Source organism: Bombina bombina, chromosome 6 (genome assembly GCF_027579735.1).
Source record: "Bombina bombina isolate aBomBom1 chromosome 6, aBomBom1.pri, whole genome shotgun sequence".
Lineage (NCBI taxonomy): Eukaryota > Metazoa > Chordata > Amphibia > Anura > Bombinatoridae > Bombina > Bombina bombina.
In genome coordinates, this window is record NC_069504.1 from 665703397 (window position 1) to 665775485 (window position 72089).

The 72089-nt window shown below is 39.6% G+C and overlaps 1 protein-coding gene across 1 annotated transcript; it reads right to left on the reverse strand.

Annotated features, from left to right (window-relative positions):
- Nucleotides 1-3138: 3138 nt before the first annotated feature.
- On the reverse strand, nucleotides 3139-48490 carry STARD5 (StAR related lipid transfer domain containing 5). Its single transcript, XM_053717744.1, has 6 exons — nucleotides 48347-48490; nucleotides 45812-45861; nucleotides 36588-36720; nucleotides 31379-31496; nucleotides 19657-19750; nucleotides 3139-6197 (listed from the first exon to the last, which is right to left on the reverse strand). The coding sequence occupies exons 1-6, from the start codon at nucleotides 48434-48436 to the stop codon at nucleotides 6050-6052; spliced, it is 633 nt and encodes a 210-aa protein (XP_053573719.1). The 5' UTR covers nucleotides 48437-48490; the 3' UTR covers nucleotides 3139-6049.
- Between the last annotated feature and the right edge of the window lie 23599 nt (nucleotides 48491-72089).

Sequence of the window (72089 nt, forward strand, 5' to 3'; positions counted from 1 at the left end):
CAGATATTATTTCCGATGTTGCTGGTGTTAGAGGATCTTTCCTTCCTCTAGACATGAAGGCTAGATCTAAGGGTCGCAAGAATCTAATTTTCATTAGTGGATCAGGGTCAAAGAATAAAGGAGGGAATTTTTTTACCTTTTTTTGGACCTTAAGTGTCTCAGAAAATTTCTAAGGGCTCCGTCCTTCAAATTGGAACTAGCCTTGATTCAGGAGGGTCAGTTTATGGCCTCCATAATCCTGAAGGACGTGTATTTTCATGTTCCTATTCTCAGAGAACATCTCCAATTCCTACGGTTTGTCTTTCTGGACAGACACTTCCGATGTTTTGCCCTTGCCTTTGGCCTTGCTTCGGTCCCTTGGATCTTCACAAAGGTAAAGTTAGGGGCTCTTCTGGTTATCAGATCTCCGGGGATAGCGGTGGCTCCATACCTGGATGATATCTGGCTCAGGCACCGTCTTTTCATTTACCAGGATCTCATACAGACTTTTCTGTTGTCTATTCTACTTTCTAATGGATGGAGAATATACTGGAAAGTATTCCCTGATGCCAGTCTCCAGGGTATGCTTTTTGGGTACGATCATAGGCTTTTTATCTATGAATGTTGAATGTTTTTCTGATGAATGTCGAAAGTCCTATATTCTTACTTCTTCAAGTTTCATTTCAGTCCTCTATTTGTCCTTCAGTGTATGGAGGTAATTGTTCTAATGGTTGTTTCCATAGAGCAATCTTTAATGCCTTGAAAGCTTGGCCTCAACTAGCCTTGGTCTGGTTTATCAGATTCCAATCGGACATCACCTCAGTGGCATACATCAACCACCAGGAGGTACTTGGAGTTCGTTAGCAATGAAGGAGGTGTCACACATTCTGCTGTGGGCAGAGACTTACAATTGTCTCCTATCTGCCATCCACATTCCAAGGGTGGACAACTGGGAAGCAGATTTACTGAGCAGGCAGACCTTTCATCCCGGGGAGTGGGTTCTCCATCTGGAGGTATTCTCAATGATGACCCTGAGTTGGGGGGTTCCGGAGTTGGATCAGATGGCGTCACGTCAAAATGCCAAGCTTCCAAAGTACGGTTCACAATCAAGAGATAGACAAGCCATTCTGATAGACGCTCTGGCGGTTCCTTGGAATTTCGGTCTAGCATACCTGTTTCCGCCGTTTACTCTCCTTCCACGAGTCATTGCTCGTATCAAACAGGAGAGAGCGTCTGTGATTCTAATAGCTTGTGTCTGGCCTTGCAGGATCTAATTCATAGATTTGGTGACAATGTCATCTCTTCCACCTTGGAAGTTACCTCTGAGGAAGGACCTTCTACTTCAGGGTCCCTTCCTCCATCCAAATCTGGATTCTCTGAAGCTGACTGCTTGGAGATTGAATGCCTAGTTTTGGCTAGGCGTGGCTTCTCTGAGAAGGTCATTGATACGATGCTTAAGGCTCGTAAGCCTGTTACTCGCAAGATTTACCATAAGGTATGGCGCAAATACCTTTATTGGTGTGAAGCAAAGGGTTTCTCTTGGAACAGGTTGAGGGTACCCAAAATTTTGTCTTTTCTTCAGGAGGGCCTGGAGAAGGGTTTGTCAGTCAGATCTGACTGATCTGCCGAATGTTCACTCTTTTGTTCAAGCTCTGGTCAGAATCAGGCCTGTGTTTAAACCTGTTGCTCCTCCTTGAAGCCTTAATCTTGTTCTTAAAGTTTTGCAGCAGGCTCCGTTTGAGCCAATGCATTCTGTTGATATTAAATTGTTATCTTGGAAGGTTTTACTTCTTATTGCTATTTCTTCTGTTCGCAGAGTTTCCGACTCTGCAGTGTGATTCCCCTTACCTTATTTTTCATGCAGATATCGTGGTCCTTCGTACTAAGCTGGGATTCCTGCCTAAGGTTGTCTCGGATCCCAATATTAATAAGGAAATTGTTGTTCCTTCTTTTTGTCCCTATCCTTTTTCTCAGAAGGAACGTTTGTTACATAACCTTGACCTTGTGCGTGCTTTTAAGTTTTACCTTCAAGCAACTAAAGATTTTTGACAATCTTCTGCCTTATTCGTTTTTTTCTCTGGTAAACATAAGGGTCAGAAGGCCACTTCTCTTTCTCCCTGGTTGAGAAGTGTTGTCCGGTTAGCGTATGAGTCAGCTGAAAACAGCCTTGTGAGAGAATTACAGCTCATTCCACTAGGGCTGTCTCTTCTTCCTGGGCTTTCAAAAATGAAGCTTCTGTGGAACAAATTTGCAGCGTGGCTACATGGTTCTCTTTGCATTCCTTTTCCAAATTCTATCAATTTGATTATTTTGCCGTGGCTGAGGCTTCCTTTGGGAAAAAAGGTTCTTCAAGCGGTGGTGTCTTCTGTTTAGGTCCGCCTGTATTGTTCTCCCTCCCTTTCATTCCGTGTCCTGGCTTGGGTATTGGTTCCCACTAGTAATTGGAATGAAGTCGTGGACTCTCCATGCCCGGAAAGAACAACATTTTTCAGGTAAGCATACATTTTGTTTTTATCAACACAGGAGCATCCATTTCTCCCCTGTCTTTAAAGCTCAAATGCATTGTCTTTTGGCTTTTTTTCACTAATTCTCCCTACGAATTATACCGCCTCTATCATTATTAATTTGTTTTCACAAATAAGTGCTCAACTTCTTTGTTGCTATTATAGCAAAATGTACTATGGTAAAGAATCCATTATCAGTTATGTGAGGAGAGACCTTAAAGTTTTGACGTTTCACTCTCAAAAATAAGAAACAAAAGCTTCAATAGAAATCAGTAGTTATGGTTAATTTATCTATTTATCCTTCCCAATGACCTATAAATCATCATATGTGTACGTGTTTTGTATTCATTTAAAATACAAGGATGTATGTAAAGTCTCTATAACACATCATGTAGATGGGAGTGGTTACGATAGGGAGATGTGCCTACCAGTATATATGGCTCCCACATCCCTTGGAAACATGAACTAACATTTAACATTATTTTTTTTAAATGTCTCACGTAATCATTGTTTCTCATGTACTGTATTAAAAATGTATTTTTTACCATTCCATATCATAACTATGTTATGTTTTGAATGTGGGCAATCTGTTGAATATAAGACCCTTGTAACCTGTTTTTTAAGCTAGAAACAATGAAAAGAAATGATTAACTGCTAAGGGTACAGACGTTTTTATTTTTTTAATATTACATCATAAGAATAAGAAAAGGTTTTACACTTATTAACCCAGAACTCGTACCAAATGACCGAGACAAGCATTAAAGGGATATGAAACCCCACAATTGTCTTTTGTGATTCAGACAGAACAAACCATTTTAAAAAAAGATTCCAATTTACTTCTATTGTCAAATTTGCTTTATTCACATGGTATTCTTTGTTGAAGAGATACCGAGGTAGGTGTCTGAAGCACTACATGGCAGGAAATAGTGCTGCCATCTAGTGCTCTTGCAAATGGATAACATTCTTGCAAAACTGTTATCATTTAGTGCTCCAGACACATTCATGCTCCTTAGCTTTTTTCAACAAAAGATACCAAGAGAACAAAGAACATTTAATAATAGAAGTAAAATAGAAAGATATTTAACATTTAAAATTGCATGTTCTATCTGAATCATGAAAGAAAAATGTTTAGTTTCATGTTCCTTTAATATAAAGTCTAATTGTAGTTACAATATGGTAAAGAGTAAAGCATAATCACAGTATGATTGACAAACAAATGCCAATAAAATGCCATATCTTTTTATCTTATATTTGTATTTTACAAAACAAATGAATGCATCTTATATTCATGTATATCTTATATGTTGAAAAATATTTGAATTTGTATACAGAACAATTTATGTCACCAAGAGTTACTGATCAGCACATCTAAGAATAAAATCCATATAAAAATAGCTGACCAAACTCATTATTTTTTGTAAATAAATTATTTTGTGATCAGTGTCAGAATTAATGTATAGCTAGGGGCAGATTTATCATGTGTCTGGCAGACATGATCCGCTGTAGCGATCATGTCTGTAAGACATCGATAAATGCAGACAGCATACGCTGTCAGCATTTATCATTGCACAAGCAGTTCTGGTGAACTACTTGTGCAATGCCGCCCCCTGCAGATTCATGGCCAATCGGTCGCTAGCAGGGGGTGTCAATCAACCCGATCGATTGTGATTGGGTGGATTGTTGTCTGCCGCCGCAGAGGCGGCAGACAAGTTAAGGAGCAGCAGTCTTAAGACTTCTTAATTCTTGTTTCCTGAAGGCTCGCGTGGAAACAGGGGTATACGGCCCCATTCGAGGCAGTGCAGCCCCTCAAAATGTCATACGCTATAGTACATAACAGTAACATATGGAAACATAAATTACAATAGTTAGGTAACAGATGAGCAGATATAACAGGTATATAACAGGACTGCAAGTACAATAGGCGGACAACAGGACTACAAGTTAAATAAGTAGGTAACAGGGCTGCAAGTATAATCAGTAAGTAACTGGGCAGCAATTGCAAAAGGTAGGTAACAAGCCTGCAAGTGCAATTGGTAGGTAACAGGCCTGCAAGTGCAATTGGTAGGTAACAGCAAGTACAATAGGTGCTAACAGAGGAGGTGATAGGCCAGCAGGTAACAAGAAAGCAGGCACTATAGACTAGTAACAGATCAGCAGATACATTAAAGAGAAAAAAGACTATCATGTTCTATAAGCAATCAACTGACACTAGGTAACAGACCAACAAGTTATGCATGCAAGTAACAGACCATTATAGGCAGGTAATACACCATTGCATAACAAAAAGAGTGATGGAGAGAGAGGGAGGTATTGCTGGCTGCAATAAAGGACATCAAGTTCCATCAGACTAACTTGAGTATTGAATTTAAATAAGAGTGAGTCTAATCAATATCTGAAAATATAAATTATACTAGAGCTGTGCAGCATGCAATATAGGGGTCACCTCTATTTTTAAGTAGGTCATTATGTACTTTTTTTGATCTAACAACCTGTTATTTTTCTTCTTTCAACCTTGATACTATACTTCTTTGTGAAACCTTAATTCTCGGGGGAAAGGGTTACAAGGGTGGTGGTTTTATACTATCGGAACCCATATTTAGGGGAATCACACTGGTTAAAATAGCCCTATAGATCCATAAATTCCCACTCCCTACTAGGCAAATCAGAATTAAAATACTTAATACTTTAAAAAAAAAATTCTAATCTATGATAATGAATTTGGAACTAGCAATAGACATAATGTAGTGTTTTCATTTGGGAGGTGCTTTCTTCCATTACTGGTGTCCAATTTTTTTTAAATTTTTATTTTTATAAAAACTCAATAAAGGTTAAGTTTTAAGATACAGGAAATCTATGATACTATTTTGAATCTGTGTAGCTTGCTATCTTTTTTGACTAACCAATATTCAATTTAAGAATATGTCAGCCCTCATCACTGCTATTAGGAAGTAGCTAAGCTAAAGTGTTACACAGTGAGAGGAAGGTTGCAGGCTGGCAACAAGACACAGGTGAGAGCCAGGTCAGACCACATGGACCAGAATATCAAGTTTCTGCCATGAGTTTGAGAGGCTGTCATTAGGTTATTGGTCTGACGGAGTTTATTTAATACGTTTTGCCTTGACCTCTATAAGTTACACAGCATCTATACCAAAAGAAGTCACAAGACTTGCTCCAATAAGTTCTCAGGTCAGGAGATAGGGCCTGACTGACATATCTGGTACAAAGATTCCTACTAGGACAGGAATTAAAATGAATCAGCAGAATGATTTCTGTTTAAGGGAAGAAGAAACAAAGGAAACATTCTGTTGCATATGGCCTGCTAGCCAATACCTCCCCCCGATCTACCAGCCCTGGTGCAAATGCGCCTGCTGTATCACCAGTAGCTTTGCTATTGATCTGCAAATGAAAAAATAAATAAAAATGTATTGTGTAGCAAACACCAAAAGCAGCACATCTGGAAATTCTGAGACATCTGCAGATTATTTCATTTTGATATCTGTTTTGCTCTCAATGGTTTCTTCTCAGTTTACTGCCAATGTGTCTACTTAAACATTCCGTGGCATGTGTCATAAATTGATTGTCTTGACAGTTTTTCGGAGATTACTATAGAAATTAACCATGCTATATGGAAAAAATGACTCCACCACAGACTTAGGAAGATAGCCACTAAGATCCGTCTGAAAGAAGCTTAAGAGTTGGGTTTTTTCTGGTTCTCTGGAAGAAAATAAAACACAAAAATGTTTTCATTGTATTAATGTATAACAAAATGCTCAGTGCCTAAGCATTGCATAGCTCTTAAAGATAAAATGAACATGTGACAAGGGTGTGATTAAAGTTATTGAATGTGATGTGCTTCGTGACCAAAACATTAATTTTACATAGCTGTAAACATTATTTTGATTTCTGAAAGAACATAAAACACAAAGGCTTAGATTACAAGTGGAGCACACAAAATGCAAGTGGTGTGGAGCATTAACACCATTGTAATATATTGTTCTTCAATACTACTTTTATTTTGCTATTGTAAGTGGATGGTTAGTATGATGCGCTACAGTAATCATGTCTAATAAAGTAAGGGCAGGCAGTAAATTCTATACTACCATTCTTTGCTTCTAAGACTTCTGAGAGAGTGTTCGGCTGGTGGTTAGGAGCTTGAATGAGCACCAACGGGTTTACTGAAGTAATATGATACTACGATCTGTTAAAAGCATTGCTGTTTTTCTAAGCATTTACTATTTTCAGTTTGGCATTTCCAGTGTATTTATTGTGTCCCTGTATAACATTAGAGAACATTTTAGCATTCTAAAAACAGAATTTATGCTTACCTGATAAATTACTTTCTCCAACGGTGTGTCCGGTCCACGGCGTCATCCATTACTTGTGGGAAATATTCTCCCCCACAGGGAAAGGCAAGGAGAGCACACAGCAAGAGCTGTCCACATAGCTCCCCCTCTGGCTCCGCCCCCCAGTCATTCGACCAACGGTTAGGAGAAAAAGGAGAAACTATAGGGTGCCGTGGTGACTGTAGTGTATAAAGAAAAAAAATTTTCAACCTGATTAGGAAACCAGGGCGGGCCGTGGACCGGACACACCGTTGGAGAAAGTAATTTATCAGGTAAGCATAAATTCTGTTTTCTCCAACATTGGTGTGTCCGGTCCACGGCGTCATCCATTACTTGTGGGAACCAATACCAAAGCTTTAGGACACGGATGAGGGGAGGGAGCAAATCAGGTTACCTAAATGGAAGGCACCACGGCTTGCATAACCTTTCTCCCAAAAATAGCCTCCGAAGAAGCATAAGTATCAAATTTGTAGAATTTGGCAAAAGTGTGCAGAGAGGACCAAGTCGCTGCCTTACATATCTGATCAACAGAAGCCTCATTCTTGTAGGCCCATGTGGAAGCCACAGCCCTAGTAGAGTGAGCTGTGATTCGGTCAGGAGGTTGCCGTCCGGCAGTCTCATAAGCCAATCGAATAATGCTTTTCAGCCAGAAAGAGAGAGAGGTAGCAGTAGCTTTTTGACCTCTCCTCTTACCAGAGTAAACGACAAACAAAGATGAGGTTTGTCTAAAATCTTTTGTTGCTTCTAAGTAGAACTTTAAAGCACGAACAACATCTAAATTGTGTAATAAACGTTCCTTCTTTGAAACTGGATTCGGACACAGAGAAGGAACAACTATTTCCTGGTTAATATTCTTGTTGGAAACAACTTTTGGAAGAAAACCAGGCTTAGTACGCAAAACAACCTTATCTGAATGGAAAACCAGATAGGGTGGATCACATTGCAAAGCAGATAATTCAGAAACTCTTCTAGCAGAAGAAATAGCAACCAAAAACAGAACTTTCCAAGATAATAACTTAATATCTATGGAATGTAAAGGTTCAAACTGAACCCCTTGAAGAACTGAAAGAACTAAATTTAGACTCCAAGGAGGAGTCATGGGTCTGTAAACAGGCTTGATTCTAACCAAAGCCTGAACAAAAGATTGTACATCTGGCACAGCTGCCAATCGTTTGTGTAACAAGACAGATAAAGCGGAAATCTGTCCTTTTAGAGAACTAGCTGACAACCCTTTATCCAAACCTTCTTGGAGAAAGGAGAGAATCTTTGGAATTTTAATCTTACTCCAGGAGAATCCCTTGGATTCACACCAGCAGATATATTTTTTCCATATTTTATGGTAAATCTTTCTAGTCACAGGTTTTCTGGTTTGGACCAGAGTATCTATCACAGAATTCGAGAACCCACGCTTTGATAAAATCAAGCGTTCAATTTCCAAGCAGTCAGCTGCAGAGAAACTAGATTTGGATGTTCGAATGGACCTTGTACTAGAAGGTCCTATCTCAAAGGTAGCTTCCATGGTGGAGCCGATGACATATTCCCCAGGTCTGCATACCAAGTCCTGCGTGGCCACGCAGGAGCTATCAGAATCACCGAGGCCTTCTCCTGTTTGATCCTGGCTATGAGCCTGGGAAGGAGAGGAAACGGTGGAAACACATACGCTAGGTTGAACGACCAAGGCGCCACTAATGCATCCACTAGAGTCGCCTTGGGATCCCTGGATCTGGACCCGTAGCAAGGAATCTTGAAGTTCTGACTGGACGCCATTAGATCCATGTCTGGAATGCCCCATAATTGGGTTAACTGAGCAAAGACCTCCGGGTGGAGTTCCCACTCCCCCGGATGGAAAGTCTGACGACTCAAATAGTCCGCCTCCCAGTTGTCTACTCCTGGGATGTGAATAGCGGATGGATGGCAGGAGTGATTCTCTGCCCATTGGATGATCTTGGTTACTTCCTTCATCGCTAGGGAACTCTTTGTTCCCCCCTGATGATTGATGTACGCAACAATCGTTATGTTGTCCGACTGAAATCTTATGAACCTGGCTTCCGCTAGCTGAGGCCAAGCCAGGAGCGCATTGAATATTGCTCTTAGTTCCAAAATGTTTATCGGGAGAAGCGACTCTTCCCGAGACCATAGGCCCTGAGCTTTCAGGGAGTCCCAGACCGCGCCCCACCCCAAGAGGCTGGCGTCGGTCGTGACGATGACCCACTCCGGTCTGCGGAAACTCATTCCCTGAGACAGGTGATCCTGGGTCAACCACCAGAGAAGTGAGTCCCTGGTTACCTGGTCTACTTGAATTTGGGGAGACAAGTCTGTATAGTCCCCATTCCACTGATTGAGCATGCACAGTTGTAATGGTCTTAGATGAATTTGAGCAAACGGAACCACGTCCATTGCTGCGACCATTAGTCCTATTACTTCCATGCACTGAGCTATGGAGGGTTGAGGAATAGAATGAAGAACTCGACAAGCGTTTAAAAGCTTTATCTTTCTGACTTCTGTCAGGAAGATCTTCATTTCCACAGAATCTATTATTGTTCCCAGAAAAGGAACCCTTGTGGACGGTGACAGTGAACTCTTTTCTATGTTCACCTTCCACCCGTGAGATCTGAGAAAAGCCAACACAATGTCTGTGTGGGCCCTTGCTTTTGAAAGAGACGACGCTTGGATTAGGATGTCGTCTAGATAAGGTGCTACAGCGATGCCCCTCGGCCTTAGGACCGCTAGAAGGGACCCTAGCACCTTTGTGAAAATTCTGGGAGCGGTGGCTAAACCGAATGGAAGAGCCACGAACTGGTAATGTTTGTCCAGAAAGGCGAACCTCAGGAACTGATGATGAGTTTTGTGGATTGGGATATGCAGATACGCATCCTTTAGATCCACGGAAGTCAAATATTGACCCTGCTGGATTGTCGGCAAGATTGTCCGAATGGTTTCCATTTTGAAGGATGGAACTCTGAGGAACTTGTTTAATATCTTTAAATCCAGAATTGGCCTGAAAGTTCCCTCTTTTTTTTGGGAACCACAAACAGGTTTGAGTAAAAACCTAGACCTTGTTCCCCGGAGGGGACTGGGTTTATCACTCCCATCTTTGATAGGTCTCTTACACAATGTAAGAATGCCTGTTTCTTTATCTGGTCTGAAGACAAGCGAGACAGGTGGAACCTTCCCCTTGGAGGAAGTCCCTTGAACTCTAGCAGGTATCCCTTGGAGACTATCTCTAGTGCCCAGGGATCCGGAACATCTCTTGCCCAAGCCTGAGCGAAGAGAGATAGTCTGCCCCCTACCAGATCCGGTCCCGGATCGGGGGCTACCCCTTCATGCTGTCTTGGTAGCAGCAGCAGGTTTCTTGGTCTGTTTACCCTTGTTCCAGCCTTGCATGGGCTTCCAAGCGGGTTTGGGCTGGGCCGCGTTACCTTCTTGTCTAGCGGCAGTGGAGTTATTAGCCGGTCCGTTCCTGAAATTGCGAAAGGAACGAAAATTAGACTTGTTCTTAGCCTTAAAAGGCCTATCCTGTGGGAGGGCATGGCCCTTACCCCCAGTGATGTCTGAAATAATTTCCTTCAATTCCGGCCCAAAAAGGGTCTTACCCTTGAAAGGAATATTAAGTAACTTAGTCTTGGACGACACATCTGCCGACCAGGATTTTAGCCAAAGCGCCCTCCGCGCTACTATAGCAAAACCTGAGTTTTTCGCCGCCAATTTCGTTATTTGAAAGGCGGCATCCAATATAAAGGAATTAGCTAATTTTAATGCGTGAATTCTGTCCATGACTTCTTCATAGGAAGTCTCTTTCTGGAGCGACCTTTCTAGTTCCTCGAACCAAAAGGACGCCGCTGAAGTGACAGTAATAACACACGTAGCTGGTTGAAGGATGAACCCTTGCTGAACAAAAATCTTTTTAAGCAATCCTTCCAATTTTTTATCCATAGGATCTTTGAAAGGGCAGCTGTCCTCTATGGGAATAGTGGTGCGCTTCGCTAGTGTTGAAACAGCTCCCTCAACCTTCGGGACCGTCTGCCATGCATCCCTTCTAGGGTCTACTATGGGAAACATTTTCTTAAATATAGGAGGTGGGGCAAAGGGTACACCTGGCTTCTCCCACTCCTTTTCCACTATGTTCGCTACCCTTTTGGGTATTGGAAAGGCGTCGTTGTGCACTGGGACCTCTAAAAATGTGTCCAATTTGCACAACTTCTCTGGTACTACCATAGAATCACAGTCATCCAGAGTAGCTAATACCTCCTTTAGCAAAGCGCGGAGATGTTCTAGCTTAAACTTAAATGCTACTATATCAGGTTCTGCCTGTTGAGAAATTTTTCCTGAGTCTGAAATTTCACCCTCAGACAGCCCTTCCCTCACAGCCAATTCTGATTGATGTGAGGGTAAAATAGATAAAGCATCGTCAGCGTCTGATTGTTCATCCCTTTTATCTGTATTTAAAACTGAACAATCACGCTTTCTCTGAAATGCTGGCAGTTTGGATAAAAGATTTGCTATAGAATTATCCACTACTGCTGTTAATTGTTGCATAGAAATAAGCACTGGCGCGCTAGGTGTCGCCTGCGCGGGCAAAGCTGGTGTAGACACAGAAGGAGAGGATGTAGAACTATCCCCACTACCTTCATTAGATAAATCATCTTGGGCAACATTATGAAATGTAACAGAGCTGTCCTCATTTTGTTTGGACACTATGGCACAATTATCACAAACACTCGAAGGGGGAACCACATTTGTCTCTACACACACAGAACATAGGTTATCTGATGGCACAGACATGTTAAACAGATTTAGGCAGGCAAACAATGCAATAAAAACGATTTTAAACAAAAACGTTACTGTCTCTTTAAATAATAAAATGACACACTTTATTTCTGAATGTTCAAAAAACTATGAAGGCAATATCCGATTTTTCTGAAATTTGGACCCCAGTGTCTTAATGCTTAGAAAGTATTGCACAGCATATATGGAGACTCTAGCTCTTAAAACAAGCAAACCGGAGCTAAATGTTGGATTTAACCGTTTTTATACACCACAATCCCAGCTACAGCATGCTGTAGCTTTTTACCTTCCTTAGGGGTCAACCATCCACAGAAATAAGCCTTCTGGAGTCACTTTCTGAGCCATAGGACCCTCTCACATAAAACTGCATGCACTGCCTTAAAATCTACTGCGTAGCTGAAGTGCTAAAATGAGGCCTCCTCCCTCAGTACACTAGAGTGAAGGGGCCTTCCTGACTAGATTTAGGTGTCTAAAGCAAGCCAGATCAATAAAAAACGTCCCCAAGTGTAAATGAGTTTATAAAACATTTTAATTGCCATCATATTGTAATAAAAACCAATCGATTTGGCCCCTAACAGTGTCTACCAGCATAAAAATCAAAAAGGGGAAGCCTGTTATCTTTTTTACTGAGGGGAAAGAAAAATGGCTTACCGTTTTCCCTGAGGGGAAAAATGACTGTCATCTAGCATTAGCCTGTGTTGTTAGAAGGAGACTAGTCATACCTGAAGCAGATGAGTCTGCAAACTGTTACCCCCAACTGAAGTTCTCTAGTTTCAACAGTCCTGCGTGGTAACAGTAATGGATTTTAGTTACTTGTGCTAAAATCATAGCCCTCTTAAACAGAAATCTTCATCACTTTTCTGTTATAGAGTAAATAGTACAAGCCAGCACTATTTTAAAATAACAAACTCTTGATAGAAGAATAAAAAACTACAACTAACACCACAAACTCCTCACCATCCCCGTGGAGATGCTACTTGTTCAGAGCGGCAAGGAGAATGACTGGGGGCGGAGCCAGAGGGGGAGCTATGTGGACAGCTCTTGCTGTATGCTCTCCTTGCCTTTCCCTGTGGGGGTGAATATTTCCCACAAGTAATGGATGACGCCGTGGACCGGACACACCAATGTTGGAGAAAATAAAATATTAATATAATAATATTGTTTAATTAAACATTCTGTAACTCTGACATCAGATAATAATATCTTAATATTATTAGTATATTTAAACTACTATATTTACATTTGCCCAAACCTTTAAAATACTAGTCATGTAGTACAATACTGGCTAGGTTGCAAAGCTGTCAAGGGGATTGAGAACTGATGCTGAAGGAAGAAGCTATAAATGTCAACCAAGGTGGTTGACATATGTCTATTTAACAAAGATAAGGTTTTACTGACATTATCAAACAGCAGGAAAGTAATTTGGTACAAATAAAGTTCATTTACGTTCTTAAATAAACTTTTGTGTTTGCTGGCACCACCATTAGATGGACTTTACTTCTGCCTCCCATCAAAAACAGAGTTGATTTAAGTAAAATTATCAAACACAATGCAATAAAAATGTTTATTACATTGGATCTTCTGTAACTAAGTTACAGTACATAAAGGATTAAATACCCTATTGATATGCAATGCATAATTATAAAACTAACATTTATTAAATCAACAAAAAAAACATCAGGCATAACTTACTGAATAGTAACAGTAGATAAGGTGGCGGCAATAAGGCCCTAAACTATAGGTATTATTACTAACCCATGACTAGATGTTCAGTGAGCCAGACAAGCGGACACAGAGCGGAGCCTGCCTTCTACTCCCTTGGAGAAAGGCAACAACATTAGGTGCTATTCGTCCTGTGTCCCATCCATAGGGAGATCTCAAGGCCTGGTCCTGGAGGTGTCACTCAACTTGTCAATGGCCATAACTATTTCACCTCTTTGCCTGCTGTCCGAGCCACAACCAAGTGCCTAGGCAAGGTGTCAGAATGGTAATAAATAATTCCATATAACAGAACATATATACAGCACCTTACCAACTCTTTATCTCACGTCTGGGATAGGGTAACTGCATACAACCCATAAATTGAATATCCAAATAAGTTCCCACAGCATCATGAAATTTTAAAAACTTTTTTGGAACATACAGGTCCAGGTTATCACAGGTGACATTTCGGGTTTACTCACCCTTAATAATGCCATACTATTGAACACCAACTTCAGTGCTTAAATACACACCTATTCACCAACAATGCAGGTGAATTCCCAAACCAGATAACACAAATAAAAAATCACAACTGCGTGCAGGTTCAGCTTTACATGGGGCGCATGTTGAGGCTATGATTGGATAGAACGTATGTCACTCAAAGCAGTACCTTCGAAAATTTAAGAGAGAGGCTGAATATAAAAGTGTAACGTTACAGGACAAAAATTTAAGTTATTCAGTATACTGATGTTTTTATTAATAAAAAAGCATATCGATATGCTAGTTAGGATAAGAGCTTTTGAAATATGTTGAGCAGTTGGGCTGAATTTACCATCACTTTAAGCACTTAAATTGGTGTTCAATATTATGGCATGATTAAGGGTGAGTAAACCCAAAACGTCGCCTGTGATATGTACCAATAAAGTTTTGAAAAATGTCATGGTACTGTGGGAACTTATTTAGAATGTTAATGAAGCCAGGAACTGCGAGTCGTACAGCTTGTTGTGATCTAGAAAGAAAAATCTTACAGAATCAGGTCGACTTTCCCTCCTTCAAGCCATCAACATAAAACCAAAATCCTTACCTAAGCTGTAACTGATTGCCAGTCACCAGGGAGGGAGGGCGGAGAAGCTTCTGATCCCAAAGGAAGAAGAGGCTGAAGAGAAGCTGTCTCTACTTTTAACCTCTGGTAAATCTCCACCCTTACACTTGCAACAATGTTGCATTCACCTCACACACACCTCACTTCTAAGGGCATTAACCCTTATGTGAGCTTCAGCTAAGGTAGAACCTACACTAGCTTATATAACTCACTTCTTCCAACAGAAACATAATAACAATAACCTTGACTCAGTGAGGTGCAATTATTGATAATTTAGCTACTCCCTTTGATAAAAAAAAATTCCCATATTCTTGGCACTCAAACAGTTAAATAATTAAAAGTGGTCTGGGAAAATTTGAGATTATCTGAGACCAGTTAACATAAAGGGCAGTAGGGAAGATTCCAGACAGACACTTTAGACTTGTGATTTTGATATCTGCGGTGGAAAAGACTACAGACACACATTTGATAAAAATATTTTTGATCAGTCTAAATAAGAGCTCATGAGAAACTAATTTTTCTAGCAATTTTTTTACTCTGTGACTAAAAAGACTAGTGCAGTGTAATTAACTTTTGTGTTTTAAAGTAAATCAGCGGTGCACACAATTTTTTGTATAGTTTTGTATAGAGAGCAAGTCAAGAATGATGAGATGTAAAATTAAATCAGATAGTAATCACATATTTAGTTAAAAATTACACAGGGAAATTTACAAAATCATATTATATGCACATGCTTAAAGGGATACTAGACCCATATTTTTTCTTTCATGATTCGGATAGAGCATGCAATTTTAAGCAGCATTCTAAAGAATTCCTATTATCAATTTTCCTGTATTCTTTTAGTATCTTTATTTAAAAAGCAGGAATGAAAGCTTAGGAGCCGGCCCATTTTAGGTCCAGCACCTGGGTAGGGCTTGCTGATTGGTGGCTTAATGTAACCACTAATCAGCAAGTGCTATCCAGGGTGCTGAACCAAAAATGGGCCGGCTCTGAAGCTTTACATTCCTGCTTTTTCAAATAAAGATAGCAAGAGAACTAAGAAAATGTGATAATAGGTAAATTAGAAAGTTGCTTAAAATTGCACGTTCTATCGGAATCATGAAAGAAAAAAAATGTTGCTTTAGTATCTCTTTATTTACTTAGGGCCTGATGATCTAAAGCCTATTCATAAAAAGTATCTGCATTGCAAATTCTCAATGGGCTGCCATTTTCAGGAATGTTCAATACTGCTGCCTCACAATGTGCAGTGAACGTTAGTTTGATAAAAACCCATTACAAAAAAGAGTTTATAACTCAAGAGGGTGCACTCTCACTATATCTGTATCAGACCAAATAGGGATTATATAAGGTGTAAAAGCAATAAAACATTTAAAGTAATTAAAATGGTTCCAAAATATATGAAAAAGTTTGTAAGAATCAGTGTTAAAGTTCATATACCGCTATGGATCAAAAAAAGTATAATATCACTTTTAAAGGCAGCTCCTCTTGAGACCAACTAGGCTATGGCTCGAAAATTCCAATCTAGAAATAAACACAAAAGAGGAGGTGCCTCATGGTGTAGTATTATGTGCCCAAAAGAATAGATTGTAAATAAAGGCACAGTTAGGTAAACCCTCTAGTGTATGTATCACAAGTTGACTATTAGAATAGAAGTGTTTAGTAATACATCATCAGCTCTGGTGTATTCTTTACTGTAAGGGTGATGGCGTTTTGTCTGGAGTTCCGCCAGCTGAAGGCTCTAGACGTTTAGTTCCTATCCGACTGTGAGTTGCCTGCATTTAGAATCTATCCATTTGGGCACATAAGAGGCACCCCTTGTTTTGTGATTACTTCTAGTGTAATTAATCCCTTTGTACAATGAGTTACATGTGTGAACCTTACATCTTTAGTTTCAAATACTGTTCATATGTATATGGTGTGTTATTTATATGCATTACACTGTAAAATTGTTTGTTAGAAACAAGATTGACAATGCTTTTTATTAAGATCTCAAAAAACACAAGTAGCCACAACTTTTTGTTTTTACAATAATGGACTTAACAAAGTTCGGGAAAAGTTGTGGCCATTTTCTTCTGCGAGATACTAATAGCCCACAATCTTGTTTCTAGACCAAAACCAATGGTCACTGCATAGCAAAGATTTAGGTGTTCCGTGGGGAGTGAACATTTTCACACATCTTGCCACTCCTTCATTGGTGAGATAAGTAGTTTTAATAAATATACGTAATTTATTGTTAAAATTAGCATATAGATTTTTTTACTTATAAAAACAAAATCTGTTTTCAGATTTACTAAAGGAACATTATATCTTATTTTTGAAAGTAGCCCCTCCATGATGCTGACATTTGTAATCATTAGTGAAGATTTCAGAATGTTCTAAGGTAGTGAAACTTATGCTTTCCTATAAAAGAACACTACTAACCATCTGTACGAGGGTATGCTCACATTTTTTTCATTTCATTTCATTTTTTTCATTTCACCGAGTGTTACCACTGTGAGATTGGAGAGATGTCTTGTTGCGATCCTTTGATCACTGGGCCCTTAGGGCCCCATTTACGGAGGAGCGAGCAGACAAGCGTCTCAACTCGAGAAGTTGTCTGTTCGCCTTTGCTACATACGGCAGCGGACAAACAGGATCCGCTGCCCATATGTATCATTAAATGCTTAAGTGAGTGTGTAATACCTGCCCTTTCACTCACATGACCAATCGCGTGAGAGAAGGGATTGTCAATCACCGAGTGAGCTCTCTGATTTCCCCTCGCCACCTTAGAAGTGGCGTATGGTGTAAGAAGCAGCGGTCTAAGCAGGCTCGTATGTGCGAACCTGCCCAGCAAGGGCTCCGGAGCAGCTTTCGCTGCTTAGAACATGGAGCTATTAATGAGCAGGGTTAAACTGTTTTTTTGACAAAAAAATATAATTATATCTGTTTTCTGCTCATTGGTGCTGATGGTCACAGAAAAAAAACATGTTGTAAGGGATGTGGCCCCCAGGCAATAGTTTGGCTGACTTTGGGCTAAAGCATAGGTGACCTCATTAGGGCAAGGTCTGGTTAAACTATTGGAGATGCTATTAATATAGTTTGCTGCATATGGTTCAGTAGAATCACAAAGATTTCTGATATGTCATGTGACCATAAGCAGAGCACCTGACCTGAAAATTACATAAGAAGTTGAAAAAAGGGTATCACTGTTAAGTCTGAAACTGTGGAAGGGAAGCTGTATGTTTTACAATTTTCTCTTTACATACTGTATATCTTATAGAAAAATAAGGAGTTTAACGATGAAACCAATTCCATGTGTGTACTATTCCAGTTTATTTAGATTGTATTTATTATATCATATACATAATCTGTTTAATCAATTTATTAGTCGGATTGTAATTCAGTTTAAAAAAACGATAAAAAAAAAAATCCCCCAAGATTGCATATGATGTTATTGTACTTCTAATGAACTGGAATTGAGTGAATTAATTAATTGTACTGGTGCAAACTCATAAGATAGCTAGATAACTATGTATTCAACCCCCAAAGTGGTTAAATACAGGTAAATTCTCACTCCCACTCAGGAGCTGCAAGAAGATCAGCAGTTGTATTGTCCCACCAATCATGTCCTGCTGCAAGGTGTGATGGGGACGTTATGGTTAGGCTAAATTGAGAAGGGGTATCGGATTACCTGTTATAGGTAATGGCTGTAGGGAGGGGTTATGGTTAGGCTTAATTGTGATGAGGGAGGCGGTAGGGGTTAGTATAGTTAATCATTTGTAGTGGATCAACACACCACAGTTAGGGTTAAAGTGTTGTGGGGGCATCAGATCTTCTAGTAATGTCTGTGAGAGAAAGGACAGGATCATTATAGGGGAATGGGTTGGGCCTTATTAGTGTGATTTTGTGTGTATTTTTTGCAGATTCATTTTAATGTTAAAGTGCAAAGGGGTAGTTAAGATGAGGGTCAGTTAGGGTCAAACTATGGTGGAATTATACATCAATGCAGAAGATTGTTTATTGTTGAGTGTGATGTTCATAAAGGTAGTTTTATGATAGCTGATGCAGCTGAACCTAGGACTTGAGGGAAAGGGGTCAGCTGCAGCAATCAATAGACTATTATATTCATACCAGCTCTCATGGTAAATAACAACTGTTGCTATTACTTGGGAGCTTCAGCATTATTTAAAAGGATATGAAAACCATTTTTTTTCTTTTATGATTCAAACAGAGCATGTAATTTTAGACAGCTTTCCAATGTACTTCTATTATCTAATTTGCTTCATTTTCTTGTTATCGTTCATTGAATAGAATACCTAGGTAGGCTCAGGAGTAGCAAAGCACTACTGGGAGCTAGCTGCTGATTGGTGGCTGCACATATATATGCCTCTTGTCATTGGCTTACCTAATGTGTTCACCTAGCTCCCAGTAGTGCAATGCTACTCCTTCAACAAAGGATACGAAAGGAACAAAACAAATTTGATAATATAAATAAATTGGAAAGCTGTTTAAAATTGTATGGTCTGTCTGAATCAATACAGAAAAATTTGGGGTTTCACGTCCCCTTAAGCGCAGATTAGACCAGCTCAATTTTAATTTTTTGCAACCCGCAATTGACAGCTAGAGTTCTGCAGCAATGTTGTACAACTGTCACTATTAATAGTGGGTCCCATATGAAGATCTAATACTATATTGTACATATCTAAACGTAAATGCATTTATAATATAGACAAAATGTTTCTGACTGACAACTCATTCTACAAATATGCTAACATACATGTTTCATTAAAAAGCTATTGGTTGCGGGAAAATAAATAATGCATATAATGTGCTTTTCAAATGTTTACTGTATCAAGTTAAAGGGACTGTACTAGTTCATGTGAGCCATATAGATAACATTGTGATCACGCCCATGGCTTGTGGCATACACTGCACTAATTGGCTAAAATGAAAGTCAAAAGATAATAAATTGTCATGTGATCAGGGGGCTGTCAGAAGATGCTTAGATACAAGGTAATCACAGAGGTAAAAAGTAAATTAATATAACAGTTTTAGTTATGCAAAACTGTGGAATGGGTAATAAAGGAATTATCTATCTTTAAAAAAAATGAAAAAAGAAATGGTGTAGACTGTCCCTTTAAAAGAAACATATCATTTAAAGTATAATTTCAATTAATGTGATAACTGATCATAATCTGATCACAGTCTGGGTTTCACAAGACACTGGCACTTAGAACATAGAGAGATGATGGATTATCCTTACCCAGGTACTGGAACACAGAAGCAGCCACATGAATGGTTAAACCCTCTGACAAAGGGCCGCTGAGGAGGACAGCCTGGGTGCTCCACATTTGTTGCTAAAATTGCATAAAACAAGAAATGAAACAAATTTACAATTAGCTATTTATACAAAAGCAATCTATAGTGTCACATTCTTCCAAGTCATATCGACTGTCTGTAATACACAATGGTACAGAGGAGGGCAAGTATTTAATTTTTCAAATCTGACATTTAAAGGGACTGCAAACACCTTGAGATATCAAATTCTTAGTTATGAGTAGTAAAACAACTTTGCAATAAACTTTCATTAATTATTGTGCCCACAAATGCTATGGAATTTAGCTATGAAACATGGCTGGTCTAATTCTACAAATAGAAAAAAGCACAGTGCAGACTTCGCAGGGCTAGTCCAGTTACATATATTTCCCTTATTGGCTTAAGATGATCACAGATGCAAAACAATGAAATTCATACTAACAATATGACAGTGACTAGCCTTGTCAGCTGCAGACTCACTCAAGCCCAGATTGGCACATCCAAATGAGGCAAGTCCTGGAGTTTTGCTATTGTAACCAAGTTTGTTATAAAATGATTTAGACTTAGCTGATATTGTATGTTGCTCTATATCAGTGTTTTTCAACCAGTGTGCCGTGGCAGACTAGTGTGCCGTGAGAGATTCTCAGGTGTGCCACGGCAGACTGACAACAGTGTGACATATTTTTTAAACTTTGCTTGTTTTTTACTCCCAGTGCAGGGGTAGTTTGTAGGAGGCATGGCATAACAGCACAATACATACAGTATGTGTGTGTTTGTGTGTATGTGTATATATATATGCTGTATTAGGCTACAATGTGTGATTTTTTTTTAAATTTTGGGATGGTGGTGTGCCACAGGATTTTTTAATGTAAAAAAGTGTGTCACGGCAAAAAAAAAGGTTAAAAATCACTGCTCTATATCAACAAACCAAAAAAAAATTGAAATTACAAGGTGTTTAGATAACACATCAGATCCAATGTAAAAGGGAACAACTCTAAAGGAAAAATAGTCATGAGCATCCAATCTATTGATACATTAAAATACACTGTTGTGTACAAGACTAGGGGGGTACAGAGAACAGGAATGCTCCAGGCTATGATTTAAATAAATGTTTGTTGAGTGCAGGAGGGACACAAAATAAAATTAAGCAGAGGAATGCCTAAAATTCGGCTTGTTTCTGTGTCCCAAATGGTTGGCATCTAAAACTGAAACCAAACTCACGCAGATAAAAAATAATTTCACAATAACTTATTTCTTTTTTGTGGCCAGTCACTACTGTATGCACTATATATAAAACTAGAAATTCTGTTTTGTTTCATAACAATAGCTATGTGGAAACCGTTACAAATGGTGGTGCCAGGAGTCATGATAAGATCGCACAGGACTGAATTTATAATTAGGCGTCCATATGATTTCTCAGATGCATAGGCATATTAAACATACTGTAAAATATTCTAAATAATCAATATATGCTTTACAGTATGTTTAATCATTTTTAATAATTATATATTTTTTTAATATTCTTTATTTAATATTTCATTAGCCTGCCTTATAATTACTGTTTTCATGTGCGCTAACCCAACCTCGTTAGTCATAAATTGTGACCCCCGATGCGAGTTGCTATGTGAATTATAAAATATTAAAATGAATTAAAAATTATTATTCATGTTTTTTTTTGTTTTTGTTTTTTTGTTTATTTAAATTTTTCTTTATTGAATGCAAAAACTTTACATACATTTGTGAAGTAGAAGAGCCAGCTATGTGGCTGGGCTGTGGTACAGAATAATATGCATATGTATATACAATTATTACAAATATTTGGTAACATTTACTCGTAGAAATTTGTTTCCTGTGTACATATATAGCGGTCAGGTGTACTCTGTCCCCGTATATTGTTGAGTTCACCCTGCGCAAATAGGGTACCTTTAGCTCTCCTTGATAGGTTCCCTAGTGAACCTTAGAAATTACAGTTATAAAAGTAGGTGAGGGGAGAGCCAAAAGGCTAAGGTAGGTGAAATAGCCTCAATATCTAATAGGCAGTAAAATATACAGTTTTAATAAAATGGTGTATGGTCTATTACAATAAAATACATGGATCCATGTCTAAAAAATGTATATAGAAACAGAATACTATGTCCCCTGTCTTCGTCAGCTTAAATGTATAGTCGTTCAAAGGAGTGATTGTTAATCTATGTCACTGTTTTTCTAATGCTTCAGTTGTGATTACGTGAAACCGGGCAGTGCTCCTTCCATCTCCCTCCCCCCTAGTATAGGTCGGTAAAGTAAAGCTGGTTCTCATCCCGATCTCCCTTGGTTTTGAATTATTTAATGTTAACTCTTAAGCTGCTGTTTAATTGGGTCAGGTTGACTATGTAAGAGAGGTGGGCAAACCAGCCGAACCTGCCGGCTAGTTCACCATCTCCCGTCAACAGCCTGTCGTGTGTCTGTAGTATGTTGACTGTTGCCAACATTAGTTTGTGAGTTGTCAGTGTGCCCATTTGCCAGTGATGGTATATTTCTAATTGTAGCAATGTAGTGACCTGTATTTTCCAATTATCTACATCAGGAACAGTTTCCAACTTCCAAAGCCTCTGAATTAATACTTTTGCATAATTCAGCATCATTATTAACAGTGCTCTGAGTGCTGGGTTGTCTATCTTTGGGAGCGTCAGGAACAGTAAGACCTGTGGGTAGTTAGGCAGTGTCTGTCCTATGATTTTTGAGATCTGGGCTAGAACATCAGTCCAGAATGTGTCCAGTTTGTTACAGTGCCACCATATGTGTGTTGGGGTCCGTATTTCGCCACATCCCCACCAGCATTTATTACTGGAAGTTTTATATATTTTTTTAAGTCTGCTTGGAGTGAGGTACCACCTGATAAGGTATTTGTAGTTGGTTTCTAAAATCCCAGTGGAAATTGAGGATTGTTTAGTGTACAAGAAAGCAGTTTTCCACTCTTTACATGTAAAGCTAGACCCCAGTTCTTTTTCCCATGATTTAGTATATGTAGGTAGTGTTTGAGTATTTTCTGTCAAAAGCAGTTTATACAGAATGGATATTGCGTGTTTCAATGTGTTGTCAAGTAGGCATAGGGCCTCAAATGGGGTGGTCTTTCTGAGGAGATGTTGTATGTCCGGATGGGTAGTTACGTAGTGGCAGATTTGAGTGTGAGAGTACCATGTCAGGGATAGTTCCGGGTGTGTTTCCGAAATTTCCTCAAATGTTTTAGCTTTCCCGTCCCTAAATAGTATGGAGATTGTTCAGTCTTTTATATGGGTAGCAGTGTCAGCCTGCGTCGCTGTGAGATTATTCATGTTTTAAGGTATTTGAGTGGAACGTGCTCCAAGATATATATATATATACACACATACAGTATGTGTGTGTGTGCAAGCCTTTTTCTTCATTCATTCATATTCATTTAATATTATGTGGTTTTCATAAACCAAACTTTTTATCTCCTACTAAGTTTGGTTTATGGATAACACATAATATCAAATGAATAATTTAAATAAAGATGTCTTGAAAAAGGCTTGCATGTAAGCCGAAACATCAACAGTTTTTTACTGTTTTTAAAGATACTACAATAAAGGATTTCTTTAAGCACCTGCGAGTGCCCTCAACCTGCATTACGATATATATATATATATATATATATATATATATATATATACATATACATACAATATAGCCCTTTCCATTCAAACACCTTGTGATATACCATATATTGTTGTGTAATAACACATTGGAATTATGGATCTTAAATTATTTACTTTTTTTCTTCTTGTTTATCAACATTATAGTTTGTTTTATTTATGTGTCAGAAATTATTCACTGCATTGTTTATCGTACGTACTTTGCTGTGGCCAATTAGGCAAATATTAACCAATCATTATGCAGCATGCAGTAGTGTCAGGGATATGTTTTTCATGGAATGAACTCGATTCTCTGTGTGAGTTGCAAACTACTATTTTCACAGCAGACAAAATAAATAATAAAAGTGATTTCTAAACTATAATAAAATACAGTTTAATGTCTCTTTAATAATAAAAAATAAAATGTATTCTTATCTGATAAATTATTTTCTTTCTTGGTAGTGAGAGACCATGAAATCCATTCTTACAAGTAGTAATAAAACACCTGGCCACCAGAAGGAGGCAAAGGCACTCCAACCAGAACATTCAAAGTCCCCTCCTACTTCCCCAGTAGTTCATATCCAAGGATATGGAAAGGTAAGTGATATAAAAGGGATAAGAGGTGAAAACTGGAACTGCCGCCAACCAAAAAAAAAACAGGGCTGGTTTGTGGACACTCTACGAAGAAAAAAAATAATTTATTAGGTAATAATAAATTTAGTTTTCTTTCTAATGGTAGTGAGAGTCCACAAAATCCATTATTACAAGTGGGAAATGATACACAAGCTGTGGACCCAAAATAAAGAAGGGTGGGACTAATAGGCAAGGCAGTTACTTAGTTACCAGACACCACCGCCTGAAGAACTTTTCTGCCAAATGATAACTCAGCAGAGGCAAAAAGATAAAATCTGTAAAAATTGGTGAAAGTATGAAGAGAAGACCAGGTGGCAGCCTTGCAAATCTGTTCTACCGAAGCCTCATTCCTAAAGGCCCAAGACGTAGCTATGAAACAAGTGGAATGAGCTGTGATACATGCCGGAGGCTGGTGACCCACCTCCATGCAGGCCATCCAAATGCCAGAAAAGAAAAAAAAAAAACATGCTTTGCGACTGCCAAAATTCCTTAGTAGCATGCAGGTAAAACTTTAATGCTCTAACCACATTTAGATTATGCAACAATCTCTCCTTAGATAAACAAGGATTAGAACATAAGGACGGCACTACAATCTCCTGATTTATGTAGTCGGACAAGACCACCTTAGGCAGGAAACCAAGTTTAGTTTGCAAAACCGCCTTATCCTGGTGAAAAATCAGGTAAGGAGAATTACAATGAAGGGTCGATAACTCAGACTCTACGAGGAAATCGCCATAAAGAATAATACTTTCCAGGAAAGTTACTTAATATCTAGATAATGCATAGGTTCAAATGGAGCATGTCACAAAACTTAGAGAACAAGATTAAGACTCCATGGAGGAGTAATAGGCTTGAAAACTGGCCTAATTCTAACCAAGGCCCGAACAAAGGACTGAGCATTAGGCAATCGTGCCAGCTTTTAATGTAAAAGAACAGAAAGGGCCGAAATCTGTCCTTTTATAGAACTAATATTATTATTATTATCGGTTATTTGTAGAGCGTCAACAGATTCACCAGCGCTAACTAGATGAAAGACCCTTGTCAAGACCTTCCTGAAGGAACTGAAGAATACGCAGAATTTTTATCTTGTGCCAAGAAACCCTCGATCCGCACACCAGGACAGGTAAACCTTCCAGACCTTATGATAAATATGCCTGGTAACAGGTTTACGGGCCTGGACAAGAGTGTCAATCACAGACTCAGAGAAAATGCCTCTGAGACAAAAATAACCATTCAACCTCCACCCAGTTATCTAGGTTTTGATAAAAGAATTGACCTTGAGCTAGAAGGTCCTCTCTCTGAGGAAGACGCCAAAGAGGAGCAGACAACATTCCTATAAGATCTGCAAACCAAGTCCTGCATGGCCACGTAGGATCAAAATTGCTGACACCCTCTCTTGCTTGATCCTCGCTTCGACTCGAGGAAGAAGAACTATAAACCAGACGGTAATCCCAAAGATCTGCCAAAGCCTCTACCACCTCCACAAGGGGATCCCATCGATCAAGATCCATACCTCGGCGGCTTGAAATTTAGGCGAGATGCCATGAGATCTATCTCCGGACGACCCCATAGAGAGACTGATTGAATATCTCCTGATTGAGAGATTATTTGCCTGAACGGAGAATTTGTCGACTTAGTCTGCTTCCCAGATTTCTACTCCCGGAATGTGAACTGCAGAAATGAGACATTGATGTCTCTCAGCCCAAGTCAAAATGCAAGATACCTCCTTCATTGCTAGAGAACTGCATGTCCCTCCTTGGTGGTTGTCTGAGTTAAATCGAGTAAAACGGACAGAACTCAGACTGAGTAACGCTAGAAGATGGCCCTGAGCTCCAGAATGTTTATCAGAAGAGACGTCTCCTAAGGATACCAAACTACTTGTGCCCTCCTGGAGCCCCAAACGGCTCACCAACCAGAGAGACTTGCATCCATAGTTATCATCTCCCAGGATGGGCAAAGGAAGCTTATTCCCCACTTTGATCTCCATTCCATTACTTTAGCATGCACAACTGTAGAGGTCACAAATGAAAGTGAGCAAATGGCTTAGCGCCTGATGCCGCCACCATGAGTCCCACTACCTCCATGCACTGAGCTACTGAAGTAAAGGGGGTAGATTGTAAACAGTGATACGCTGACTGGAGTTTGCTTCTGCGCTAATCTGTGAGAAAGATCCTCATAGACACCAAATCTATAAACACTCCCAGGAAGTCTGCAGAACAAGAGAACTCTTTTCCAGATTCACTTTCCAATCATGACTCTGAAGATACCAAAGTAACTTTGCAGTGTGAGAGGCTGCTAATTGAGAAGATGGAGCTTGAACCAAGATATCATACAAGTAAGGTGGCACAGAAATCCTTGAAGTCTGGCTACTGCCAAAAGAGCTCCAAACACCTTTATGAAATCCCTCAGAGCCGTAGCCAGACCAAAAAGAAGAGCTGCGAACTGGAAATGTTTGTCCATAAATGTGAATCTGAGATATTGATGATGATCTCAATGAATTGGAATGTGAAGGTGTGCGTCCTTCAAATTCACTGTATTAATGAATTGACCCCGGAGCACAAGCGGGAAAATAGATCTGATTGTTTCCATCTTGATGGAGGGAACCCTCAGAAATTTGTTTAGACTCTTTAGATCTACAATAGGACAAAAAGTTCCCTCCTTCTTTGGGACAACAAAAAGATTTGACTAATATCATTTGCCTGTTTCTTCTGGGGTAATTGGAACTATTATCCCCCTCTTTTGAAGGTCTGAAGCACATTGAAGAAAGGCCACCCTTTTTTTCTGGCCTTCCTGATACTCGGGATAACAGAAACAGGCATATTCTCCCCCCAACTGGAAAAGACACCGGTATGGGGGCGCCACTTCATGCAGACTTAGAGTCCGTAGCATACTTTTTGCTTTGTTTGTTCTTGTTCCATATTGGGCTCGGCTGCCAAGTACCCCTGGGGGGGTTCTAGTTTGTTTGAAGAAGAATTTATCTGTTGTTCATTCTGGCAAAAGGAACAAAATCGACCAACTGACCGTCCCTTCAACTTGGCTTTCTTATCCTGAGGAAGGAAAGCTCCCTTACCTCCAGTGAGCATTGAAATGATGAAATCCAAATAAAGACTTTCCTTTAAAGGCTGAGGACAACAATCTGGACTTTGAGACCATATCAGCTGACCAGGATTGCAGCCAAAGCGCCCATCTGGCTAATACCGCCAAACCTGTATTTTTGGCATTAATGCAGACAATCTGAACAATAGCGTCACAGATGAAAAATGAGCCATTTTGAGAGCCTGTATACGATCTTTAATATCTTCCAAGGGCAATTCAAAAGAAATCAAATCAGCTAAAGAATCACACGAAAAAGCCGCAGCACCCACCAAGGCGGCAATGCTTACAGCCAGTTGAAAAAGAAGACCCCCTTGAAGGAAACCTTATTACAGATAACCTTTAAGCTTTCTATCCATTTGGTCTTTAAAGGAAGTACTATCCTCTAGAGCAGTGCTTTCCAAACTGTGTGTCGTGACACATTAGTGTGTCGGCGGCAGTGTGTAGGTGTGTCCCTGCTTCAGCACAAACATTTTTTAATTTAAAATTATTTTTAATTTTTTTTTTGGTTTCTGACTTTCTGCCTGCCTGCTATGCATATCACATGGTTGACACGCGATTGATACCTAGTGGGTCATCTTACCTATTGGCGCAGCTTAGCGGAAACTGAAACTATTCCCATTGGCGGCACATTGGCTCCTGACTGCACGTGTAGACTCCTCAATCAGCTCATGACTGCATGTGCAGTCAGTGAGTGATACAGCAGTGTGTTTGCAGCGCGGGCAGTAGTCAGTCGGAGTCGCAGAGCTCTGAAAGCAGCAGCTTAAACGCTGAGCTGAAGTCAGAAGTCAAAGTATTGGGGGTTTTTTTAAGCTAGTTCCCAGTAGTGCATTGCTGCTCCTGCTCTTGATATATGGAGAAGGAAGTAGAAGCTTTAAAATGCTTGATGATAAAATGTGAGTGTCTTTATCTAATATTGCACTAAATATTCAGAAACCGTGTTCATCCCATCAACCTCATACATCCCATTAAAATAGTAAGTAGCTATTGGTGTTATTAATTCTTGCACATTCTTACATACTGTTACTTGTAAACACATTTTGTTATTATTTATTTTATGTATGTGTCTGTATCTGTTAAAACAAATTAGTTTAACCTCCTGTTTGCTAGTACAACTGAATTACTGTGTTGCAAAATGATGTAGGTCTAAAAAGTGTGTCACCAACATGAAAAGTTTGGAAAGCTCTGCTCTAGAGGAATGGTGGTTCTCTTAGCCAAGGTTTAAATGACCCTGTCAACCTTTGATACCGTGTTCCACAATTCAAGATGAGCATTTGGAAGACGAAACAGCTTCTTAAAAGAAGGAGAGGGAGAAAAGAAAACCCCAGGTTTCTCCCACTCCTTTGAAATGAAAGCAGCTAACAAGGACGGAACCAGGAAAATGTCAGTAGCTCTAGATTTGGGTTTAAATATGATGTCTAATTTCTCAGCTGGTTTGTCCACAGCCTGTTTGGACTCTGAAACCCTAGAGTACACAGAACCTCCTGAAGTAGGAACCTAAGGTGTTCCATCTTGAACCTAAAGGTGACATCCTTATCCTCCCTGTCAACATCCATAGTGGAGTCTGAAGAGGATAGTTCGCCCTCTGAAGTGGAGGATGATGAATTATCATCTGCTACCTGAGTATGTCTGTCACTGGAGAGTCCAGCAGTGTCCCCAGATCTAAAATCAGAAGAGCGGTGTTTAATTTTACTTTTGCGTTTTCTCGAGGATGGCAGTACACCGAGGACCACCGACACAGCGGACTGAGGCTGGGAAATGAAATCTTGTGGGAAGGGGGAAAAATTACCCTGAGACACTAGAATTTTTTTATTTGAACCACCCCCTTAAGAAAGTTGAATAGGGGACATACCACAGTAGGCTGACTGCTAGATCCTGTAAACTGTGTTTGCGGAACCTGGGTAGCCTGGGAACTAGGGCCTGGGGAGTCAGACTGGAGAACAGACAGTAAGCAAGAATTACATAGCTGCGCTGGTGGGCACACTAAATTAGCCTTACAAAAGGAGGCATTTATTATTATCAATATAAACCTCAGACAACTCCTCTCCAGGAGCCACTTCAGCAGTCCAAGGCTGATCCATGTTACCCCTCACTCACAATGTCAGGAAAAAATTAAGACCCAAAAAGAGTACAATGATATAGAATGGAGGAAATATAAGTAACCTCCGAAACTTGGAGAAAATGTCTTAAATAAACGTTCTACTTGAAGGCAGTGGATGACCCAAAGACCATTACACCTGATCGTTAAAGAAAACTCTCTTGCTAAATGCAGACCCCTGAAGAGGAAGTAGGAGGGATATTTAAATTTTCTGGTTGGGGTGTCTTTGCCTCCTCCTGGTAAGAATGGATTTGTGGACTCTCACTACCATTAGAAAGAAAGATAAATAAATATATTTCGTTTTAAGATGAATGATTGTTGAGCTCTATACGTTTAACGCATAATTTAAACAGGGAACACAAATACATAGCTTTACCCCCTTATTGGTTAAAGGGACATGAAACCCACATTTTTTCTTTCATGATTTAGAAAGAGCATACAATTATAAACAACTTTCTAATTTACTTCTATTATCTAATTTGCTTCATTCTCTTGATATTCTTTGCTGAAAAGCATATCTAGATATGCTTAGTAGCTGCTGATTGGTAGCTGCACATAGATGCCTCCTGTGATTGGTTCACTGTGTGCATTGCTATTTCTTCATTAAAGTATATCTAAAGAATGAAGCAAATTAGGTAATAAAAGTAAATTGGAATGTTGTTTAAAATTGTATTCTCTACCTTAATCATGAAAGAAAATGTTCGGGTATAGTGTCCCTTTAATTGCCATGGTTACATAAGCATACCGTCATTAAACTTTGCAGTGGGCAGTGGCATGGGAATCTCTGGAGAGTTCTGAAATATATACTGGTAATTACCCTCAAACTTTTAGGGCTAGATTACAAGTGGAGTGCTAATTTATCGATAAATAATCAGCCATTACAAGCGGCTGGTTATTGATACTCTGAACTTGCGGTAGAAATTAGCGCTTATAAAATTATGGTTATCTTGTTAATTTTATAAATGTGCCCCAAATGCCCCCAAAATACAGTGGTGTGTATTTTATTAAAAAATAAAAATTGTAACATTTTCATTTTTTAATAATGGGGGCTAAAGTTGGCGGGTGTGGGGTATTAGAAAAAAACGGCACTGAAAAGTGCCTTTACATTGCGGTCTATGGGATCTGTGTGTTCCCAGTAAATATTTATGCATATGCTTATATACATATAAATTTATGTGTTAAAGGGACAGTCAAGTCCAAAAAAAACCTTTCATGATTCAAATAGGGCATGTCATTTTAAACAACTTTCCAATATACTTTTATCACAAATTTTGCTTTGTTCTCTTGGTATTCTTATTTAAAAGCTAAATATGCTAATGTCTTATACCTCAAAGGCCAACTATAATCTGAATGCATTTTGACAGTTTTTCACCACTAGATAGCATTAGTTCAGGTGTTTCATTTAGATAACATGGAGCTCACACACGTGAAGTCACCTAGGAGTGAGCACTGATTGGCAAAAATGCAAGTCTCTCAAAAGAACTGAAATAAGGGGGCAGTTTACAGAGGCTTAGATACAACGTAATTACAGAGGTAAAACGTGTATAATTATAACTGTATTGGTTATGCAAAACTGGGGAATGGGTAAATAAAGGGATTATCTATCTTTTTAAAAAACTAAAATTCTGGTGTTGACTGTCTCTTTAATATGTGTATATACACATATTAACACATAAATATATATGTATATAATCATATACATATTTGTTGCCATCGCTGCACAACTTACCCCCTTTGCTTTGGTTCTGTGCCGTGTATGACGGAATCAGAACGAGGCTCCCATTGGAGTCTATGGAAGCGCGGTCTTGTGAGCGCAATGCTTCCCAGTAATGCGAACTCGAGCTCGCATTCACATTGCTGTCAACTTGTAATGCCAGCAGATATTAGTGTGCCCTGGTATTACTCAGTGGAGCGCAAATATCACTTTCGGGAAAGCAAGATTTAGTGCTCCACTTGTAATCTGGCCCTTAATTAGTTTAAAACACAATCACAATTTAACCTAAACCAGCCACTCTACTAAGGATTTTTATAAATTAGTCTAAATATTCTTTTGAATAGCCTAAATTTCACTGAATGACAGTTACCCTAGACCAGAGTATTTTTTACTTGAAAACATACACTAAAATCATCACACAACGTAAAATGTTCAAAAGTGTATAACAGATAAAAATTAAAAAGATAAACACTTCTTTTTTAATTACAACTATACTTACCATTAGATGTTATGGAGCCATCTTCGTAACGTTTAATTAAAATGACATCTACAAAGTCCCTTGGAGCAATAATATTCATGGCAGCTGAAGGTGTTACTGTTCTGCACACAGTGGTATCCTATTAAAAAAAAAAAGGCAAAGCAAATTTGATATTGCACAATTCCCAGAATTCTCTTTATATAAGAACCAACACAGATGCACAATGCAAATAATTGCTGATGTTTAACCTTGATTTTCCCCTAGACAAACTGTGATTACCAGAATTACACAACTAGATTTTATGCAGGTTATTTAAACAATCCTTGAAAGATAAGCCCTGTGCTTTTTGCTTCACTTTCATTTATAGAAACACTTCACTAACATATAAAATGCTACAAATATATGAGTATTTATTTTCTGATGAAGCAAATGCACAACTTGCTGCATAAACTAATACAATCCTATATTATAAAAGACAAGAGTTTGTCTGAAGCCGTCATGCGCAGTTCAGACAAACTCTTGCCGCGAGGACCCGGCAGCAGCTCAGCTGTAGGAGGCGCGCGAGGACCCGGCAGCAGCTCAGCTGTAGGAGGCGCGCGAGGACCCGGCAGCAGCTCAGCTGTAGGAGGAGAGAGAGAGAAGAGAGAGAGAAGAGAGAGAGAAGAGAGAGAGAAGAGAGAGAAGAGAGAAGAGAGAGAAGAGAGAGAAGAGAGAGAAGAGAGAGAAGAGAGAGAAGAGAGAGAAGAGAGAGAAGAGAGAGAGGAGAGAGAGGAGAGAGAGGAGAGAGAGGAGAGAGAGAGAGAGAGAGAGAGAGAGAGAGAGAGAGAGAGAGAGAGAGAGAGAGAGAGAGAGAGAGAGAGAGAGAGAGAGAGACTTTTATTAACCTGTAGTGAAGCACGTTTTAAGCACGTTTTATACTGCAATGAAAGATTGATATACTGTACAACTTTTATCCCATGTTTTCCCAGCACACCATAGCCTTCATTTCAGTCCAATATAAAAGTCATGTGAAAACTGTGTGTAGCTTGAGTGATTTGTTGCTTAATATACTAAGCAATTCTAATCCATTAGAAACAATGTTTGAATTAGATAAACTGATCAGTTACATATGTACAACAACAAAGGAAAAGATGGGCAAACACATGAAAACTGTTTGAAACAGGCATTTCACATGATTTAAAAAATGTTTTATTCTCAGACAGGCATGGACTGGCTATAGGGCAAATATTGGTATAAAGCAGTACAACCCATCTAATGGCATCACCAAACTCTAGGTTTATATACCAAGGAGTGATCTTAGTGACAGTGGTATAAAATTAGCAACAGATAGGCCAGTGCCTTCCCAATGAGATTTTACTCCTGTAATCAATTAATGTACCAATCATTGGAGGTTGGAGGGCATCCCTGCTTTCTGCCAGCTAGCCTGCTACTTTTGTGTTCCCCTCACACACACCTGTTGCTCACACGTATCATAGACATTTTGGTAATTTGTTAGCATGTTCACAATGGGCATAAATATGAACTGGAGGCCTCTCTGGTTCTCAACAGCATTACATAAACTGTGTAGGAACTCTGGGTAGTGTAGCCTACTCAGGGCAAAAGAAAAAAAAAGGATCATAAAAAGCAACATATTTTACAGCCCAGTTATTTTATGCACACACAAATTAGAGATAATGGGGTATATTTATTATAGGACACAATGTAGCGGATCATGTCCGCCGCACATCGATAAATGCCGACAGCATACGCTGTCGGCATTTATCATTGCACCAGCAGTTCTAGTGAACTGCCGGTGCAATGCTGCCCCCTGCAGATTTGCGGCCAATCGTCCGCTAGCAGGGGGCGTCAATCAACCCGATCGTATTCGATCGGGTTGATTTCTGTCAGCCGCCTCAGAGCAGGCGGATAAGTTATGGAGCGCTGCTTCATAACTTCTGTTTCCGGTGAGCCTTCAGGCTCGACGGAAACAAAGGACATCAAGCTCCGTACGGAGTTTGATAAATTGACCCCAATATAGTAATATAATGTGTGTGCAACTTATATGAACATGTAATGACTCTTGTGGCTGATATAAAAAGAGCAGCTTTCCAGCCTTTTAGATATCAAGTTTAAAGCAATAAATATAGGAGGGCTGTGAAAATGTATCTCTATCTCAGCCAAACATATTCCATACACCCATGTGACCAAAATAGACCAACATTCATTAATCCAAATGGCTAGTGAATAAATCATGCTTGGCACGTTAAAGGTACAGTCAAGCCCAAAATAAACTTTAATGATTCAAATAGGGAATGTAATTTTAAACAACTTTCCAATTTACTTTTATCACCAATTTTGCTTTGTTCTCTAGTTATTCTTAGTGGAAAGCTAAACCTAGGAGGAAATTAGGCCAATTTCTAAGACCTTAAAGGTCACCTCTTATCTGAATGCATTTGACAGTTTTTCACCACTAGAGGGTGTTAGTTCACGTGTGCCATATAGCTAACATTGTGCTCACGTCTGTGGAGTTACCTAGGAGTCAGCACTGATTGGCTAAAATACAAATCTGTCAAAAGAACTGAAATAAGGGGGCAGTTTGCAGAGGCTTAGATACAAAGTAATCACAGAGGTAAAAAGTATATTAATATAACAGTGTAGGTTATGCAAAACTGGGGAATGGATAATAAAGGGATTATCTATATTTTTAAACATCAACAATTCTGGTGTTAACTGTCCTGGGCTAGATTACAAGTGGCGAGCTAACCGTTGTGGGTTTTTGCATGCATCGAAAATAGGGCGCATATTACAAGTTGAAAGTAAACGCAGTCACAAGAGCATTTTACTCTTGTTGGTTTAGCGCAACTGAAACCGTGGCATAAAGGGTGGTGTATTAAAAAAAGTTGCACTAAACACAACATAAATACATTGACAATTACAGTTACACTTATATAAACACCATCTGATAAAAAAATATTCATATAAATATTAAATAAAAAGTTATAAGGGTTTAAAGGTATATGGTATATGGCAAGGTGATTAACTGCACTACTGGGAGCTAGATGTTGATTGGCGGCTACAAATATATGCCTTTTGTCATTGGCATTGTGTTCATTTAGTGTATTTAAGCAGGCATTGGAAAAGATTTAAAGGACTCTTCACCAGGATGGTAAACCCTTAATATTGGCCAATGCTTCCTAATAACTCTGTATATTTCTACTCAAAGAATTATACTCAGAGACAAAGACCAGTCTCTTATTTTCTCTTTCCTTGATTTTCTGGGTTTGTCTATCTCTATTTCTGAGACTGTACATTACTCTTTCTATTTCCTTTTGAATGAATGTTGGAGAATAATCTCTCTGCACGAACCTGTCCCCCAGGTAACAGATTTATTAGGGAAGGTGGATGTGCACTAGAAGCGTGTAATAAACTGTTCATATTTGACTTTTTCCTAAACAAATATGTTTTTAAAGGGGAATGAAACATAAAATGTTTCTTTCATGATATAGATAGGACACACGATTTAAAAAAACTGCAATTTACTTCTGTTATCTAATTGTCTTCATTCTCTTTGTATCATTTGTTGAAGAAACAGAATTGCATTACTGAGAGCATTGTGTAAGCCAATAACATGAGGTATAAATCTGCAGCAACCAATCAGCCGCTCCTGAGCCTACCCAGATATACTTTTCAGTAAAGGATACCAAGAGAACAAAACAAATTAGATAATAGAAGTAAATTGGAAAGTTGTTTAAAAGCACATGCTCTATTCAAATCATGAAAGAAAAATGTTGGGTTTCATGTCCCTTTAAGCAATGACTTTCCTTATAAATCAACGTATCCAGAAATTGCACAGAAGACTTGCTCCATGAAAGAGTGAATTTTATCGTCGCAGTATTGATTTCATCAACAAATTGTAACAGGGATTCAAAGTCACCCCATCAAATGCCAAAAATATGGTCTATATAGCGCTACAAAGTGGCACCATATAGCAAAAATAATTCAGTTGAATAAACAAAATATTCTTCATAGACATTCATGAATATATTGGAATAGGTGGGTGCAACATTGGATCCCATTGCCTTTCCCTTTTTGGATAAATAAATGTCATAGAACATAAAATATTTGCAGTAGAGGATAATCTGTAATAAGTCAAAAATAAATTGGTGTACAGAGTAACACCTGCTAGTATCTAGAACATGTTATTTCAAATAATAGATAATATACCCTCGCTAAGGTGGGGGGAGGGGGAGACAGGGAAAAATTAAACATGAAGCTCTATGGATTTATGGGCTAGATTCTATACATCCTCAGAGACTCAATAGAGAATTAGATTGGCATATCTTTCTGTGAGGTGAATACAGTATAAAGGGATCTGCATAATGTTTTTACGTGTGTAATTGGTATATATTTGTTGTCATTTTGTGTGGGTGTAGTTCAGGAATATAACCACTAGAGGTCAATATGTGACTAATGAAAATTATGTAAAGGGTTAATCTTAATTGCTACACCTGTCTATGTTTTGTTGCAGGTGATTTAAACAATATTTGCGCACATAACATGCATGCATGATTATTGCTTCTACAATAAATGCTTTGGACTTTTTTGAGGCTGTGCTGCTGTATTTTGTGTTTACCTGTGGCTACAATATTATGCAGTAATTTGAGCTGCTTGTAAGCCCTAAATATACACAGGTGCTGGCTGTACATTCAATTTGATCAACCAATGAGCATTAATAGGGAGTAGCTATCAGCCAATAAGCCAAAAGAAGCCAGTATATTTTTGACTACAATGTGCCTTTTTATGAATGTCCTTTGTTTAAGGGACATGATAACCAAATTTTTCTTTCATTATTCAGATAGAGCATACAATTTTAAATAACTTTAAAACGTACTTCTATTATCTAATTTGCTTTGTTCTTTTGTGATCCTTTGTTGAAGAGCATAACTAGGTAGGCTCAGAGATGGGAGCAAGCTGCTGATTGGCGGTTGCACATATATGCCTCATGTCATTGTCTTACCGATGTGTTCAGCTAGCTCCCCAGTAGTGCATTGCTTCTCCTTCAATAAAGGATGCAAAAAGAATGAAGCAAAACTGATAACAGAAGTAAATTGGAAAGCTGTTTAAAAAAATATGCTCTATCTGAATCATGAAAGAAAAGTTTTGGGTTTCACATCCCTTATATGATTATTCATAGATCAAACAGTTTATTGAATGTCTGTCTTGTTGAATTAACTTTTTTTTTTTTACTTACATCAGCAATTGCTTCAATAAGTTGAAAGTCCTGTACATTGTTGTCCCATTTGACTCTCATTCCTCCAGCTTCCGGCTTTATACATTCCCAAACATGTTCTGGTTTTGCTGGAACTATTCCTTCCCCTTTATATCTATAATACAATACAATTATTCCACATTTTTTATTAATTCAGCTTAACAGCTACATTTTTAAAGTAGCCTAAAACATTGCTACCAGTAGATACATAAACCAATACTCTATGGTAAAATGTTAACCTAGAAAATGCATCTTCCTTGATAAACTTCATAACACAGATTTAGACTGGAACTTTTTCACCCTGTAGTTTCTTACTGCTTATTGTGGATTTACCACCGTACACTTCACAAACGATCCTCCTATTGTTGGAAAAAATGGCTCAAAACACTTTGAAAAAAGCTAATTAAAGGAGGGCTTGAAATACCCAGGTCCAAAAGTGTTAGTGTTACCTAGAAATTGGTATCTGGTACCTGGAAAAGTGCCCTGACCCTTTAAAGGAGAAAGATACATGACTGACAGACACAGCTCTCCCATCTGTGTGGTGTGCATTTCCAGCACATTCACATGGAATATATGTCCAGCTGTCATGTCTGACAAAATCAGACTCAGCGCTCTCCTGCTCTTTCCTCCAACTCTACTGAATGTGACTATCATTACTCCCAACATTTGTGTCTGGGTATGAGTGACTCTGGAGGTTGAAGGGAACCTGTTACCATGTTGTGGGTGGAGCTGTGTTGGGAGAAGTGGGTGGTTATTGGACAGGAACCTGGGTGTGTCTGGGTGGTCTGTGGGTGTATCTGGACACTTTGTGGGCATGTCTGGTTGTTCCATGGGTGGGGCTAATGGACATGCTGCAAAATGGGACATGTGGCTGTCTCAGAGTAACAGTGGGACAAATCTCACAATCAGGGACTGTCCCTTTCAAATAGGGACAGTTGGGAGGTCTGGCTATTCTTGACAAACATTAGTGTTTTACATGGTGTGTTTGAGGCAAAGTAGCAGTGAGTAAATCCCCCTGACTGCCTATGTGTGTCTCAGCAAAGCACCAGTTAAAACACTGCTGAAGAGATTTACACACTATATGGTCAAATGTATGAGGACAGCCCTAATAATTATTGAGTTTCAGCCACGCCCATTGTTAAGAGGTGTATACAATCCAGCACAAAACATGAAATCTCCAGTACAATGGATCATACTGAAGAGATTGGCGACTTTAAACGTGGCACTGTCATAGGATGTCATCTTTGCTACAAGTCATTATGTGAAATTTCTGCCCTACTAGATCTGTCCTAGTCAAGTGTAAGTGCTATTATTGTGAAGTGGAAGCAGCTAGGACCAACAACAGCCCAGCAACAAACTGGTAGACCACACTTACTTACAGACCACACAAACTTACAGAGCGCATATCATCTGTTGCGTCTTTCACTACAGAATGTAAAGTTTGGTGGAGGAGGGATAATGGTCTGGGACTATTTTTCAGGGTTTGGGATAGGCCCCTTAGTTCCAGGGAAGTGTCATCTAAATGCTATATGATACAAAGACATTTTAGACAATTGGGTGCTTCCAAATTTGTGGCAACAGTTTGGGGAAGGTGCTTTCCTTTTCCAGCATGACTGTGCCCCTGTGCACAAATGAAGACATGGTTTGACAACTCTAGATTTTGATCAAATTTATCATACCATACATTAAAGCAACACAATCTTCAAAGGGAAACTATCAGTATATTTAAATGTGTTCATTTCTGTTAATATGCATATTTTGTTAATTAATTAATGCTGTGGTTGTGTTAAAACTTGTTTTTACTGTGTTGCTGCTCTAATTTAATTAAAATATATCTGCTTCTGGGGGGCGGAGCCGACCAGCGAAGCTAATGGTCGCATAGTGAGAAAGCTCCGGTACTGTCGACTCTAATGGGGGATTTATAACCTCTAATTTTGCCACCAACTGGGTATATCTGTATAAAGGGACCTTGCTGAGGCTTTGTATATGCCGATTTCATATTTATGAGATCGCCCGTGCACAGTATGAACACCGATATAGCCTGAGGCCTAACTAAGAAGGACGGAGCAACCTGTGACGCAGCTAGAAACACACCGCGCACCTCAGAATTGCCGGATAGACAACAAACACAAGCTGCAACTTCAGAGCAATAAGTGCTGTTCCTGAAACTTGACAGGTGCTATTTGTGTCTCCTCAGGAGAACCCGGGTACCGAAAGAAACACCGGACCAATTTCACCGGGAGCACAGGTAGATATTGACGGCGCAATAAACTGCAGAATAAAACGGCTGTTTAAATCAATTCAAGCGCAACACCACATTCATGAGGCTTGAAATAGCGACCTATTAAGACACCATAAGGCCTAGGACTGTATAAATATATAACTACAAAAAGAGCTGGCCTGCTAAAAACGACTATTAACACCGGCACAGGCATATCATTATAAGAACTTTATCTCCTATCTACCAGGGATTAACCTTATACACTAATTAACTTATACTATATATATAATCCGATTGCACATTACAGAAGGCACTTATAGTGGAGTGTTATCAACGAATCTAAAGGCCTACTCAAAATCACATAATGGCTTCCAAAAATTAAAACAAAACAGACAAATCTTCCAAGGGAGGTACACTGACAGGAGGCAAATTGAATTCATACTTTAAAAGTCAGGACTCTCCCGCTATAGGGGATTCTACACCACTTAACCCAGACCAACATGACAACTTATCCCAGCTCAATAACTCTGCTCAAGAGGATTTAACGCCTATAACACAAGCTGACCTACAAACATTATCCACAAAAGCAGATCTGACCTCCATAATGCACCAGGTTAGCAAGGCCATCAAAGATGGACTAGCAGAAGTTAAAAGAGATATCAGGGAGTTGGGAGATAGAGTCATGGAACTGGAGGAACAGATGGAAGAAATAAATAAGTCATCAGACAACACCACCCAAGCTTTTCAGTTCCAGCATGAGGCTTTCGAACACTTACAAATACAAATGGAGGATCTTGACAATAGAGGCCGCCGCCAGAATCTATGGATTCGTGGCATTCCAGAAAAGATTTTACCATAAGAATTACCCTCTTATCTCCAAAATCAATTTAAATATTTACTAGATCCTGAAAAAGACCCCATCACTCTAGATAGAGCCCATAGGGCTTTAAGACCAAAACCTCCTGATCACATGCCCCCCGCGACGTGATTCTTTGCTGCCATAAGTTTACGGACAAAGAGAAATTGCTACAGGCAGCCAGGAAAAAATCACCTTTACACTTTGGAGAAGATACCGTACAGATTTATCCAGATCTTAATCCAATTACCCTAGCCAAACGTAAGGAAGCTAGATACCTAACCCTACACCTCCAAGACTTGGGAATAACATACAGATGGGGATTCCCCTTTGCCATCAAGGTCTTGAAAGATGAGAAGACTTACATATACAGAGGACCGGAAGATATAGAACAGTTCTGTAAGCAACTTAATATAGCATTACCTTCTCTGCCTAAACTCTCGGACACTAACAAGAGCAAGAGCCAAACAGGACTAACAGCACCTAAATACCAGAGGAGGAATTGGTCTACAATGCCACACAAAAGAAGGAACACTGAGACATCTGATTTTGCCCCTACTTCACGCTCTGCAGATGAAACTTGATGTCTTTCTTATTAAATCTGTTAGAACTACTTAAATAGCATCTCTGAGTAGGCTATTAGCAGAAGATAACTAGCTTTAGAACTGTAAACCCAGTTGAGTGTAATAGCTATCATAATTTATATGATAGAAACCTTTAGCACCCATTTTAAAGTGGAGAGACAAAACCATCAGTCTTAACCCCCCCTATCCACTTGTAGATTATTCACAGTTTGTATTGAAACCAGTTAGATTACTAGTTAACTTTAGCAATGAGTAATCTTAATACTTGTTATTTTTTGTTTTATTTGAGTTTGTGTTATTATGTGTGTGTTGTACTGGTCAAATATGATTATCTGCTTATTGCCCTTAGATCTCCAAATAGAGAAAATGTCTTCTCCTCTTGTCTTGAATACCTTTTCTCAATAGAGGCCTCATACTCAGGACAATCCTACAGAAGACACATTAAACACCCGTGCAGCTGTCTCCGGCAGGTAAGCCAATCCCTACATAAATTTAAAGTCTCCCCGAACCATAGACATGTTGACTCCTAAGATACATATCCCAAAACACCAAGGGACTTAATTCCCCAACAAAGCGCTTGGTGGCCCTTAAACACCTTGCTAAATATCCTCACTCGATCGTGTTTCTCCAGGAAACTCATTTTGTTGCTGGAGAAGAACCCACCCTCGTATCAAAAGACTTCCCTACAGGCTTCCATAACGCATACAACACTAAAAAACAAGGGGTCTGTACCTTATTTCATAAGCATCTACATTTCCAACTACATAACAAAATAGTAGACAACGAGGGTAGAATCTTGATCCTGGTGGGTCTCCTGTTTAATAGACCTGTCACATTGGTCAATGTGTATGCACCTTTAAACCGTAGACGAAAAATTTTCCATACACTGCTCACGCTCATTCTAGAACACAAAAAGGGTTTATTGATAATGGGAGGGGACTTTAACACTATACTAGACCCAGCGCTTGACACTTCCTCGAAACACGGGCAGACAAAATCACGAGCACCAAACACAGCCCTTTCAATGATATAATCCCTAGGGTTGGTAGACGTATGGAGGATACAGCACCTAACACAACGGAATTACACATTCTATTCACATCCCTGGACCTCATATACTCGCATTGACTACATATTTCTTGATAGGAACCATCTATCTCTTTTAAAAGACACAGAGATTAGTGCTACGGCATGGTCTGACCACTCCACTGTTCTTATGGACCTGGAGTGGCCGGATGCACCTACAATACCCTTTATATGGAGAATGGATAATTCTCTTCTCCATCACCCCCCGGTTCAGAAAGTGATACAAAAAGCGATTACGGAATACTTCCTATTTAACAATAACAATGAGACACAGCCAAGTTTCATTTGGGAGGCACACAAGGCGTACATTAGAGGAGAATGCCTGAAACAAAAGGCTATAATGAAGAAACATTATAACTCCTCTATCCTGACACTGACAAACCGTTTGAATGAACTTGAACTAAAACACAAAAATAACCTCACTGATACAACATTATTATCGCATATAACTAAAATAAGACAGGACATCAATAAGATTCTGACGAAGGAAGCACAGAGAAAAGCCCTAGCACTTAAAAAAATTTACTTCTATGAAGGCAATAGAGCAGGACCAAGACTTGCTAGGCTTCTCAATGAACAGAAAGTGAAATCCCACATTAACAAATTGATAACACCTCTAGGCCAAACTTTGATAGACAGTAAGGAAATTGCAGATCAATTCGGTGCATATTACAAAGAACTATATAATATACGAACAAGCCAATGCCCAAATAGATTTAGCAACATCAAAAATTATATAAAAGAAGCAAACCTGCCCAAAATCCAGACATCATTAAGAGAAGAATTTGAAACCCCTATCACGTTACAAGAAGTTCTCTCCGTCATAAAAGACCTACCCTCAGGTAAAAGCCCAGGCCCAGATGGGTTCACCAACATGTACTATAAAATGTATAGATCCTCCTTAGCGCCACACCTCCTTGCCCTGTTCCAGACTATCGACAGGGGTAACCCCCTGCCCACTGAAATGCAACAAGCTCATATATCAGTTATCCTGAAACCGGATAAAATCCCTACAGATCCCAAAAATTTTAGACCCATATCATTATTAAACGCAGATCTAAAAATACTAGGTAAAATTCTAGCAAAAAGATTAAACAAACTACTCATAGATATTATTCATACTGACCAAGTGGGCTTCATCCCTCATAGAGAAACGAGGGATAACACTATCAGAGCCCAGACCCTCATGTCATATGCCAAACACCATAAAATACCGACGGTCTTCTTGGCGACAGATGCCGATAAGGCTTTCGATAGGCTTGATTGGCAATTCCTCAAAGAAACATTGATAGAGATAGGGATAGGACCTTATATGCTCAATAGAATATTTATCCTTTACGCACACCCTACGGCAAAAGTAAAAGCTAACAGTATTTTGTCAAACTCATTCTCTATAGGCAACGGTACCAGACAGGGCTTTCCCTTGTCACCCCTATTGTTTGTACTAACAATTGAGGTATTGGCATCTCATGTACGTGAAAACCATTTAATAAAAGGCATAGATATTGGCCCCCATAGTTTTAAAATTGCACTCTATGCAGATGACGTCCTCTTTACAATAACAGACCCGACCCAATCCTTGATAGCAATCATAAAAGAATTAGATAGTTTTGGGAAGTGTTCCAACTTTGCGGTAAACCCCTCCAAATCAGAATTACTAAATGTCTCCCTTAGACAAGACGCTTTATGAGACTAACAGAAGTATGCCCACTGAAGCTCCAAACGGATGCCCTCAAATACTTAGGTATATACCTATCCCCAAACCAGAAAATCCTTTTAAAAAAAAATTATGAGACTTTATTACAATCACTGCAGAAAGATCTGAATAAGTGGTCAGGTAAACCTATATCTTGGTGGGGAAGAGTACAGTGCGTTAAGACGACGACACTACCTATAATTTTATATGTTCTTCAAGCCTTACCTATAGCTATACCTAGATGGTTCCTTACTCAAATTCAAAAATATATCAACATATTTGTATGGGGCACATGCAAACCCCGAGTAAACAAAGCGACGATGTATAGACCCACAATAGAAGGGGGACTCGGCCTTCCAGAGATAAAAATTTATTTAGATGCAATAATATTGCAAAGGGTCCTAGATTGGCACAATACATCAGGTCATAAAGCATGGATAGCGATTGACTCCCATATATTAAAAGTCCCTTCAGTTGGGGCCTTGTGCTGGGTGCCCAAAACATTGAGACCCCCACAATGTATGACACTACCAATACACCGACATTTTTTTAAAGAATGGGACATAATAGTTCAAAAGAGAAGTTTTATATCTGGCTCCAGATCTCCACTCTTCCCGATCCCATTGAATGCTGAACTCACAGGGGGATTAGACAGAAATTATCAAAGATTAATGGAATGGGGGCATACGATCCCTCTGAGGGAATTCCTATAAGAGGGTAAACTACTAAACAGAGAAGAAATAAAAGAAGTAGCCAATGGGGTGTATCACCCATGGTTAAAATATATGCAACTTGAACATTTCATTAACACATCACCACACAAGGCTGATTTTCTAAGGCAATTGACTCCCTTTGAAAAGACCTGCTATGCCAATACACCAATTCCACACTCCCTCTCAAAGATGCGAGCAATGTTACAGTCTCATATGGAGACAGAACTTCCTACATACACCACCAAATGGCACAGAGAATTGGGCGGGACGCTGAGCGATAAGACATGGGGTACGATATTTCAACACACCAAAAAAACCTCAACTGCACCCAAAATACTCGAACTTAATTTCAAAGTGTTGACCCTCTGGTATTTAACACCGGCGAGACTGCACTCCATTTACCCGTCTTCTTGCGACAGGTGTTGGAGAGGATGTAGATTAAAGGGTAGCTATTTACATATGTGGTGGGAATGTGGTACACTTGCACAATTATGGAACTTCATAGAAATCCACTTTGGAAAAGGGCTGATCCCAGGCCTTACCTTAACACTCCACATAGTATTACTCAACCAACACCCAAAAGTGTCATGCAAACTCCGGAGACAGCTGCTGCAAATAGGAATAAACAGTGCAAAAACCCTGATAGCGGTACAATGGAAAACATCGACCTTACTGACAGGACAGATGTGGTTAGAAAAGGTCGAGGAGATGCTATGCCTTGAGGAGTACGGTTATATGAAAATAAATAGACTAGAGTTCTTTCATAATATGAGATTCCTTTGGGATTAGTCCATCAAACCCACTACCCTTCCATCTCAGATACCTATATAGTAAGAGTTAGAAATACATCTGGACACTGAGTATAAAAAGATAGAGAGAGAAACTTAAAACATTAGTATTAATAACATTGATGAGAAAACAGGAGACAAGACTCAAAACATTAGATTGAATTACTAGAGATATTGATAACCAATAGTAATTGAAAGTGAATGACCAGAATTGTTGTTTATGTTGTTCTAAATATATGTTATAGAGATATAATTGTTTTTAAAAAAAATCGCCTTCTTTCAGTGAAATATTTATGCATACTGAAGTGTGACTTGTAATGAACATGCATTGTCAGTCATAAAGCCCCTGTTTATAACAATGTAATATGCACTTCTGTCAAATAAAAGATGGTTTTAATAAAAAAAAAAATATATATATATATATATATATATATATATATCTGCTTCTTAAGTACATAAGAACAATTTGTTTGTACACAAATGTTTAAACTTACAGAGTTCTACCTAAATTATTGTATTAAAGGGACACTTAACCCTATTTTTTTTTCTTTAATGATTCAGGTAGAGAATACAATTTTAAACAACATTCCAATTTACTTCTATTATATAAGTTGCTTCATTCTTTATATATCATTTGTTGAAGAAATAGCAATGCACAGGGGTGAAACAATCACAGCCACCAATCAGAAGCTTTTAAGCCTATCTAGATATGCCTTTCAGGAAACAATATCAAGAGAATGAAGACAATTATATAATAGAAGCAAATTAGAAAGTTGTTTAAAATTGCATGCTCCTTGGTATGTAAATAAAATTATAAAAAAGAAAATTCAGCAATATAAACTAGACATTTGGGTCCATAATGGATAAATACTGAACCTGGCAGATCTAGGGCATAGTTCATGCTAATATGATTTGGGAACTATTGATTGGTAATTTAGCTATGATTAAGTTTGTCATATTGTCAAGACTATTAAGTTATGATTTAAGTTATGTTGATATCTATTATGGGCCTTGCATGGCGCAAATAAAATGTTGGAATTTACTCTGCTGAATAATAAAAATATATATAAAAAAAAAAAAAAAATTGCATGCTCTTTCTGAATCATGACAGAAGACATTTTGGTTTCATCTCCCTTTAACTCTGCAACATTGTGCACTAGTTGCAACATTTTTAGAAAATTGTACATTTCTGAAACATGAAAATAGGATTGATAGACATTTGTAAACATAAACAAAATAAAGTGTTTGCAATTAGAACTTACAGGTTTCCAGAAAATTCAGTTGATGGTCTCCAGTAGACTGCAACTTCACCCTAAGGACCAAAACAGAGTTCCTACTGAATCCATGCAGCAATTGTAAAAGATGTAAATTATTGGATTCTTTCTCAAAAAATAATTTGACCATGACATACTTTATAGGGAAATAGAAGACCGATATTGTGTAATATGCAAATAAAACACCAGTAATTAATCAGATCACAAATGCTTCTGTAGGCCAAAGTATGACACCATTTAGAATCTAGATTAAAACTCACAGGAATCTTGTTTACCTGCACAACTGTCACAGCTGTACATTAGATGGCATCACAGAAAATGCAGCATATTTGCAGAAAAGATGAGATACATGCAGGAATTGTTGGCGCTATTGCTTTGCAGAGCTGATCTACATCAGGCTGTTCTCTTCAAACAGAGCTGTGTTCTGGCTGCAATGTATGTAAGTTTCCCTTAAAGTGATTGTAAAGTTTAATGAATTACTGCCCAGTATCTAAAAATAATATTCAAAACAGGGGCACTTTCATTCATTAATCTTTACAATGATGCTTCTTTTTTTAAATATTTACCATTGCGTTATGGTAAACATACCGCCAATCCTCCACCCGCATCTCCTACTGTATTTAGCATATCAATGACGAATCCGGCTTCCAACAATCGTGCCCCACAAGCTGGACACCAAAGGGGGCACACAACGATTGGATCAAGCTGATTTGTCATCGGTATGCTAAATAAGTAGGAGATGCGGGTGGAGGATTGGTGGTAGGTTAACCATAATGCAATGGTAAATATTTTTTTTAAAAAAGCATCAATGCAAAGTTTAATGAATTAAAGTGCCCCTGATTTGAAGATTATTTTTAGATACTGGGCAGTAATTCATTAGACTTTACAATCACTTTAACACAGTACAACTAGAGCAAAGAGCTGCAAAGAGAACAACTAAGGAGCAGCGCTGCAAAGTGGCAGCGCATTGATTGATGACTGCCTTTTTGTGAGCAATGCACATTTTTTTATAACATTCCTTGCTGGTCTGGAAAAAGCCTAAGAAAAGCCATCTTACATATGAGTTTAAAGGGAAATTCAAGTCAAAATTAAACTTTCATGGTTCAGATAGGGCATGCTATTTTAAACAACTTTCCAATTTACTTTTATCATTACATTTTCTTTGTTCTCTTGGAATTGTTTGTTGAAAGCTAAACCTCGGTAGGACCATATACTAATTTCTAAGCCCTTGAAGGCTGCCTTTTATCTCAGAGCATTTTGATATTTTTCACAGCTAGAGAGTTAATGTGTGTCGTATAGATGACATTGTGCTCACTCCCGTGGCGTTATTTATGAGTCAGTACTGATTGGCTAAAATGCAAATTTGTCAAAAGCACTGAGATAAGGGGGCAGTCTGCAGTGGCTTAGATACAAGGTAATCACAGAGGTGAAAAGTGTATTAATATAACAGTGATGGTTATGCAAAACTGTGGAGTGGGTAATAAAGGGATTATCTATATTTTTAAATAATATTTTTTTTAACCAACCCAAATACAGGAAATCATATTTTTTATGACTTCTTCAATCTGTGCTCATTAAAACTGAAGAAGTATCTTAATCCTCACTAATCTCTAAATAATCCTATGCTGTTTTATTCATTTTTAATTAAAAGTCTTCATGTATTCTCTATGGCTTTTTCCACCCTTTGGAATTCCAATCCTTGCTAAACACTTGTTTTTGGAACATTTACACTGCTTAAAATGTCATTGGTGGATCCCTAAACATCTGTCTTATTCTGCATATACAGACACTCGTTTACAGCTCTTTAAAAGTGTATAGCTGACTGTAACTTTTAAATAAACGCATAATCCACTGTATATGTAAATCTGTCGTAAATTAAATATTTCAGAAATTATTACAATAATCTATAAATACAAGTATGCTATTTAATTTATAAAATATTTGATACTGAGGGTGCAATGTTATTTTAAGGTTGTATGTTTCTGCGTTTTATTACATTGGTTATATATGAATAAGGGAATAAACTACAGGATATTTCCGCACATTACGCCCCCAGCTGTCACTGTGTGAGTAAGATATTGTACAGCTACTAGGTACTTCCGCGTTTCCCAGAAAGGAATGGCACGGTGTTACGTCACTCATGTAACTGACCAATGACTGGAGAAGAAGACCTGACCAGATATAATTAAATGTAGAGCAGTCTAGAGGAGAATTAAAGCATAGAGTGAGAACCTATAATTTAATTCAGCGGAAAGCGGATCCCATGAACTGCTTAACACAGATGACCCATGCAACACATCACAGTATATATCTGAAAACCAATAAGAGTAATACATAAATAACATCTTACTCACATGCAATGTCATATATCGTGTCACACACAAAGTCACAAACCTCAGAGTGCAGTCATATGTAACAGTATTAAACGTAAGACGTTGTGACATAAGTTTGGCACAAGAAAACACACATCAGCTTGTTAACCAAACACACGGTTACACTATCAGATCGTGTTGATTCACTCACAGTTCTCTTGCAGAGTTTCCAGCCGCTCTGATCTTTGCTGTACGATAACAATTTGTCAGCTGCAGACCTGGCTAACTCTGTATACTCCATCACTGCGCAGGTATCTCAGGGCAGAAGGTTAGAAATAACAATAACCCTAACTGAGCGGACTATCAGTATATGGGAGGATGGACCGTCTGTTCCTCCCCTCGCCTCATTCAGCTCCCGCCCCTTACAGTTCACTCTCCAATAAACTCTGTATTGATGTAACCTAATGGCTATGGCAGGCTTTTGTCATTCTAAAAATGCATATAGAACTCAAAGCCACAAAAGTAAAGTAATATGGTGCTTTAAGTGCCCATTATTAGCTATAAAACTTGTGTTGAGATATTTTGGAAATAGTTTTCTTTCGGATTGAGTCAACATCTGTAACCTTTTTACATTTTATTTGCACAATAAATTACCTGCTCAGATTACTATACAAGTTTATGAAAAGGTTACTTAACTTATATGATCGTTTATGCATTATTCATGACTGTACAACTATATACAATACTATATTTTTTATGAACTGTAATATACGAGTTCGGTACAAATAGAGACTTAATTTCCACTCTCAAAATGATACTTATTTTATTACACCGCAAAAAGCCTTCTATAGAAATACTAACAATGAATACAGACAACTGTTATTGAAATATATAAAAAATCTGGACTGATTTTACTCATGATAACCATGTTATATATATATATATATATATATATATATATATATATATATATATATATATATATATATATATATATATATATATATATATATATATACAGTACACACACACACATATATCATGGTTATAAATAAAATCCCAACAATCCAAATTACATTTTAAATTTCGTTTTTGAAATATGCCAACAGCTATTCAGAAAGAGGACATATATATATATATATATTTATATATATATATATATATATATATATATATATATATATATATATATATATATATATACCTCGTTTTATTGTACTACACTTTATTGCGATTCACAGATATTGTGTTTTTTACATATTGAAGGTATTATATATATATATATATATATATATAGAGAGAGAGAGAGAGAGAGAGAGAGAGAGAGAGAGAGAGAGAGAGAGCAAGAGAGAGAGAGAGAGAGAGAGAGAGAGAACTGTGTTGATAAAGGAGGGCACTCACTTTTTTTAAAAATCAGAAAACAGTGCAAATTTATTTTCCAAATGCGTTACAACATTAAATTGAATGTTGACGTTTCAACTCCATTATGGGCCTTCTTCAAGACAAATATGATCTGAAAAAAATACAGAACATACAAATGGAATCTAATTAGACAATACAACATAAAAATAAAAACTACTAAACATTTATTACAACATTACTTACAACGGTGACACCCCTCCACCACACAAAAAATTCAAACATAGAGGCTCAATCCAGAGCACATAATAAATAAAAAGCCAAAAGAAAAGGAAAAAAGGATACAATTCTCTTATAAATTGGCCCCCAATATGTAAACCAATATGAACCACAGTGTGGGCGCACGAGACACAACTATCAGTGTACAAGTTTATCCACGGATTATAGTAACCAGATAGTGAAAACCCCATGTTAACTACACAGGTGCAAAACATACATAGGACCAATAAGAATGATCCTAGCGAATAACCCTGGCGGTGCATCAGCTTAAACATACAGCGGTGTACAAGCATAAACATGAAACACAGTAACATATGTAGCATACTGTCTAATAATACATTTGACCAGCTCTCTCACATCACATTCGTGTCAGGTGACCTCTACCTCCATATACTAACCCACATAGTAAAAGGGGCCATAAGGCGTATACCACATGTAATAGCTGATGTACTAATATCTCATAGCAGCTTGAGGGGCACGATGTGTACCACACATCATGCCACAATACAAGAGCAGTAAAGTCATAGAGCACACTCTCCCCGGAACCACCAGAAGAGAATCTCTCAACCCACTAATTGTTAATACACGGTAAAACAACCCAAACTGAATCAAAGACTCACCATTGCCGCCATTGAAGCCTAATAACCCTCTAACATAACCATAGTATAACAATTCAAAACTTAAACTCAACATACACAGCAATGTAAAGACTTACTGGTGCAATGCAGCGTGCATCCACACACGACGGCGTCCTAGCCGAACTCCCAGCAAAGCAATGATATCGGTGATACTGGAAAAACCACTTACTCAGCCTTTAAACAGACCTAACAGCATACGCAGCATCCAATCAACAGGCCGCACAGCTACACACCCACAACTTAGAGAATCAACCACGGACCTAACCCGCAAACACCCCCTTTACACGGACTAGAAAATACAATATACTGAATACCAATACTAAATAAGAACATGAAGCGAGTGTCCGGGGTAGCCTTCAATGAACTTCAACAACATGTTTTGGCAATTCGATACATGATGGCGTCTAGTGTAAGTACCACAAATATCAATCACTCTACACATGCTCAGCGCCGCAGCAAACTATTAACGCCCACCTATTACCACAACAGCAAAACTACAGTAATCAGGCAGCCCGATCTGACGATACTAATCCACCAATAACATGCTATGATATATTTAAAGCAACACCACATGCCGCAACACCAGGCCAGCCGAATGGACAGCAAACAACCCACAAACTGACAAGCAACACCGGAGACGAAAACCCAAACAAAGACCCCCGACGCTGAACAATGCCAATCACCAAATGAGTCCCATGCAGGCAGGACTCTGTCCAATATGCAGCAAATTAGCCCTAGCAAACCATCAATGAAACACCTCAGAAAAATACCTCAATAAAAATACAGGCATCGCATATATCCTCCTGTTAGCTGTCAATACCGAGTAAAATTGAAGGTTGTATCAAGTTTATACAGTATTACCATAAATCTTACCAGATCCCACATCACGTAATTCACCTTCAATAATCCACAAAGTGGATGTTATCTTTACTATAGAAATACAAATTTATAGTCAAACGAAGAATATAAGACTCAAGACAGGAGTTTGACCTCAACAGCACAAATAGGCAGAGAAATGGCTACACTACAACATAGGAGATGTAAAACACCATTGCCCCACAACAACCAATATAGCGTATCACAACCACAGTAATTCAGCATTAAACCACCACGCGCTGAGTAACGATCATGAGCCATGAGAGACCATAATAAACCATCATGGGTGCCAACTAGGGTTGCACCGATACCTTTTTTTTAAGACCGAGTACAAGTACCGATACTTTTTATCAAATACTCACCGATACCAATTACCAATACTTCTTTTTTTATGTCATATGACAGTTTACCAAGCACAATATAGACTAATGATTTAAGATAGCTTCTTTATAATTATGAACTGTAACTCAAAAGACATTTTAAAATAATAAAACAGTTTTATTTGATTGCTGTCACAAAGTTCACAGAAAATGTTTATAAATAAAAATATTACAATAAAATATATTAATAATTAATGACAACAATAAATAACAGCTACAGCAGCTGGGGCTTGAATGCTACAATTTAAAGGGGTGATTACTGGATGACATTGGGTTGTAGGGTGCCTATATAACATCAATCTGACATTTGTATTTAATACAAAGTAATATAGTTTTGAGCACAATTGTTCAAGATGAGAACTAGCAGCAGTATAACAGGCAATCTAGATATTAGAATATTTTTTCAAAAGTTAGTGGAAAGTTCTTTTTAAGAAACAGAAGCATCTCTGCATTTTCTATAAGTCTGTTTCTGCTATCAGTAAGGACATTTGACACTAAGCTGGGTAGTCTTTCACTTTTCACACTACTGCATGGGGCAGAAAGATATTTTTGGGCCATTTTAGCCAGAGCTGTAAATCTGAATTTATTAACTGCCCAGTACTTCAGCGGTTTGCCTGAACGAGGTACAGAGGTCTCTCCCAGGTAGGCTTCCAGCTGTATAGTAGCAGCTTTTGGAGCACTGCTCTGACGTACAATAATACAAATAACAGCAATTTGTATTGGCAGAACAGAAGTGAACAAGTTTTAGTTAAATATCGACTCCAGCTTAAAATGAAATTGGAACATGCAGTTTGAAAAAATGCCACAAGATGGTGTATGGGTAGGAACTGGAGGTATCGGTTTAAGTATCGGTGCATTTGCACGAGTACAAGTACTCATGCAAATACTTGGTATCGGCACCGATACTAGTATCGGTATCGGTGCAACCCTAGTGCCAACCAATAAGAGAAAAAAAAAATAGATACAAATAAGACAAAGAGAAACACCCAAATGAAGAGGGTGGCATATAACATATCTAGAATCTGGATTTAATGCTAATGGCTGGGCTTTGCGTGCAACAGCCCATGCAATAAAGGCACACATCAGTAGAACAGAGCATAATCTATTCTGGCATTCAGGCCAACTGGAAACAAAGTGTCCAGCCTGTGTATCCAAAGTGCTGCACATTTAATTAATTTTCAATTCCTATCACCACCACGTTTAAGGGGGGGGGGGCACTCTATCTATTAGCATGGCCCTTAGTGAGGAAATGGGGTGTTGTTGTTCAAGGAAGGGCCTTGCCACAGGATAATCCAAGTGACCCTCTTTGAGGGCAGTTCTAATGGCACTCTTATGATTAGCAAATCTCTCATGGAAAGTGGTACTGGTCTTGCCCACATAGTAACATCCACATGGACAGGACAAAAAATACACTACAAAGTCTGAAGTGCAGGTGAACCGATGTCTGATCCAGTAAGATTTCGTTGATCCCGGATGATAATATTTCTCACCAATAAGAAGAGTACTGCAGGTCACGCAGCTGCCACACTTGTAGCAGCCATTTTTTATTTTTTAGTGCCATGTATTTTCCCTCTTCCAGGGGTCCGTCTTCATTAACAATGATTTTGATCACCTTGTTGACATTCATCACTTAAAATGGACATTGAAATTAAAAGATCATTTTAAAGGCTCACAAGACAGTATCGGGAATACCAGATTCACCAAAAAATCAGTCTTTGAACCTAAGAATGTTCACCCTTTCTCTCCTACTGTTTTTAGTAATTTGACACACTGCAGCCTAGCTCCTTCCCTGCACTTCTGTCCTCAGAGCACAATTAGGAGTCCAGGCAGTGGCGTATTTAAGTTTTATGCTGCCCTAGGCATTTAAAAATCTGCTGGCCCCCCCCATCCACCCACATGGTTTTAGTACTTTTTTTGGTCATAATATTTTTAGTTGGGGTGTAACGTGATTTTTTTTTTTTATGGATTGCAAAATACTTGCATACACTCAGGTCATATATATATATATACAGGTATATATATATATATATATATGTATGTATATATATATATATATATATGTGTGTGTGTGTATGTATATATATATATATATATACACAGTGTATGTATATATATATATATATATATATATATATATATATATAGGATCTTACATATCACTCTGTAACATTATAGATTGAGTAACTGTATATATCAACAAAGAGCGTTATTATGCAGAGAAGCTCACCCTTTTATTTTATTTTATTTTAGGAGGGTGAACACTTGCATATATACATACACTTATACATAAAGATATAAAGTATATTTAAGTATATATACAGAAATACGATAAGATAGTAATACCCCATATTATTTAAAAGACTCCTAAAGTTTAAAGAAAACATTTACATAACTTTAACCCGCAATTTAGAATGATATACAAAACGCATATTAAAGGGTTAACATGTTAATCTATGTTGGGCAATGTGTTTTTAATTGACCTAATTAACTTTGCATAAATTTGTAATGCTATAGTGCCAGATCAGAAGTCTATGAGTGCGGCTCAGCAGAGCTGAAACACGTAAGACCTGATCTGATGCCCATGCTAGCTTTTTGACATGTCGAGTGTTAATGTTTTTAAGTTAAGAAAATAACCTGCATCCACGACTGGAACTTGTTCGCTTTCATTTGGATATATATATATATATATATATATATACATACACACACACAATTACACACACATACACACAACTACACTCAAACACACGCACCCTACACAAACATACATACAGACTACATAAATACATACACACACACATAGCAAAAGCCCCCTAAAATTTTGCTCCTTGTTATCTAAACATAAGATCCTGACTGAGTCACTCTTTTGATGTCAATGATGCTCCATTTTTAAAAAGATTAATCTCTACTGATTTAAATTTTGTAATTAATATTATGATGTTTTTATCCCCCAAAACATTTTTGAGGACACCCATGGCTTTTGTGCATTAACATCCTTCTATATTTATATTACCCTCCATACTGCCAGGAGGCTTGCATCTATGACAGACTTCACCATAGGGATCCACAATATTCCATAGGGTCAAGTGCCAAGTGTCCCACACAACCCTGTCTGATAGGGTCCACCCTTCGGTTACTTACTGGCTTCTCCTTTGTTCCTCGGACAACGCGGCCCCTTGGCTCGCCGCTCTTCAGTATCAAAGGGCTGAAAGAGGCATTTCTGGGCTGTCCTAACTTCAGGCTGTTGTGCAGTGCTGGCTATAGTATAGAGCGCTTTTCAGAAGAGGCAACAACGTCTAGTGCTCTCTATTGCAATGTGACACATCGTAATAGTGAGCACTAGATGTTGTTGTCTCTCCTAAATAGCGCTTTATACTATAGCCAGCACCACAAAACAGCCTGAGGTTAGGGCAGCCCAGAAATGCCAGCCAAGAGGTTGCACCGGCTGAGGAACGAAGGAAAAGCGCAACTGGCACTTACTTGATCAGTACCAGCCTGAGTTTAGGGCCCAGCAATGCCAATTTGGTAGTTAGTAAATAGCAGCGAGCCAAAAGAAGTCAAAAGTACACGAAGGGCCAGGGCCCTCGTTGGTGAACTCAAGGTCCTGCAGAGCCTGCATAGTTAGGTGTAACTCAGATATCAGGAAACTACAATCTTGCAGTCATTGCTTAGCACATTTCTGCACCAGTGGGAAGAATAGCATACGCAGTAACTGTACACCAAACACTCATGAGCTGTGGTTGGTACAGTTCTGAATATTAGGAGCTGAGCTTGGGAGATTTACTGGAATGTGTGGTCTGGGGCTCCACAATCGTTGTGGCTATTAGCTGTGTCTGTAATGAGCTATTCCTCATTAACAGCACAGCACTTTTCAGCACAGCTCCTACTGAGGCTCCAAAAAATGCCGCCCTTCCTGATCTGCCGTCCTAGGCACGGGCCTTATGTGCCTAGGCGGTAATACGCCCCTGAGTCTAGGATAACTTAGGAAGCATTGCTGCTGGCTATTAGGACAGTGGATTTAAGCTGAGCCTTGCAATAGTGTAATATATAGGGAAGTGATAATAAATAAGAGCTGGACAGTTAAAAATAATTGATTAGGAGATGATTTATGTTTCATTATTACTTTACTGCAATAGGGCAAGAATGCTTCTATTTTTACAATCTTTTGAAAGAATAAAAATAATTGCAAAACTTTTGAAAATATAGGTGCACATGTATTATTTGTTCAAATTAGACACTTTAATAAATCTTGACTAGTGATGCAGCTGTTTTATGTTAACTAGAGAAAATCGAAAGTAAAGGAATTATTTGTATTCTTTAACATTTTTAAACGTCTGTTTTTCCATATTGCTTTACTTCATGTGATATCTCTGCCTATGACATTTCTTACTGTGATGTCACTGAATGTGAAAAATTACTGTAAATTAGAAATAAACTATTCGTTTTGGATCGATTCGGAAATTCAGCCGAATTCGTAAAATTCGGGATTCGGATCGATTAAAATTTTCGAATTAAAATAGTACCGAATCTACCGAATAAATCCGAATTAGTTCGGATTTATTCGGTAGATTCGGATGGCCATGGATTACACTTGTATTGTACAGTATATTAGGTTATATCACTCTGCTGGGGTTACACCTAATATACAGTACATAATACTAGTCTAATACACAGCATATCCCACCTAACACTTACCGAAATTCCGAAATTCCGAACCGAATCGAACCGAATCCAGCCGAATTTATTCAAATCCGAATAAATCCGAAACTAATCCAAACCGAATTGATTCAATTTTTCCGAATTCGAATCGATCCGAACTGAAATTCGAAAAAATCCGAATCAATCCGAACCGAACCAAATTTTTTCCCCATGCACATGTCTACTGTAAATGATGCAATTCAAAGTTGGCAGGATTGCACTTTCTATGGTTGGGAGATGTCTGTATTTGCAATATCATTCTGTCTAGGAAGCTTTATCTCTATCTCTAATTAAAATGGAATACATAAATATGTTTTGTATTGCTGTGCTATTAACCCTCTACTGGCTAGATAGCCATATAAAATGCTACCTCTTGTGCCCAACATTTGGTGTGTGTATAAATGTACTGTGCGAAAGTCTTAGGCCACCATTAGATTTGATGTTTTAGTAAACTTTTAATGACCATCTATATTTATTTTTCAGTCTCTTTATTAAGATACAAGCAGAAAATACAGGAAATATGTATACAAATTATCAAAAAACACAATTTTCAGAACAAAATGGCTTTTTCACTCAAAAGTTAATATTTAGGGGCTGAATTATCATTGTGCGAGCGGACATGATCCGATATTGCGGATCATGTCCGCTGCACATCTATAAATGCAGAGAGCATATGCTGTCAGCATTTATCATTGCACTAGCAGTTTTTGTGAACTGCAGGTGCAATGCCGCCACCTGCAGATTCGCGGCCAATCGGCCGCTAGCAGGGGGTGTCAATCCACCCGATCGTATTCGATCATGTGGATTTCTGGCGATGTTTGTCCGCCGCCTCAGAGCAGGCGGACAGGTTATGGAGCAGTGCTCTTTAAACCACTGCTTCATAACTTGTGTATCCGGCGAGCCTAAAGGCTCGCCAGAAACACAAGGCATCAAGCTACATATGGAACTTGATAAATATGCCCCCCAGTGTGACCTCCTTTGGCACAAAGCACATCTTAAACTCTTTTGGGGAGACTGTACTGAAGCTTTCTTTAGTAATCTTCTGATATATTATATCAGACTTCTTTCAGCACTTCCCAGAGTTCTTCTTTAGATTTAGGTTGTCTTTTATTTAGTTATCTGTGCAGGTGATCCCATACTGCCTCTATAATATTCAGGTCTGGACTCTGTGTTTTATCAGCTGTTTATCTCTCCAAATATGATTTCACTGCATTAGCAGTGTGCTTGGGTTTGTTATCATGCTGAAAAATAAAACCATTCCCAATCAGGCATTTTCCAGAAGGAATGGCATGATGAATTCAAACCTGTCTGTACTTTTCAGCATTCATAAATCCATCAATTCAGATAATATCACAAACACCACTGGCAGAAATGCAGCCCCTAACCAGGACAGACCCTCCACCATGTTTTACTGAAGGCAGCAAGCACTCATTCTTCCATCTCTCTCCAACTTAATAATACTCTTTACCACTGATCTTCATTCCAATCTTTGTGAGCTTTAGCATAGCTTAGCCTTTCACCTTTTTCCCCTTCTGAAAAAGCAGTTTCTTTACTGCTACCCTTCCACAAAGACTATTTCTGCTCATGCTTCTTGTAGAAAGGTCAACTTGGCATCCAGATGAAGCTGCCAGATGCTGAGCCAGGTCCTTGCTGGACTTCTTCCTGTCTCTCAAAGAAGAAACTCTGAGAAACTGCTCATCAGATTTTAAACTTTTTCTTGGCCTCTCCTTATTCTTTTAATGTCTTCATAACAGCTTGGATACCACATCTGTCATGCTCGCTCCCCTTCGCTCCTCTTCTTCCGGTTCTTCCGGCTGCTCTGTCCTGTGTGTTATGTTGCTTAGCAATGCTGCGCACATTCTGAGCCGTCCTCCTCTGCTGACGTCAGTCGGGCTTCATATTCCGGAGGCCCGATCTTCTGGTGCCCGTTTGTTGTTTCTTCCGTGGCTTCTGTGAGTACTCAAATTCTCCTTGTTACTGGACCTTAACCTGAACTGCCTGATTACAAGTTGCCAAACTCTGCTTCACTGACTACGCTATTGTTTAACCCTGAACTGCCTGATTACAAGTTGCCAAACTCTGCTTCACTGACTACGCTATTGTTTAACCCTGAACTGGAAACAAACAAAGAATCCAGCGAGCTCCAGTAAAAAAATAGTGATACTTTATTTTGATATTGAAAACACACTTATAGAAAAATGGGGGTAAAATTATTAGATATAGAAAATAGAAAAGAACACTGTGACCATCTGCTGCCAGTCGGTCTTACGCGTTTCGGCTGGATTAATAGCCTTAATCATAGACCTAAAGGGGTATCCGGTATTCGCTCTTAAGTAGCCACCTTAATGGGTGAACAGCTGACGGTCACTGCGTAATTCATCAGCCCTATCTGACAAAGATTGACAACTAGTAATAGAGAATTATTCTAGCATGTCATATTTGAACAACACCATAAAAAAAAAAAAAAAATTGCAATAACAAATTCAAATTTTAGACAGCACATACCAAAAAACAGTTGCAAGGATAAATCATCAAATAGGGGATATAAAATAAGATAACATTAGTGATGTCGCGAACCTAAAATTTTGCATTCGCGAACAGCGAACGCAAACTTCTGCAAAAGTTTGCGAACGGGCGAACCGGGCGAACCGCCATTGACTTCAATAGGCAGACGAATTTTAAAACCCACAGGGACTCTTTCTGGCCACAAAAGTGATGGAAAAGTTGTTTCAAGGGGACTAACACCTGGACTGTGGCATGCCGGAGGGTGATCCATGGCAAAACTCCCATGGAAAATTACATAGTTGATGCAGAGTCTGTTTTTAATCCATAAAGGGCATAAATCACCTAAAATTCCTAAATTGTTTGGAATAACGTGCTTTAAAACATCAGGTATGATGTTGTATCGTTCATGTAGTGTAAGGGTTACGCCCGCTTCACAGTGACAGACCAAACTCCCCGTTTAACGCACCGCAAACAACCGCAAACAGTCCATTTGCACAACCGCAAACTCCCCATTTGCACAAGGTTGGATACCAAGCTAGCCATGTCCTGTTCCTTGTCCTCACTGATGTCACTGCGCGTGCAATCACTTCCTGGGGTAACAGAAAATGCTCCACCCACAAGATGCTCCTATTATATTACTGCTCTGAGGATGCTGCCTGTATCTGTGTGTCCTGCTCCCTGGCCGGAGAGCACAGGGGACACCAGGTTGAGCTGCTGAATGAGGCTTCTGAGAAGAAGAAAAAGAAACTGAGAAATGTTCTGCAGAAACTGACCACAAAGAGAGAGGAGACTGAGAAAAGAGTCCAGAGTCTGCAGAAGCACAGGAGAGGGGTGCAAGCAGCTGGTGTAACAGAGAGACTCACTGCCCTGATTAGGGACATCAGGAAACAGCTGGAAGACCTAGAGAAGCGAGTCATGAGTGAGATCACCCGGCAGCAGGAGCAGGTTTTACTCACAATCTCTGATCTGATCCAGCAGCTGGGAAAAAAGAGAATGACAAGCTAACCAGGAAGATTTGTCACATTGAGGAGCTGTGCAACATGACTGACCCATTAACTGTCCTACAAGAACAGGAATCACACAGAGATGAGATGCTTGGTCGGTCCTCCTACTTCCAAGTTCCAATTTGGGGCACTGCGCGTGCAATCTAATGTGCCACCAGATAGGAGTGGTGTGTTAACTAGTACTATTCTTATCAGTTTAATCCCTGTTACGTGCCCTATCAGGGGACGTGTATATGGCATCGATTTTAGGAACCCGGAGATGATTTTAGGAACCGGAAGATGGAAAAAGATGCTTGGATGGTCCGGCCATAAGATAGATAGATACATAGATTAGATAGATAGATCAATAGACGCAATAGATACATTTGATGATAGATACGATAGATAGATTTGATAGATAAATAGATAGATTTGATAGATAGATAATTTCCCAGACAGAGAATTACAAGACGGGTGGTCTGGGACCCATGGTAAGGTTCCCAGAGGCAGTTGAACAGATTAGAACAGAGCACTCTGTGTATCTGCCCTCGGCCGAAATCGGAACATTCTTTAGCTTTCTGTCTGTCGGCCAAATGTCCGTCTGCCAAATGTCCATCTGCCAAATATCCGTCTGCCAAATGTCCGTCTGCCAAATGACCTTCTGCATTTTGTCAGAGCACCGCGTGCAATCTACTGTGCCACCAGATAGGAGTGGTGTGTTAACTAGTACTATTCTAATCAGTTTAATCCCTGTTACGTCCCCTATCAGGGGACGTGTATACAGGGAGTGCAGAATTATTAGGCAAGTTGTATTTTTGAGGATTAATTTTATTATTGAACAACAACCATGTTCTCAATGAACCCAAAAAACTCATTAATATCAAAGCTGAATAGTTTTGGAAGTAGTTCTTAGTTTGTTTTTAGTTATAGCTATTTTAGGGGGATATCTGTGTGTGCAGGTGACTATTACTGTGCATAATTATTAGGCAACTTAACAAAAAACAAATATATACCCATTTCAATTATTTATTTTTACCAGTGAAACCAATATAACATCTCAACATTCACAAATATACATTTCTGACATTCAAAAACAAAACAAAAACAAATCAGTGACCAATATAGCCACCTTTCTTTGCAAGGACACTCAAAAGCCTGCCATCCATGGATTCTGTCAGTGTTTTGATCTGTTCACCATCAACATTGCGTGCAGCAGCAACCACAGCCTCCCAAACACTGTTCAGAGAGGTGTACTGTTTTCCCTCCTTGTAAATCTCACATTTGATGATGGACCACAGGTTCTCAATGGGGTTCAGATCAGGTGAACAAGGAGGCCATGTCATTAGATTTTCTTCTTTTATACCCTTTCTTGCCAGCCACGCTGTGGAGTACTTGGACGCGTGTAATGGAGCATTGTCCTGCATGAAAATCATGTTTTTCTTGAAGGATGCAGACTTCTTCCTGTACCACTGCTTGAAGAAGGTGTCTTCCAGAAACTGGCAGTAGGACTGGGAGTTGAGCTTGACTCCATCCTCAACCCGAAAAGGCCCCACAAGCTCATCTTTGATGATACCAGCCCAAACCAGTACTCCACCTCCACCTTGCTGGCGTCTGAGTCGGACTGGAGCTCTCTGCCCTTTACCAATCCAGCCACGGGCCCATCCATCTGGCCCATCAAGACTCACTCTCATTTCATCAGTCCATAAAACCTTAGAAAAATCAGTCTTGAGATATTTCTTGGCCCAGTCTTGACATTTCAGCTTGTGTGTCTTGTTCAGTGGTGGTCGTCTTTCAGCCTTTCTTACCTTGGCCATGTCTCTGAGTATTGCACACCTTGTGCTTTTGGGCACTCCAGTGATGTTGCAGCTCTGAAATATGGCCAAACTGGTGGCAAGTGGCATCTTGGCAGCTGCACGCTTGACTTTTCTCAGTTCATGGGCAGTTATTTTGCGCCTTGGTTTTTCCACACGCTTCTTGCGACCCTGTTGACTATTTTGAATGAAACGCTTGATTGTTCGATGATCAGGCATCAGAAGCTTTGCAATTTTAAGAGTGCTGCATCCCTCTACAAGATATCTCACTATTTTTGACTTTTCTGAGCCTGTCAAGTGCTTCTTTTGACCCATTTTGCCAAAGGAAAGGAAGTTGCCTAATAATTATGCACACCTGATATAGGGTGTTGATGTCATTAGACCACACCCCTTCTCATTACAGAGATGCACATCACTTAATATGCTTAATTGGTAGTAGGCTTTCGAGCCTATACAGCTTGGAGTAAGACAACATGCATAAAGAGGATGATGTGGTCAAAATACTCATTTGCCTAATAATTCTGCACTCCCTGTATGGCATGGATTTTAGGAACCGGGAGATGGAAAAAGATGCTTGGACACCCAGTACAGGTCCTCCTTCAGCCTTTTTATACGAGGGTCCCCGACCCTCAACAGGCACGACAGCATGAAAGACCCCATATGCCATTACTTCCTTTTGCACAATCGAGTACAGGTATGGCATCGATTTTAGGAACCCGGAGATAATTTTAGGAACCGGGAAATGGAAAAAGATGCTTGGACACCCAGTACAGGTCGTTATCCTTCAGCCTTTTTATACGAGGGTCCCCGACCCTCAACAGGCCAGACAGTTTGAAAGACCCCATATGCCATTACTTCCTTTTGCACAATCGAATACAGGTATGGGATCGTTTTTAGGAACCCGGAGATAATTTTTAGGAACCGGGAGATGGAAAAAGATGCTTGGACACCCAGTACAGGTCGTTCTCCTTCAGCCTTTTTATACGAGGGTCCCCGACCCTCAACAGGCACGACAGCATGAAAGACCCCATATGCCATGACTTCCTTTTTGCACAATCGAGTACAGGTATGGGATCGTTTTTAGGAACCCGGAGATAATTTTTAGGAACCGGGAGATGGAAAAAGATGCTTGGACACCCAGTACAGGTCGTTCTCCTTCAGCCTTTTTATACGAGGGTCCCCGACCCTCAACAGGCACGACAGCATGAAAGACCCCATATGCCATGACTTCCTTTTGCACAATTGAGTACAGGTATGGAATCGATTTTAGGAACCCGGAGATAATTTTTAGGAACCGAGAGATGGAAAAAGATGCTTGGTCGATCCGGCCACGAGATAGATAGATATATTGATTATATAGATAGATCAATAGATGCAATAGATACATTTGATTATAGATAGATTTAATAGATAAATAGATAGATTTGATAGATAGATAATTTCCCAAACAGAGAATTACAAGACGTGCAGGCTGGGACCCATGGTAAGGTTCCCAGAGGCAGTTGCGGCACCCGAGGCTCTGATTAGAACAGAGCACTATGGAACGTATCTGCCCTCAGCCGAAATCGGAACATTCTTTAGCTTTCTGTCTGTCGGCCAAATGTCCGTCTGCCAAATGTCCTTCTGCATTTTGTCAGAGCACCGCATGCAATCTACTGTGCCAACAGATATGACTGGTCTGTCAAGTAGTACTATTATCAGTTTAATACCTGTTACGTCCCCTATCAGGGTACGTGTATATGGCATGGATTTTAAGAACCGGGAGATGGAAAAAGATGCTTGGTCGGTCCTCTTATTTCAAATTTGGGGCACTGCGCGTGCAATCTACTGTGCCAACAGATATGAGTGGTGTGTTAAGTAGTACTATTCTTAACAGTTTAATCCCTGTTATGTGCCTTTTTGGATTTGGGTTTTGAAGCCACAGTGCAGCACCAGAGGCCAGAAAAATTAGGCATGTACACATGCCTGAAAAATTAGGTATTGTTGCAGCCGCTGCTGTAGCAGTGGCCAGAAAAATTGATGTTTGTTTGACAGTTAGAAAGTGCCCTAAAACATTGTGGCTTGATCCCTAGTTGTTGGCGGATAAGTCATGCAAGTCATCCGGCATTCGAAGATAAAATACAGCAGTGTGTGGACCATTTTTAGCCCAAGGCAGCTCATCTCATCAGGCCTTTTTTTACTCTAATGTATCGCCCAATGTCAGTCCCTTCGGGATCCATCCCTCATTCATTTTAATAAAGGTGAGATAATCAAAACTTTTTTGACCTAGGCGACTTCTCTTTTCAGTGACAATACCTCCTGCTGCACTGAAGGTCATTTCTGACAGGACACTTGAAGCGGGGCAGGCCAGACGTTCGATTGCAAATTGGGATAGCTCAGGCCACAGGTCAAGCCTGCACACCCAGTAGTCAAGGGGTTCATCGCTCCTCAGAGTGTCGAGATCTGCAGTTAAAGCGAGGTAGTCTGCTACCTGTCGGTTGAGTCGTTCTCTGAGGCTGGATCCCGAAGGGCTGTGGCGATGCATAGGAGTTAAAAAGGTCTGCATGTCCTCCATCAACAACACGTCTGGAAAGTGTCCTGTCCTTGCCGGCGTGGTCGTGGGAGGAGGAGTATTACTTTCATCTCTTCCCCTGTTAGATTCCCGTTGTGCTGTGACATCACCCTTATACGCTGTGTAAAGCATACTTTTTAATTTATTTTTGAACTGCTCCATCCTTTCCGACTTGCGGGAATTCAGTATCATTTCAGTCACTTTATGCTTATACCGGGGGTCGAGGAGCGTGGACACCCAGTACAGTTTGTTCTCCTTCAGCTTTTTTATACGAGTGTCCCTCAACAGGCACGACAGCATGAAAGACCCCATTTGCACAAGGTTGGATGCCGAGCTACTCATGTCCCGTTCCTCGTCCTCACTGATCTCACTGAAGGTATCTTCTTCCCCCCAGCCATGTACAACACCACGGGTACCAGATAGGTGACAACAACAAGCACCCTGGAATGCCTGTTGTGATTGGTCTTCCTCCTCCTCCTCAAAGCCACATTCCTCCTCTGACTCCTCTTCCTCACAATCCTCTTCCTGCATTGCCGCTGGTCCAGCAAGCGATGCTGATAAGGCTGTTTCTGGTGGTGATGGAGACCACAAATCATTCTCTTCCTCTTCACGCTCATCTACGGTCTGATCCAGCACTCTTGGCAGGGCACGCTCCAGGAAGAAAACAAATGGTACGATGTCGCTGATGGTGCCTTCGGTGCGACTGACTAGGTTTGTCACCTCCTCAAAAGGACGCATGAGCCTACAGGCATTGCGCATGAGCGTCCAGTAATGTGGCAAAAAAATCCCCAGCTCCCCAGAGGCTGTCCTAGCACCCCGGTCATACAAATACTCGTTAACAGCTTTTTCTCGTTGGAGCAGGCGGTCGAACATTAGGAGTGTTGAATTCCAACGTGTCGGGCTGTCGCAAATCAAGCGCCTCACTGGCAGGTTGTATCGCCACTGGATATCTGACAAGTGCGCCATGGCCATGTAGGAACGCCTGAAATAGCCACACACCTTCCTGGCCTGCTTAAGGATGTCCTGTAAGCCTGGGTACTTATGCACAAAGCGTTGTACAATCAGATTAAAAACATGTGCCATGCACGGCACATGTGTCAATTTGCCCAATTTCAATGCCGCCACCAAATTACTTCCATTGTCAGAAACCACTTTGCCGATCTCCAGTTGGTGCAGAGTCAGCCACTGATCCACCTGTGCATTCAGGGCGGACAGGAGTGCTGCTGCAGTGTGACTCTCTGCTTTCAGGCAAGTCAACCCCAAGGCGGCGTGACACTGCCGTATCCGGGATGTGGAATAGTACCTGGGGAGCTGGGGGGGGGGTGCCGTTGATGTGGAGCAAGATGCAGCATCAGAAGAGGACTCAGCCGAGGAGGTTATGAAAGAGGATGGAGTAGGAGGAGTAGAGGAGGTGGCAGCAGGCCTGCCTGCACGTTGTGGCGGTGTCACCAACTCCTCTGCAGAGCCAGGCATTCCATGCTTGGCAGCCATCAGCAGGTTTACCCAATGCACAGTGTAGGTGATATACCTGCCCTGACCATGCTTTGCAGACCAGCTATCAGTGGTCAGATGGACCCTTGCCCCAACACTGTGTGACAGACATGCCATTACTTCCTTTTGCACAATCGAGTACAGGTTGGGGATTGCCTTTTGTGCAAAGAAATTTCGCCCGGGTACCTTCCACTGCGGTGTCCCAATAGCTACAAATTTTTTGAACGCCTCAGACTCCACCAGCTTGTATAGTAAATGCTGGCGGGCTAACAGTTCAGACAAGCCAGCAGTCAGACGCCAGGCAAGGGGGTGACTTGGTGACATTGGCTTCTTACGCTCAAACATGTCCTTGACAGACAACTGACTGTGGGCAGATGAGCAGGAACTGCTCCGGAAGAGAGACGGATTGGCGGATGGTTGAGAGGGGGCAAGGAGCACAGCAGTGGTTGACGTGGCTGAAGATGCTGGACCAGGAGGAGGATGGCGGCTTTGAGTTTGTGTGCTGCTTTCCTCATGTGTTCATCCCATAAGCGTTTGTGATGTGAGATCATGTGCCTTTGCAAAGCAGTTGTAACTAGGTGGGTGTTGGACTTCCCACGACTCAGTTTCTTTTGACACAGGTTTCAAATGGCATTGCTGTTGTCAGAGGCAGACACATAAAAAAAATGCCACACTGCTGAGCTCTGCGATGACGGCTTTCTGGTGGTGGCAACAGCATGCGTTGATTGGCGTGCTGTCTTTCTGACCCCGGGTGCCGATGCATGCTGTCTGACTGTGCCACTAGCTCCTTGCGACGACCTCCCCCTGCTTCCAACTTGTCTCCTTCTCCTGCTCCTCTCTGTCTCCCCATCTGAACTTTCCACCTGTTCTTCTTCTCTTCTACCGGGCTCCCACGTGACATCCACGGATGCATCGTCCTCATCAACCCCTTCACTTGTATCTGGCAACTCAACAACGGAAGCAACGGCGGGTACAACATCATCATCATCATCATCATCATCATCATCACACCATGCGTCATCCATGTCTGTAATGCTGCCTGACTGAGACATATCACAGTTATCTACATCCTCTGTCAATGATGGTTGCCCATCACTCATTTCTTCACACTGAGGTGTACATAACTCCTCTGACAGATCAAGTGAGGCGGCTGTGGTGCTAGTGTCAGTGGTGGCAGCAGGCGGGCGAGTGGTAAGTTGAGAGGTGCCCGAAGCTAAGCTAGAGGAGGAGGATGGTGCGTCAAGGTTACGAGCGGAAGCTGTAGAAGATTGGGTGTCCTGTGTTATAAAGTCAACTATTTCATCAGAACTTTTTGTGTTCATGGTACGTGGCCTAACACTGGGCATTATTCTATGGCCAAAGGGAATCACAGCACCACGACCACGACAGCCCCTGCGGGTTGGCCTGCCTCTGCCTGTCATTTTTTTTTCAATTAGTGCTACTATGTGTGCAAGCTACTGTGAGTGGGCACAGTATACGCTGTGAGCCTGACACAAAAAAGCAGACTGATGTTTCACAGTCAAAATATTTTTTTTTATTTTTAAAATGTACACTTACACTACTATTAAACAAGATAATATGAGTGGTGGCACTGGACAAGTGGGCACAGTATACGCTGTGAGCCTGACACAAAAAAGCAGACTTATGTTTCACAGTCAAAATAGTTTTTTTATTTTTAAAAAGTACACTTACACTACTTTTAAACAAGATAATGTGAGTGGTGGCACTGGACAAGTGGGCACAGTATACGCTGTGAGCCTGACACAAAAAAGCAGACTTATGTTTCACAGTCAAAATATTTTTTTTATTTTTAAAATGTACACTTACACTACTATAAAACAAGATAATATGAGTGGTGGCACTGGACCAGTGGGCACAGTATACGCTGTGAGCCTGACACAAAAAAGCAGACTGATGTTTCAGAGTCAAAATAGTTTTTTTATTTTTAAATGTACACTTACACTACTATTAAACAAGATAATATGAGTGGTGGCACTGGGCAAGTGGGCACAGTATATGCTGTGAGCCTGACACAAAAAAGCAGACTGATGTTTCAGAGTCAAAATAGTTTTTTTATTTTTAAAATGTACACTTACACTACTATAAAACAAAATAATATGAGTGGTGGCACTGGACCAGTGGGCACAGTATACGCTGTGAGCCTGACACAAAAAAGCAGACTGATCTTTCACAGTCAAAATAGTTTTTTTATTTTTAAATGTACACTTACACTGCAATAAAACAAGATAATATGAGTGGTGGCACTGGGCAAGTGGGCACAGTATACGCTGTGAGCCTGACACAAAAAAGCAGACTGATGTTTCAGAGTCAAAATAGTTTTTTTATTTTTAAAATGTACACTTACACTACTATTAAACAAGATAATATGAGTGGTGGCACTGGACCAGTGGGCACAGTATACGCTGTGAGCCTGACACAAAAAAGCAGACTGATGTTTCACAGTCAAAGTAGTTTTTTTATTTTTAAAATGTACACTTACACTACTATTAAACAAGATAATATGAGTGGTGGCACTGGGCAAGTGGGCACAGTATACGCTGTGAGCCTTACACACATGCTGGCAGTGGCAGGCTGGCCTGGCAACTGCAATTAGATTACACTAGCAGACTGATGTAAAAGTTTTTTTTTTTTTTAATTTACACTACTGTTACACCAGATATGAGTGGTGGTACCGAGCAAATAGGCACAGTATATGCCGTGAGCCTGACAAACAGGCTGGCAGTGGCAGGCGGGCAACTGCTATTAGATTACACTAGCAAACTGATGTAAAAGTTTTTTTTTTAAATTTACACTACTGTTACACCATATATGAGTGGTGGCACTGAGCAAGTAGGCACAGTATATGCTGTGAGCCTGACACACAGGCTGGCAGTGGCAGGCTGCCCTGGCAACTGAAATTAGATTACACTAGCAGACTGATGTAAAAGTTTTTTTTTTTAAATGTACACTAATGTTACACCAGATATGACTGGTGGTGGCACTGAGCAAGTAGGCACAGTATATGCTGTGAGCCTGACACACAGGCTGGCAGTGGCAGGCAGGCAACTGCTATTAGATTACACTAGCAGACTGATGTAAAAGTTTTTTTTTTAATTTACACTACTGTTACACCAGCCAGATATTAGTGGTGGCACTGAGCAAGTAGGCACAGTATTTGCTGTGAGCCTGACACACAGGCTGGCAGTGGCAGGCTGGCCAGGCAACTAAAATTAGATTACACTAGCAGACTGATGTAAAAGTTTTTTTTTTTAAATTTACACTATTGTTACACCAGATATGACTGGTGGTGGCACTGAGCAAGTAGGCACAGTATATGCTGTGAGCCTGACACACAGGCTGGCCTGGCAACAGAAATTAGATTACACTAGCAGACTGATGTAAAAATTTTTTTTTTTAAATTTACACTAATGTTACACCAGATATGAGTGGTGGCACTGAGCAAGTAGGCACAGTATTTGCTGTGAGCCTGACACACAGGCTGGCAGTGGCAGGCTGGCCTGGCAACTGAAATTAGATTACACTAGCAGACTGATGTAAAAGTTTTTTTTTTTAAATTTACACTAATGTTACACCAGTTATGACTGGTGGTGGCACTGAGCAAGTAGGCATAGTATATGCTGTGAGCCTGACACACAGGCTGGCAGTGGCAGGCAGGCAACTGCTATTAGATTACAAGGAAAAAAAAAAACGACTGATGTAGCCCTAAAAAGGGCTTTTTGGGGTGCTGTCCTTACAGCAGAGATCAGATGAGTCCTTCAGGACTGTAGTGGACACTGAATACACTAGCCTAGCTATCGATTTCCCTATTAAATTAGCAGCAGCTACACTGTCCCTCCTCTCACTAGCAATGCAGCTTCCGAATGAATCTAAAATGGCTGCTGTCCATGAGGTGTAAGGGTCTGGGAGGAAGGGTCTGCTGCTGATTGGCTGGAATGTGCCTGCTGACTGTGAGATACAGGGTCAAAGTTTAGGCAATGATGACGAATAGGGGGCGGATCGAACATCGCATATGTTCGCCCGCCGATGCGAACGCGAACAAGCTATGTTCGCCGGGAACTGTTCTCCGGCGAACTGTTCGCGACATCACTAGATAACATGTATTATTCATGAAAAAGCATTCATAGTAGAATAAATGTCACAATAAACCTCCCTTTACATACGGATGGAGAATGAATAGGCTAAGTTAAGCATCTATATATATAGAGAGAGAGAGAGAAAGAGAGAAATTTAAATGCACAATCTATATACCTAAATTTGGACTTAGCAAGTGAAAGTGTTTTTATGATTCACCCACAGAAGGATTTTAATCTTGACTAATATGGAAAGGAGGGTTCATATAGACATCTCATATTTTAAATCCACATATAGTGACTACTTATTTTATACTCATCTATGTTGCCAATAGTTAATGATATCCCCAACTGCATTAAAGCCCTTGGGGCGTCTGGTTTGAAGGGTGAATATCCAGAATGCTTCTCTATGCAGGAGTCTTTGCATTCTGTCACCCCCACTGGGGGTATGTAATATCCTCTCAATCACCTGCCACCGAAAGCTAGTAACTGATTTACTGTGCTCAAATATAAAATGATGTACCACATCAGACACATCAATTTCTTTATCAATGTTGTTAAGATGTTCTCTGATACGTGTGTGTGCCTCTCGTGAGGTACACCCTACGTATTTCTTATTGCATTGGACACATTAAACTAAGTAAATGACATATTTAGTGCGACAATTGGTGCAGCTTGATGAAAGGAAAACCCTCTGTGTTTGTATGTCTGCAAGCTATACAACTAGAGAAATGACACTTGTAATGCCCTTTTAATTGTAACCAACTGCTACCTGATACTGTAGTTTTTTTCAACATGCTGGGAGCTACCATGTTACCATTGCCAATTGTACAGCCCTTTCTAGAAATAAAATTTAGGCCATCCTTAGCTAGATTTTTAAGGCTATCTTCACCAGTTAAAACTGGGAGATGTTTGTTGATAATGCCACAAATTTCTCTAAACTGGGGACTGAAAGTTATAATGAAATTAGGTTTGAGTTTATCAAACCCTGTATTAGTCTGATTCCTAACTATCTGCAACATAGTTCCCCTATCAAGTCTGTTAACTTCTAGAAAGGCTCTGTTGATTACCTTCTTAGAATGCCCTCTTTCTAGAAGCTGATGTTTTAGAACATCAGATTCTTTTAAGAAATCACTATCTGAGGACCAGTTTCTTTTAAGCCTTACAAATTGTCCCTTTGCCACCCCAAATCCTGTATCCTTAGGGTGGCAGGACCTCGCATGGAGTTGCCAAACTCTGCTTCACTGACTACGCTATTGTTTAACCCTGAACTGCCTGATTACAAGTTGCCAAACTCTGCTTCACTGACTACGGTATTGTTTAACCCTGAACTGCCTGATTACAAGTTGCCAAACTCTGCTTCAGTGACTACGCTATTGTTTAACCCTGAACTGCCTGATTACAAGTTGCCAAACTCTGCTGAACTGACTTCGCCTATTCCTGATCCCACACCTCCTTCTATCAAGTGTCCTAGTAGTCCTATCCTGAACCTCAAGAACCACCTTTCCCTCTGTGTGAGTACCTTGTTTTATAGAGGTTGTCGTGGGGTCACGTCCTAGGTTATACTCAATGTGTGTTAGAGTGTTATTTGAGTTCACTCTAGCATTTGGGTCTGATTCCGGACCTTACCTAACTTGAGTAACCAGTTTGTTAGCTTATTTCCTTTTGAGGGTGGCCTTGCTAATGCAAAAGTACAAATTTTGGTCTGTCAAATTCTGTGATCTTTGGAATTTTGAATGGAATGATGTGATTGAAAGTTGGTCTTTTACTAGCAGGCTTCTAATAACAAAATGCATATCACATGTGTATGTAATGCTCAAGCATGTCTTGCATAAACCTAATGTAATAGACCTTTTTCACAGCAGTAATTTTGACATGAAATAGTAGGACAAATACAGGTGTTAGTATTGCCATTAATTAGGGTTCAATTCAATTTAGGTTTACTAGAGCCAGGTTCCTGCTATTGCTCAAGTGTAAGGGGAAGTCACACTAAATACTTGTTACTTTAGCCTATAGAAGCTGTTTTTTCAGATTTTTTTCTGTTTTTTAAAACTGCGTACAAATATCCTGTATTTTCTGGTTGTATTCTAATAAAGAGACTGAGACATAATTATATATGATCATTAAACCATTGCTAAAACAACAAAACTTTTGCACAGATTACGAGTGGAGTGCAATATTGCAAGAAAACTGACATTTGACCCCACCAGTATTTAAAGAAAAGAAATGGATGATTCAGTACTGTTTGGATTCGAGCAGGGCTTTATTAGCGAACAGATCAAAGATTTTTGC

Excerpts from the sequence above, each read along its gene's own strand:
- STARD5 (XM_053717744.1), bottom strand. The coding sequence starts at position 48,436 with ATGGAGTATACAGAGTTAGCCAGGTCTGCAGCTGACAAATTGTTATCG. Across the intron at positions 31,497-36,587 it reads TTATTGAAGCAATTGCTGAT|GATACCACTGTGTGCAGAAC; the intron begins GTAAGTAAAAAA and ends TTTTTTTAATAG. Across the intron at positions 6,198-19,656 it reads TTCTGTGTTCCAGTACCTGG|AGAACCAGAAAAAACCCAAC; the intron begins GTAAGGATAATC and ends ATTTTCTTCCAG.